This window comes from Pseudonaja textilis, chromosome 2, assembly GCF_049901715.1.
Source record: "Pseudonaja textilis isolate UNSWEBS1 chromosome 2, rPseTex1.2, whole genome shotgun sequence".
Classification (NCBI taxonomy): Eukaryota; Metazoa; Chordata; class Lepidosauria; order Squamata; family Elapidae; genus Pseudonaja; species Pseudonaja textilis.
The window spans coordinates 96310870-96380196 of NC_141991.1; the positions used below are offsets into that span (position 1 = coordinate 96310870).

The 69327-nt window shown below is 39.5% G+C and overlaps 2 protein-coding genes across 5 annotated transcripts; one reads left to right on the plus strand and one right to left on the minus strand.

Annotated features, from left to right (window-relative positions):
- The first annotated feature begins 2079 nt into the window (after positions 1-2079).
- Positions 2080-34975, plus strand: HOOK2 (hook microtubule tethering protein 2). 2 transcript variants are annotated; one of them, XM_087924596.1, is made up of 22 exons: positions 2080-2374; positions 9595-9680; positions 13300-13372; positions 14753-14803; positions 15417-15549; positions 16035-16102; positions 16379-16441; positions 16622-16702; positions 18810-18967; positions 19075-19215; positions 20546-20747; positions 21091-21201; positions 21384-21471; positions 24209-24278; positions 25537-25674; positions 27553-27640; positions 29342-29376; positions 29597-29679; positions 29914-30017; positions 30693-30800; positions 32886-32957; positions 33743-34975. In XM_087924596.1, exons 1-22 carry the CDS (start codon positions 2327-2329, stop codon positions 33878-33880), a joined length of 2139 nt encoding a protein of 712 aa, XP_087780722.1. In that variant the 5' UTR covers positions 2080-2326; the 3' UTR covers positions 33881-34975. The 2 variants fall into 2 exon arrangements, with proteins under 2 accessions (XP_087780722.1, XP_087780721.1); XM_087924595.1 differs by having other exon boundaries at positions 2242-2374; positions 29914-30026.
- Positions 34976-35343: 368 nt separating this feature from the next.
- BEST2 (bestrophin 2) lies at positions 35344-57082 on the minus strand. Of its 3 annotated transcripts, XM_087924599.1 has the most exons (11): positions 57022-57082; positions 48649-48826; positions 46977-47071; positions 45925-46158; positions 45387-45541; positions 43703-43780; positions 40202-40354; positions 39489-39569; positions 39085-39239; positions 38166-38779; positions 35344-35553 (listed from the first exon to the last, which is right to left on the minus strand). In XM_087924599.1, exons 2-10 carry the CDS (start codon positions 48798-48800, stop codon positions 38188-38190), a joined length of 1695 nt encoding a protein of 564 aa, XP_087780725.1. In that variant the 5' UTR covers positions 48801-48826; positions 57022-57082; the 3' UTR covers positions 35344-35553; positions 38166-38187. The 3 variants fall into 3 exon arrangements, with proteins under 3 accessions (XP_087780725.1, XP_087780723.1, XP_087780724.1); XM_087924597.1 differs by lacking the exon at positions 35344-35553 and having other exon boundaries at positions 37729-38779; XM_087924598.1 differs by lacking the exons at positions 35344-35553; positions 57022-57082 and adding an exon at positions 52328-52409 and having other exon boundaries at positions 37729-38779.
- Between the last annotated feature and the right edge of the window lie 12245 nt (positions 57083-69327).

Sequence of the window (69327 nt, forward strand, 5' to 3'; positions counted from 1 at the left end):
TGTATGTGTACACACACACACACACACACACACTCAGGGGACAGGGTGGCTCAGTGGCTAAGACACTGCACTTGATGATCAGAAAGGTCAGCAGTTTAGTGGTTCGAATCCCTAGCGCCACGTCACGGAGCGACCTCCCATTCCTTGTCCCAGCTTCTGCCAACCTGGCAGTTTGAAAGCACATAAAAATGCAAGTAGAAAAATAGGGACCACTTTGGTGGGAAGGAAACAGCATTCCGTGAGCCTTTGGCATTTAGCTATGCCGGCCACATGACCATAGTGACGTCTTGGGACAGCGCTGGCTCTTCTTTGGCTTTGTAACGGAGATGAGCACACCATCCCCTAGAGCCGAGAACGACTAGCACGGATGTGCGAAGGGAACCTTTACCTTTACCTATACATACATACATACGGTACATATCCCCACCAGAGCAACCCTGTGAGGTGGGCTGGGCTGAGAGGGAGAGACTGGCCCAAAGGCACCCAGTTTACACCACTTGTTTTGAGAAAACCTCCTTCCCTCTCCTTCCTTAAGCGACTTCTGCCTCCTTTCCAGCCATGAAGTCCAAGTTCTCCACGGTGGCCAGCGTGCACGTCTACAGCATCCAGAAAGCCCAGCTCAGGGACAGCAGCCCTCTCTTCAACACCAACTACGACATCCTCAAAGTGAATCTCGAGAACTGCAGCAAGTGAGTGGGCTCATGGCAAGGCAACCGGCGTCATCATGGTGGCTGCTCCGCTGAGCTACGCACTGCAAGCTGCTAACCTAACATCAGTAACGGGGGGAGGGAAGCATTGGGGCTGGGAAGGCAGGGAGGGATCTTACAGGAATCAAACCCAAGACGTACCATCCCACGGGAACCACTAGCCGCCAGTGAGCGCACGAAGAGAGGGCTTTTAAACCATTTGTTAACACCTGATTGGACCTTGTCTGATAACCAGGGGGGATTGTCCAGGACCAAAGGAAAATTAACTACATTTTGCATGCAGAAATCTCTGAGCCAGCTTTGCCTCTTCTGTAACCACTTTGGCTTTACTAAAGTACAGTTAGTCCTTGGCTTACAATCACAATTTTCCATTGCTAAGTGAAATGTGTTTTAAGTGGATTTTGCCCCATTTTACGACCTTTCTGCCAGAGTGGTTAAGCGCATCACGGCAGTTGTTAGTAACATGGTTAAGTGAATCTGGCTTCCCCCATTGACTTTGCTTGTCAGAAGGTTGCAAAAGGGGATCATGTGACCCCCGAGACACTGCGACCATCGTAAATACGAGTCAGTTGCCAAGTGTCTGAATTTGGATCACATGATCATGGGGATGCTGCAGCGGTTGTAAGTGTGAAAAAACTGTCTTAAGTCACTTTTTTCAGTACTGTTGTAACTTTGAACGATCACTAAATGAATTGTTGTAAGTCGAGGACCACCTTTTGGCTAATCATGACCCAAGTTGGGACAGTTGACAAACGGATCTCAGTGAGCTGGGGTGGGACTTTGCTGAACACTGAAATTGTTTCCAGATCTTTGACAATTTTACTTAACAATTTCCTCACTCAACAACATACATTTTTGGGCTCAACTGTGGTCGTAAGTTGAAGACTGCCTGTATTTAGTTCCGCTGCCAACTTTCATTTGCCTATATCAGATGAAACGCTAGTTGGGACATTGGAGTCATTCCTGAGAGACTCATCACTCAAGTCAAAATCTAATTCCCTCTCAGAGCAACACAAAAGCGAGGCATGATGCTACCCCCTAGTGGGGACTCTCCTACCTGAACCTATCCAACTCCCGCTTCTCCTTTCCACAGACTTCATTCCTCGGCATTTTAACGTACCCCGTGGCGAATCGGTTTATTGCTAACGCGTTACTGGTGCAGAGCGCCTGGGGGAATCTGTTGAGGGTTTTGATGAGAAGGCTAGGCGGCCAACACACTGACATCCACAACAACCCTTACCAATGGCTTTCCGTACTACGGGAACATACGTGAAATAAAATACGCCTCTGAGCATGTATAGAGTGTATCTCTTACTACGCAACCGCAAAGATCCCTTAGGAGGCCTCGAGCACGCGCGCGCGCCCCCCTTACAGTTAAAAAAAGGACACCGAGCCAAACTCCGCTTCCAAGCGCCTTCCTTCTTCGCCGAATGGAATAACAATTGCCTAGACTCCTAGAGCGTCTCCAGAGGAGGTTTTCTTTTTTTTTTTCCCCTTCAGTTTCCGCCCCCCCCTCCCCGCCGCTGCCTTAATTGCACGCCGGTGACGTCAGGACGGGGCGCGAGGGCCGCTCTAGGAGGTGTGGCTCTTGGAACAGAGCTCCTGCGAGCGGCGGAGCCATGGGCGAGATGGGCTCCGGCGAGCGATGCGGGGCGCTTCTCACTTGGGTAAGCCGCTGGTGGGGCGCGGGAGGAGGCGGGCTCTCAAGGCAGGGCTCTGCTTTCGCCGTATTTCTCGCGCCGTCTCCCGCAGCGCTGCCTCGGTCAACGCGGCGTTTTCCTCCAGCGCCGGAGCCGCCCGTCGCCTTTGCAAGCGGTTTCAACAGGTGTCCTTTTCCTGGGTCTGCCCCGCGCTCGGCTTTTGCCCCTGGAATTGTCCCGGGAGGGAGAAGGTGGCGTTGGCCCTTCCTAAATGCTCCTCCATGCGGAAGGCACCTGCTGCTCGCACCTTTGCATCTGCGGCGGTTTCCTGCGCCCACTTGGCAATTGCTGGCCTGCTTCGGTCATAAAATAGGGAGAGGGAAATAATCCATGTTGGGCGGGGCGGGCTTCCTAAATCCATCTGTTTTGGAGATGGCAAAACGAGTGTGCGTGAGGAGGGAGCAATGCTCGCTTGGACGTGCAGATGCTTATATAGACCTCCTGCCGCAGAAGTTTCAACTCTCCTGTTAACAACACCAAACACTTCTTGAAGGTCTCTCGATGCCACTAGGCTTCGTGTAAGCTTCGATCGCGCCTTTTTTGTAGCCTCTGCTTGGCTCAGAGGGACATTTTATACAGTAGTTACTTTTCCTCTCTCTGTGGTTTGTTGGTTTTTCTCTTTACCCGCCTTTTTAAACTGAATATCTGGCCTTTTCAGGATTCTTGGTGTTTTTTTTTACACACACATACAATGTCCCACTTGCTTTTCTGTGAGGATGGATAGCAACTATCCCTTAAAAGCCAACAGTAATATATGTGCTGCTAAACCATGCATAGCTCTGTATAACACAAAAGACATCATCTTAAACCTGCTTAAATATTCAAGGTCAGATCTAGTGAAATTGAACTCCTGGTGAGACATACCTGTGTATTTTTCTTAACTATGTTGTAACGGAAGTGCTTTGCCATTGCTTCCTTTTCAGGATATATTTTTAAACTGGCCTGTAACATTTCTTGGTTATGAGTCTACAAAAGATTGACCAGATACTGCCACCTACTGAGACTTGCACAATAAAGGCTTAAATAACATGTCATGGGGTCAGATTACCAGGTGAATCCATGTTCTGTTAAAGAGCTGATATCTGAGATTACTAGAGGAAGGCTTGTTGACTGTACTATAACCTGCAGACTGCCACCTGGTACTAACAAGCTTCAGTGACAGGCTTGTAATGATGCTCAGGTGCTTCACTGTCCCCATGTATTCAGACAAGGTTCAACTGACGTGTTTTGTATTCCTATTAAACTCTTAAGTTACAAATTTTTATTAGTTTATCAAAATCTAAAATATAGAAATATAAAGAAAAATGAGAATAATGGGGAAGGGGGGAGAAGAAAGGAATGAGGAAAATGTCTAGGATAAAAGGGAAAAGAAAAACAAAAGCATTGACTTCCAACTCTTTGGCACAGTAGAATAAGGTAATAACATACAACTTCAACTTTTTATATTTACATAATTATACAGTATATCCTAGCCATTTTTATAATAGCAAACTTATGTAATCAGCAAAACCCAAAATCAAAGTTTATTTTTTTTCCACCTGAAGCACAAAGTCCAGAAGCGGTTTCCAAATAGAGTGTTCCTGTTCTGTTCTTTCCCTCAGGCTTCTTTTGGTTTGATATTATATAGGATTACAATTATTTTTGTTCTAAATGATCACTTAAATTTTATAATTTGTTATATTGTTTCTGATTGCTAATGCTCCATTTTGTTTTTAATTGTGCACTGGTTCAAGAATTTTTTTGTTATAACGAGCAAAATATGTTAGTGAAATACACATAGAACTGTCATCTGTCAAGGTAACAGACTGCATCATTGCTCAAAGGCAAATTAAGTTTTAACAACACTTTTTAAAAAACAGATTAATCTTACCATCCACCAAGAGGGAAAGTTTATATGATTAAAAGTATTTTTATAACGTTAATAATTTCTGAGGGAAGATTTTGTTTTTGATTTTTAATGTTGTAGATTAGGCAAGCAAAAGTTATAATGAAATGATAAATGTTTTTAAAGTAGAACTTTTTCTTTTTAATCTTTTCAATATAAAAAAGTTTTCTTTTAACATAAAAAATAATGGTTTCATATACATCTAAAAATTATAACCATTGTCAATTAATGATTTTTATTTATCACATTTATACATTGTTGCAATCCCAAAGACTTCTCAGCAGTTTACAGGAATAAAAGACTCAATTATAACTTAGACATCCACAATTGGAATAAATTTAAAATAGAAAATACGGAAATGTGTAAGGACAAAACCCCAATGAACCTATATTTTTCATGATATCCAGTGGTGAGATAAGTTACAAATCAATATATTTTAAGTTTATACTTTTTAAAATACATTTTCACTTTGTATTTTGTCCCTGTGCTGCTCTCTAGATGTGCATCTAGTAGCAGGATTGTTCTCCACATTCATTTTATTCTCATTAAATACATGTCTCACCTATAGTTAATCAGTTTTTGTCACCCATTGAGGTAATTGCCTCTCCTCATTTGCTACATTTAATGGCATCTGAATAGCCAAAAACCAGGCATGTTGTGACTGCTGGAAATGTAGCTTTTGTCAATATAGGGAACATGCACGCATCTTTCAGTAAGATGCTAACCTCTTGGGGATTGAGTGACAAGACAGCACTCTAATAACCTGTAAAGAACAGAGGAAATGCCTTTGAGGAACAGGAGGAAAAGTCACTACCACAGCAACTGTCAAATAAAAGGGCCTGAAGTCTGGCCAAGAAATTAACATGAATAAACATCTTCTGACAAAGTCCCTCCCTAGTCAACAAGAAAATAAAGGAAGGGAGGAAGCCATTCAGATCTGCAGGGTTCTGTTACTACAACTTTATGATATAAATAGTATTGACCTACATGGTTTTGGTTTTCTATCCTGGTCTTTCTGGAAGTGTTTTTAATTTTACTGGGTATAATACAATATAGCCAAATTTTGTTTGAGCACTCTCACATGCTCATTGGAATCCCTCCAAGCAACTAATCAAGAAGCTTCTGGACTGGTCTGGTTTCAAACTGGGTCACCTCACTGTTCTTTCCATGTCCAAAGATTGCTTAGATTGCTTTGTTCTTTGTTTGGTTGCTTATTCTGTGTACAGTGCTGCTTCCCTTCCCCCCGCCCCAAATCAGGTCCTGTCAGGCATAATTCTGTTGTAATGTTATGAATTCTAACTCCTACAATTGTCCAGTGTGTCTAACATTAGTCCTGGCTATAGCCGTCAGGCCTGGGCCTCACACTTCTGTCCTGTTTTCTGCTGCCTCTGCTTCAACTCCCCCAACTGTATATCCCTGTCTGCTCTTGATGATGTGTACCCAGCCTGGTCTTTCATAAGGTAACTGCTGGCCTTGCAAGACCTTCCCTAGGGCAACAGGGGCAGCTGAGGGCAGAAGAGTCAAAAGGGCAGAGCTGGGAAGGAGATAGGCAGTGGAGGGAGTTGAAGCATAAATTGAGATTAGGGGAAGAGCTGCCAAGTGCCAGAATTTTGCTCATGTAACCATGGGGACTCTTTAATGGCCATAACTTTGAAGACTGGTCATAAATACTGCTTGTTCATTGTCACTGTAACTTCAAACAATTGCTCACTGACTGTTTCTCGGCAAGATCTGTACTAAAATTCATCTAAAGCAGTTTTCTATCTTTGCTTTTGATTTCCCACTGGCTTTCCCATTGAATTTCTTTGAAGGAAGCTGGAAGGGAGCATTGGAAATGGGTCACATGACCATGGCTGACCATGGCAGCACTGAAGCAGCCACAACTTTGTCAAATTTCAATCCCACAGGAGTTATGGGGTCCTGGATTTTGGATGCATTTTTTAAGTTAGTTCACTTAATAGTTTTGTAGCCCTAGGATGCATTGTTTTGGCCAGTTGTAGGTTGTAAACAATCAAACAGACATGAGAGTTTTAGTAGTAGTATTAAAACATTTACATATTATTAGTCGTACACATTGTGAAATAAACTTAAAATATTATTTTATCTTAAAATCTACATTGACACATTTCAAGGTTAAGTATGTTGTGTGCATAAAATTTCAAGATACAGTTTTGCTGGCTGTGCAGCTCCCCAATGGGCGTTTTCAGAATGGCTTGTGCAGATACTGTTTCCTTTACCTTGTGATGCATCATTGTCTAAAATGCCAGCTATTAGGCTTATCCCTGGAAAGAAAATATTACAGTTACTGGTTGCTAGATTTGGATTGACAGTTGTGTGATGAGGAAGGGCAACTTTTTCTCCCACTGCAATAATGAGAAACAAGAGGCTGCATTTGCCAAACGTCTTTTTTTTGCAAATACATTAAAAGAACAGAGTTTATCTTCTATAAAAATCTGGCAAATCAAAAGCTGTTGGAAGCTTCCTACTTATAAGAAATATTTTTATGTGAAACCCAGGTAGGTAATTAGTTGCAAAATTACTAGTACTTCTGCCACATTAAGAGTGGAATGGTCACCCACATCTTCCTACTATTCTGCCTGTCCTGCACAAATACTGTACAAATACTGTACAAAGGCAGATAGATAACTCCACAAAACATCCATACAAAGTCTTTTTTATTGGTTTATCAGGCATCCTGTCAACTCACATTTATGATGAAGTTCTTCTTAATGTCCAATCCTTTGCATATCTGAATTGTGGTGTAGCAAGATAATAAAGTCTCAACCCCATGATGATTGAAGCGACTGCATGGTATGATGGTTTCAAGCAAGAGTGAGGGAGACCTCCCCCGACCCACCAAGGGTCAATATAGCGACCAATCTGGATTACAGATGTGACCACTTGACATGGACTACATTTCCCAGGATACCTTAACTACATTTACCATAATGCATTCCCTTATGGGGACAGCTCACAATTCCTAACTAACTATCCAAATCCCATTAACTCTAAACTGTATGGACAGCACACACATAGTGTTTACATCAAGAATGAGCCATCTTTTGTATGAGAAGACTGAAAGTGATTGTCATATTATTAGTGAAAGAAAAAGCAGCTGTCCACATCCTGTTACATTATTAGCAAGATTCATCAGGAGCTCTCAATAGTAAACTATTAGTTTCAGTTAACAAATCTAGATACCCTACTCCTAAAGGGACCTCATGCAGTTTGATATCAAAGGCTTAAACCAGGGGTATCAAACTGGCAGCCCATGGGCTGGAGGCATCACATGCAGGTCACGCCCACCCCAGCTGCACAAATGGGAAAAATGTCACAAAACGTCATGTGACAGCAACATGATGCAGCGAGTTTGACACCCGTGGCTTAGACTGTAAAATCTACAGGGCATTAGAGAATGCCATTTGATCTAGTAGTTAAGGCACCAGGCTGGAATCCAGGAGATTGTGAATTCTGGTCCGTCCTTAGGCATGACAATCATCTGGGTGCCTTTGAGCTAGTCACTTGTTTTCAGCCCATGATGACAGGCTTAGTGACAAACCAGTTGTCAGTTTCTATGGCAGGCAATGGATCAACACTCAGTAAATCTGAAAAAATCAGAACCTTGCAGGAAAAACTTGCAGAAAAACATTATGAGGGGCTTGAGTTTGACACCCCTGCATTACACCTTATAATGCCATGTCTGTCTTATCAATTTAATTTTTAATATGGGCCATGGTGGCTCACGTGGTAAGATGCCAGGCTTGTGGCCTGCTGAGGCAGTTCGATTCCCATGAGTGAATAAGCCACACAAGGACAAGAAAGGAGACTCCCCCGAATGCCTACCGGCATTCAGCCGTCCCGGGGTAACACCGCCCGAAAAAAATCCTTTCACAGAGGCAGCTAACCACCTCCATGATCCCTGGCTAACACGTATCATACGCTTAAATAAATAAATTTTTAATACAGTATGCGGCAGAGATTGCTAAATTGACCATTTTGATCAAAGAAAATAATTAAGTACTTTTGTTACTTCATGGCGACTGCTTCTGGACTTTGCCCTTGAGATGGAAAAAAATGAAGCTTTGATTTTGGATTAGATTAATTTTACTAATTGGATTGATTTGTCAGTACAGAAATGGCTAGTTTATACTATGGAAAAGTAAAAAAAATGAGTTTTTAATGCCTTATTCTACTGCAGGGATGTCAAACTCATATCACGGTGACATCACGTGACATATCGGGACTTTTTCCCCCTTTGCTAAACCAGGCGTGAGTGTGGTCAGTGTGTGATGCATCAGGCCCATGGGCCGGGAGTTTGACAGCTCTGTTCTACTGCTACAGAGTCGGAAATCAACCCTTCTTTCCCCCTTTTCTCCCTCCCCTCCTCACTTTTCTTTCCCCCTCTCCCCACTGTGTCTTACTATTTCCTTTTGTATTTTTGTATTTTATTCTATAATATGTTTTAAATTCCAATAAAAAATTAATGCAGTATGCGAAATATTGAAAAATGTAACCCATATGAGCAAAGCAGTCTTGGAATGATTCATAATTTTTAAAAGTGGGAAGGAATTCTGAAAGCAAATGTGTAAGAAACACTGATACAGTCTAAATAAGGTGAAATATTGAAAAAGTGGGGATATATAAAACTGATATGCTGAGATGTTAGAATAGTTGCATTTTGCTCATTGCATAATGGGATACTGTTGTCTTGCTACCTGTTGATCTATAGGCATAGCTTTTAAGATCTGTAAAGGGATTTGAGAAAATGTAACGATTTTATATTGGTCTTAAGCAGATCATTGGTCCTAAGTACATCAATTTCTCCATAGCAGTTTTTTTCCAACCAGACTATCTTTGCTCTCCTAGGCTGAGAATTCCTGTCGCTGAAGTGTACACATCTGAAAAGCACCCAGATGTAGAAAGGATGCTGCATACAATTTTACTTGATCAAAAGTAACATTATGTGTAATAACAGAGTTCTTTCCCTTTGTATCTCCTTATAAAATGGAAATTATAAGAAAGTGACAAAATATTTTCTATTGTCACCATATCTAATAGAATCAAGTTGGGCCACTTGAGGATGATTCATAATCCAAGTTTGGTTTATGTTTCATAATAGACCAGGCCTGTCAAACTGGCAGTCCATGGGCCGTTTGTGTCATGCACAGGCCACACACATCCCAGCTCTGCAAAGGCAAAAACTGTCACGATACATCACGTGACATGACTGAGTTTGACACTCAGTCTAAATAGAGGAAATTGCCTTTTGTCTACACTTAATAAGTGATTTTATTTTTTCCAGATGCAAACTTTCCATGTTCCATCACCATGTACCAAGATGGAAGATTTGACCAGTGGAGTCACAATTGCCCAGGTGCTACACAAGATGTGAGTTTCATGAAGAACCTAGTGGAAGAGGGAAGTGTGTTAAAGCGATTCTCACAAAACGAATGATGGGGAAGTCTAACAGAAAATCCTCAACTAGCCCCTCAATGTCTATTCTCTGTTCCTATGTCTTCAAACTGCTAACGTGAAAGCACTCAATGAGAGTTCTGAATCCCAATATCAAAATATTTTGATTATTGACTAGCCTTAAGAAACGTAAATAGATGAAGGTTTCCCTGTCCAGTCATGTCCAACTCTAGAGGGCGGTGCTCATCTCCATTTCTTAGCTGAGGGAGCCAGCTTTGTCTGAAAACACTGCTGTGATCATATGGCCAACATGACTATACGCTGAAGTGCACTGTGTATATAATATAGAAAAAAAATACGATAAAATATAAAAATCAAAATGAAATAAAAAGATAAATTGAACATGGCTAGTAAGGTATAGCTTTCTTAATAAAGATTAATCACTTTAAACTCTGATATTTTTAGCTCATTTCAGTGGGGAAAAAGCCTTTGTAAATATAGCTAGAAATAGATAAACCAGATTAACAGATTATTTACTAAATGTGTAAACAATAACAGATCTGTTACTAAATGTAGAGCAGGGCAAATCTAGTCAAATCTTATTTGTTAAACTTTGATGATTTAAGAATGCATCTCTCTGGTTAAGTAAAAGATAATTGTGATTAAAAAGAAGCAGTATGACCTAGGTATTGAGCTAATGAAGGTGTGATAAATGATCCACCTATTTTAGAATTGATAGTAAAGAAGCTTCTGGACTATTGTATTAGAGTGTCAAAGGTGTTCATTATCTGTAATGTTCTGGAATCTTTGAGAATCACACTTTGCCAGGCATTATAGTATAAGAGTGTCATAGTTCTTTGGAATATTCATATAATTATCAGATACAAATACCGTAGCAAATTATGATTTATAATTTGGTTGCTACATTTCAAATTCAGAATTAGTTGACTTGAGATTTTTCCCAGCCGAGACATACTCCATTATTATTTGTACATGAGAGGTCATAATAATGTATCTTCTGTTCCAACCCATTTTTCCATATTGATATAAAGGAGTCAGCTAAGATACTTGCAACTAAGTCTTCCAAAAGAATTAAACACTCTCAACACATATTTCCTTTTGCACAATTTAAAGCTGGATAGTTTACTGCTAGGTTAGATCAGATCAGTAAAGTCAACAGCTTGGAAAACAAAAGTTCCCATGGTAATTATCTTCTTTGTCATGATGGGATAATGAGAAAAATGTCTTGTTTTAGGGGTGAAAAGCAGGCAGAGCATATGTCTAAGTAACTACTATAAAACCTGTCATCTGGATTTTCTATTGCTTCTAGATTACTGAATATTTGTGATCTGTAAAAAGTTTATTTCCTGATTTTTTTAATGAAGTTTTATTTAGGTTTTCACACACACAAAATACAAGTAAAACATCTTTTTTGAAAATAGCATGGTCCCGGGTTGCACTTCTTTATACAAACACGAACTCAATTTCATGCTCATTTTTGTGTTCTATTCCATATCTTACTACTATTCTGCATTTTCTATATAGTTTTCTATATAGTTCTATATAGTTTTTCCCCTCTTTTAATTTTCTCAATTTTATTTTGATTATCTCATCTCAATTCAAATCATATTTATACTTTTGTCTGTTCTGTTTCAATTTCATATGATCTTTTCTCATTAAACAAATTTTCTCCTGTAGTAACTAATTGGAATATGACACCTTTATATTTTTTAATTTTATCCATTCAACTCTTATTTAAACTTCGATATATACCTTAAGGTTATGACATTCAATATAATGCATAATACATAACTTCCAATCGAATTCTGCTTGGTATATTCGTATAATACACACTATATTCTTTAAAAAAAAAGGATTGTAAATATATGTAATTAAAACCCTCATTCCATTCCAATTCAGTTCTATCATTAATAATCATTAAAGTCTTAACATCTTTAACATTTCCTTTCAATTAAATATCATACTTCCTTAAAGACACATATAATCTCCATACTTAATTTTTCCCTTATTTCTCTTCACATATGTTTTATAAATCATTAAATATTCATTTTGTTACATTTATTTATTGACAAGCATTCCACTAAGTTACAATAACTATTTTATCAAACATTTTAATCATACATTGTTTCATATTTTCTGAAATTATTTCTATTTCTAATATAACAATACTGTCTTATATACCTTTGCAGAATCCCTTTTTCAATTAGATTTTCACCCATTATCTCTAAATAGGCCTCATTTCTCTATATTTTGTTTCTGTCCTTTATAACTTCTTTTCCTTTCTTTCTTCCCTCTCTTCTTCTCTCTCCCCTTTTTACCCCCTTGTCTCTCTACTTCTAATTCTCTTTTCTGCATTTCCCTCTTCTGTTGCTTTCTGATTTTATACTTATTTTTCACTCTATTCTTTTTTTGGGGTTGTTTTTCCCAATCTTAAACTTTCCATTCTCTTTCCCCCCCTTTTCTTTTTTTTCCCCACCTAAGATTACTTGTTCATTAAAGATGGCTTCTTCTTTGTCCCAATCTTCTTGTTCTGCAGGCATTTCTTGTTGTTTTTCATAGTTCCAAATCTCCATTTCCAAGAACTGAAATACGAAGCCAAAAGAACTTCTCCCTTCTTGTGCATCTTCTTTGTACTTTTAAAGTTCCATTTTCAATTCTTCTAAAAGTGGAGCCATTTTAAACAGTTTTAAACAACCATCCGATTGATTTTAGTCATTCAAATGCAGTAACCAAGAATCCAGAGATCACCAAATAATCCAAATAGTCCCAAGCTGTTTCTTCTTATTTCTTTTTTCACTTTCTCTTCCTGGGGTTTTACTATTTTGTTGCGATGTTTCAGTTAAGATATATCTTTTGAAAGTCTTGTTGAGATTTTACTGTAAGTTCTTTTTAATACCAGGCAGTCTCCTCCCTTCCAGATCCTGCCCTTTTATTCTTTTTCTCTCCTTTCCTGTTTTCAAAAGCTTTTAATTATCCAGAAATATTTATTATCCCCTTGACTTTTTATTTTCAGCATTAAATGCCTATTAATGTCAGTGGATTTTTTTTTCCAATTCCTTGCTTAAGTCTCTTAGCTGTCAGTATAGGAAGAGGAGAAAAAACCAAATCCTTTCCCTTTTCTCTCTCCTTCACTGCTTAGAAATCTACTTTGGGAACAGTGTTATTATTTTTTTTAATAGTTTAAATTCCAGGGTACCTTATTTGTTGCTTTGGCTATTTGACCAGGTCAACCAAAACTTTCACTTTTTATCTTCCTCCTGCACATTCTTTTCTGGTCGAGTTCTTCTTTGTGGTGGCCATTCCTGACCACCTCTGCAACAGCCTTCGGGAAAAGGAATATTGGCCAGCTGAGGAGAGATGCGGCTCTCCTCAACCTTGCAGGCAGTCTCCCCCTTCTTCACCTCTACGGGGTGGCTTGGCCCCGAAACCAGCTGGCTCGGGGCACTCCAGCGGCGAGCACGAATTGAAACCACGCAGTTGAGGTTTCGGTCTGTCGCCAGAGAAGCTCAAACCAGAAGTCCGTTTATTTCCTATCTCATATAAACACAAACAACTTTGCATTTTTCTTTCCCAGAGATCCATCTTGGTTCAATGAAACATGGCTCCTTCGGATTAAAGATGACACTGGTGACAATTGGAGACTGAAGGTATATATTGTGATTCAGTGAAATGATGTCCCAAAAGCATTTTGTCTCAGATATTCTTACCTCTCTTCTTTGGTGTTTGTATTTCTAACTGTTTTGATAGAGTACTTCTCAGTGTTCGGTACACTCTGCAATTCTTGAACATGACTAATAAAGAGGTTTACAATAAATATATAACAAGGAAATTAACCATTATTCAATCCTAGCTTTGTCTTGCTGTGGTATAATTCTGCCTGGTAAAGCAAGTTTCAAGTCAGCATTGTTAATCTTCAAATACAGAGAGCCAAATGCACATAATTTGAATTGTTAAATGTATGAAGTCCAATGTCTTAAATGCTCATAGAGAAATGGGAAGGGGGTAAATAGAAAAGAAACTTTTATTTAAAGATCATTAACATGGCAATGAGGTTTCCAGAAATGAGTTGATAGTATGATCATGCAATACAGCTTCAGCCTTATAGAAAGTGGAGCCAAGGAAGAAATTCACTGGGGCCAGAAGAGTGGAAGGTACTGTAGAAAGATCATAATCCATCTTTTTTTAAGGCCCAGTCTGCATTTAGAAGAAAGGAACAGCAATTACCTATGTGTTTGACTACTAGTTGGGAGGCCTCAAACTCAGAAGCAGAAATGAGAACTTAAGAAAATTCAACAGCAGGCAGAGGCAGTTACAAATTTGGAGGTTTCCGTGTTCTAAACCAGTTATATACTGGCTTCATAACACATTTGAGATACAAAAGAGGAGCTAGTTCTAAAAGGCACAGGATTCTTGAGTCTGATTATCCTAAACGTGGAATTCAAGTTAATAGGTTGCTGTATATATTGGATAGTGTTATTTACTTTTCCATACTCTCAATACTGCCAGCTCAAGACACATACCTTGAATCTGATTATAACAAGAAGAAATCTGTGTTTATAATCTTTTAAGAGAACCTGCATCTGCTGAATTAATAAATAAAACTGCTCCCTTATTTGTGCCAATAGTGATTGAGATCTTAGCAAAAAATGTCAGCTTCATTACCTTGACTCATCACTTTAGCTTCACAAAATTCCGAGGTACTTTTTGAAGGAATACATGAAATAGACAGCCAAAATGTGCACTCCAGACAGAATCAGCTGTCTAGATTGAAAATGAAGGTGGCATTTAGCAGTGAGCCATCTTCAGCAAGCAGTGGCAATTGACCTGGCTTGTATCATGCTCTCTTACCCACTAGATCATCACAACTCTTCTTTCTATCAAGATAGCATTGAAACTTGTAAAGTAGCATGATTACCTATCTCATTATTAGGGATATTGGATTCCATTTAATGGCTTCTTGAAGATGAAAACAGGAATACTCGAGGAAATCTACACAAATATTGTCATCTTTGCCCATTTTTCCCCAGGTGAGCAACCTGAAGAAGATCTTGCAAAGTGTGGTTGAATACTCCCAGGATGTGAGTATATTCTGTAGGCTGAGTTGCTGAGACATTAAATAAGCAAGCATATGCTTTCAAATGAAGAATCTCAGGTTTTCCGTTTCATTTAACATTAAAGGCAATGTTAAAAAGTAACTGTAGCTTCAATCTGCATCCCTTGTTTTTTATCTATAGATTTTGTTATTTAGCATTACTTCAGATATGTTGAATATGATATTTCATTTTCTGTGGATATACAGGTTTGTTTGTTTGTTTCCCACTTCCTATTTTCTTGAGACTCAGGATGGGCTTAAGCTAGGGAGATCTGGGTCCAAATCCTTCTTTAGCAGGCTGATCCAGGGTCATTTGATGTAGAGGGTTTATACAGGAATGAAAGTGGGACGGCTTAGGGAACATATATCAATCTGAGTTGTCATTGCTTGCAATACTTGCTGGACAATGGCTTTTTTAAAAATATATGATATTTTTAAAATGTAACTTTCCAACTTCTGCATACATTGCCTCAGTTCTGTTAGATAAGAATTGTGCTTCCAGCAGGTAAACCAAGTTAAATAGATAGTGGTAGCTGGAATGCTTAGAATGCCCATGGGTGGCTAGGAGGTATTTTTACTGCTATCTACATATCCCTAAGGTGCTGGGCCATCAAGTCCCCGAGCAGCTGTTGCCTGATGTAGCCTTAGTTGGAGAGCTGTCTGATCTGGCTGAGCTTGGGAAATTACTACAGTTGGTACTAGGCTGTGCCATCAGCTGTGAGAAGAAGCAAGGTATGTATGTGCAATTTGATAGTACAAGGGAGAGGATAATAAGGCTGCATAGACATTTATGCTAGGAGAACATCTTAGTAGTGAATACTTTAAATGCTGGTATGGAGAGGCTAGCAAGCAGCTGGCCAAAATGTGGTGTTGCTTTCCTATTTACAGTAAATTCTTAACTTGTTTGGAATTTCATCAGCACTAAGTTTAGAAGTTAGAGAATCTGCTGATCCCTCTTTTCTCTTCTTTTAGTTTTCTTTTTCCCTTTCTTCCCCCCTCTGATTCCATAGGGATGTCTCCTGCTTAAAATTGAGACAAACTCTTTAAGCTAACAACTGATCCTCTGCCCTACCCACTACTCTGTCTAGTTCTGTCCTCTAATGTTCAACTATCATAGCATCATGATTTAAATAGAAGGGTGGTCTGGGGAGTTGAGTAAAGAAAGAAACTAACAAATTAGACCTTATTTTAGACCCTCTAACTTAATCTGTTTGTAGATTACATCCAGCAAATCATGACCTTGGAAGAATCTGTTCAGCATGTCGTCATGACAGCTATTCAAGAGGTAAGTATGGTTTTGGACTGCCATCTGGCATGAAAATAATTCAGTCTGGAACTGGAAGCCTTGTTTTGACTGCCCTTCATTCTCAAACCGCAGTCACGCTACTTCCCAACCAGTTGTTTCACTACAGTTTTAATTAAAACGAATAGTGGTCAGATGCCAGAGTAGTTTTGGTCTTCTCCAGGATGACCTTACAAAGTCTCTTAGTTAATTTATGTCTGTTGAAAAATGATGTGTACATGTAAGTAGATTCTAAACTGATGCTCTTTTCTCTTGCAGCTGTTGACTAAAGATTCATCGGACACATTAAGTTCAGAGACATACGGGAATTTCGACAGTCAGGTATCCCAATGAATTATATAACTGGGTGAATTAATGCATATTACTTACTCGGGAATGGAGAGCTCTGCCTTTTTCTGTGTGATGAGACAGAGGAGGAAAAGCATGCAATGGACAGAGTTACCCGAGTGTGTTTATGATCATGCAGTTCTTCCCTGATTCATTCCTCTGCTTGATTTACAGTCCCGAAAGTATTACTTCCTCAGTGATGACCTAGAGGAGACAGATGACATGCGGCAACATTGCCATGACTTGGAGCATCAGGTGGGTTCCTTTTGGAGGTCAGGGATGTTAACTTACATTTCTACTTTTGCTTTCCAGATGTAATTCCAAAATGTGCATCAGGTGCTTAAAATGAGGCGCCATTGATCTTATGTAAGTTGAGTAGTTCTCAGTCTGACGGGAAATCTCAATGGCTTGCAGGGTCTGATAGTTTAGCAGGCCTTGTCCATACTTGGTGCATTGTGGGAATGATTACTGATGGCTTGGGAAAGTTTTGATTAATATATCCCTAAACCATGGGTTTTGGCACCTCCCCTGCTCTGGGGACTTGAGTAATTGGTTCTGCCTTGGAGAAAGTAAAATGTCTCTCCCTCCCAAGCACCAGTTGCTATCCTACATCTTGGGTTGAAGTGCAAATGTTTTGTTAATCGTGTGACTTGCTAAGCTGCATGGAAGCAACTGGGTGTGGCTGCAGTGTGGTGGTGTACCCCTCCTCCTACCCTTCCCTCTTAGTGCTCAGCTGTTCTCTTTCTCCACTCTTTGTATAGAGAGCAAATCCAGCATGGAAGCTTTGAGGCTACCCTGAGTCTGGTAACTTTTGTCAGGTGACCTGTAACCCAGGTTTGTTACCATGTAACGGAATCCATACATCACATTCAACCCTAATTTGTTTTAACAAGCTGCTGTGATCTGGTTCATTCAAAGGGCCAATCCATAGACCATGGTAAGACCCATGGTAGCACAGTGGTTAGAGCACAGCCCCACAGTCAGGAGTTCAATCCTGATCAGCTCAAGGTTGACTCAGCCTTCCATCGTTCCAAGGTTGGTAAAATGAGGACCCAGATTGTTGTGGGGGGCAATATGTTGACTCTCTGTAAACAGCTTAGAGATGGCTGTAAAGCCCTGTAAAGCGGTATATAAGTCTAAGTGCTATTGCTATACAAGCCATAATGATTGGGTTTATAAAAACAAACTATGTTATGTCCCAGCGTAGTCTGTGACCACAGCCTGTACCTCTCACACTCATCCAATAGCAGAAATAAGTTCATCTTCTATAGAGCTACACTGTAACACTTGCTGTAATTGAGAAGTTATTTGAATTATGTAGTCACGGAGCATAGCAATGGGTGGTGAGGGATCTGAAAAAAAGGTAGGTTGATCTCTCTCCCTTAAACCCCCTCCCACTTTACTCCTCCAAGGTGCTAAAGTGCCCCTGGGGATGCAGTCCCTTTCCAGAAGGTAAGTGCCCTCCCTTTCTCCAAGCTCTGGCTTATGATAATTGAAATGCTTATCCAACAGCAAAGCCCCATGCCTGGTGGGCCTGCCTAACCTCCTCGCATGAGCATGTACAATGCTGACCAGTTAACAGCTGCTTGGGATTGGCTTGGGAGGCACACAGAATCGGGGGTGGGTGGGTGGGTGGGGGTGGCAGAGATTTCTGACCTCATAACAATTTAGTTTTGACCACACAATTTCTTTAAGCGTCATACTTGCCTCTAAAGATTCTTGACATACTTCAGTTTGAGGGGAAGTAATGATTGTAGCCTCTTCAGCCGGTGGTATTTAATCTTTGTAAAAGCCAAGGATGGTTGTCACAGGTAAATAAATGGCTAGGTTTCATACTGCTTAGACAGCACACAACTTTTTAGCAAGATTTCACTAGATTTTCTGAAGGAGAAAAACGGCCCTTCTTGCTTGCCTTATGCTACTGCTTTACAAGCTAGAAGTTCTAGCGTGAATAATAGAAGTCTTCCCAGAAGGTGGTGCAAGAGGAATGGTGTTCTTTTTGGGTATGGGATAGGAGATCTTGTGCATAGCACAGTTGTCTTTTGATCCTGTTTTGATTACCAGCTGTGGACTTTCCCAATGCACACAATTCAAGAATGCAGAAGCAAGTAACTATCTATAGCTTCATGGATGGGTGTGACTAAGGAGAAGTTTGGGTTTTCCATTTTTGAGCCTGGGCAGAGGGGTAATAGCAAACCTTGCCTGCCTCTAATGCACTTACAGGAAGAGCTTAAACGGCTCAGACTTTGAGGGCTTTAAATCCCCTTGGACTTTAGCTGTAAACTTTGATGGCCACAGTATTAGACCTTTGGGGCCTCATTTTTCCAAGCTGGTTGATACTTGCTCTCTTCCCCACCTCTAGATCTCCATTTTAATGGAGGAAAAAAACTTACTGGTGCTGGAGAATAAGACCCTGCGGGAGCAAAAGTGTTCTCTGGAGTCAGATACTGCTGGACTCACTGGCAAGAAGTTGCTTCTGCTTCAGTCACAGATAGAACAGCTGCAGGAGGAGAACTTCCGGTAGGGCAGGTACTTGTGGGGAGGGATGGGAGGGGGAGTTGGTACTCTTTGCTAAACCACCAGGGCCCAGGGAACTAGGTTTGTTTAACTGGGCGTCTTTGGGCCAGGCTGGAAAATGGTAGAGATGATGTTCGAGTTCGCTGCGAAGATCTGGAGAAGGAGGTTCAGGAGCTGCAACACCGTAACGAGGAGCTGACTAGCCTGGCAGAGGAAGCCCAATCCCTCAAAGATGAAATGGATGTCCTTCGGTGAGTCTTTGGACACCTGAAAGCCATCACTCTGCTAAACAAATAATTCCCTCAACACTGTTCAACTATTACAAAGTCTGCACTATTACTGTTAATCTTCTCATCACTCCTTATCACCCATCCCCTCCCATTTGTGATTGTAGGACTGTAACTTTGTCGCTTGTATCCTTACGATTTATATTGACTGTTTCCTAGTATGATTTGATTGCTTATTGTACCCTATGACTATCATTAAGTGTCGTACCTTATGATTCTTGACTCTTGATGAATGTATCTTTTCTTTTATGTATACTGACAGTATTTGCACCAAGACAAATTCCTTGTGTGTCCAACCTCACTTGGCCAATAAAGAATTCAATTTTATTCTATTCCACCTTGGCTATAAGACAGAAAAATATTATTTCTGTAGGTGTATTTGTGGTCTGGGAAACAAGCCATGTTCTGGGATAGGTTGTAGGTCAAACCTGCACCTGCGTATTGAGTGCTACATATTTTTAGAATTTTCTGATTTTGGAAAATAAAAAACAGCTTGGTAATTTTAAAGGCATTTTGGAATTGTGTAAGAAATACATTGTAAACAAAAATCCAGATGCTTTGTGACCTATATGTGCCCACAAACTGACAATGGCACACGAAGCTCTGGAATATAGTAGTTTGGATTAGCTGCAACTTGGATTTTAAGGAACTGCATGTGAGAATATGGAATAAGCTTCTTATATAGAATCTACCTTGGGCTGACCTATTAATGTATTTCTGTCAGCATTTATTGTGGCTGTATACATTTCTAGGCTTCCTTCTCCCATGTTTGAATTTCGGCACAAAGTATGCCATAAAATACCTGTTGCAAATCTTGTGTTCCAAACTCTAGAAACCAAGTTTGCTTTTTAAGCTAGGTTGTCAGATGATCTTGTGTAGAACATTTTGGGTTTTCTTTTAATTCTTAAAACGCAGCATAGAAATCAGTTTTTCGGAGACTGTATATAAAATACATTTTTGTTAAATGCTGATTTTTGATCCATTCAGACTTTGATTCCTATGCCTATAAATGCATTGGTTGGGGGCCCTTTCAGACTGAAAACCACATTGGGAGATAGAACATAGAAACATTAGGAACAATATGAATGAGATAATTGTTTCCCATTGTTACTGTTTCAGTCTGTGGTACATACCAACCTTGTGCAGCAATATCATTGGTTTACACTGATGCTTCCAATAGCCAACAGTGTTACTTTTCTGCATAAAAAGCAGGCAGTTAAATGAGAACTGAAACTGGATTGTTGTTAAAATATGTGAAAAGTGTTTCACTGCCTGTTGTTGTTTTTTGCTACAGCCATTCATCAGACAGGGTGGGACGGCTGGAGGCCATGGTAGATTCTTACAAAAAGAAACTGGAAGACCTGGGGGACTTACGTCGGCAGGTTCGCCTGCTAGAAGAACGAAACACAGTTTATATGCAGCGCACCTGTGAGCTGGAGGAAGAGCTGCGGCGGGCCAATGCTGTACGTGCACAACTAGAAGCCCATAAAAGACAGGTATGGCGGTCCTATTTGATCAGCTGGCAGCCTTGCGTTGGTAAGGCCAGCAAGCTGCTACGGCAGGGCTGCTGAGAAGCGAAAATGTTTGTTTGTTTGTTTTGAGGAGAAGTCATTTGACTAGAACTAAACCAATTATTGTATCCGTGCTGGGCCTTTAACTGTATCTTTGCTACTGCTTTGGGGACGGAATAGTTATCACAATTGCAGCAGTATAATTTTTGGCATATGAGAGCATTTAACGTAGACATACTCATGACTGGGAAGAACGGGCAGATCCTGCAAAACAGAAAAGAGGAGAAAACAGAAACCCCAAGCAGATCTCCGTTCTTCTCTTACTCAGGTGCAAGAGCTCCACAGCAAACATGGAGAGGAAGCCTTGAAGGCGGAGAAGTGGCAATTTGAGTATAAAAATCTGAAGGAGAAGTTTGAGGCGCTGGTAAAAGAAAAGGAGGTAATGCAGAATTGGTATTCAGGCTGGGTATTCCTCCCCTTGGCAGGGTGGCAAGGATGGAGAAATCTGGAGGGAAGGAGGTGTCTTGGCAGGCTGGTTTTGTTGCTTCTTCAGGAAGTAATTAAGGGGCTGATGTTTGAAGTAGTTTTGAGGGGAGTGTGACGTTAAGAGTGTTTCCACAGAGACTGATTGAAGAGCGGGAAGCCCTTCGGGAGGCTAATGAGGAACTGCGATGTGCTCAGGTGCAGCAGAAATTCCTAAACCAAGCAGGTGAGTTGGGAGAAAACCTTCCTCTATTCTCCGTATTACTCCGGGAGAAAAGTGGAGCTCTGATCTCTTGAACTAGTTCCTAATCACGGTGAGCAGCCACAGTGAAGGAAGGGAATCTGCCCTCATGTTGGCTTGATGTCCAGAATCAATAGCTCATAAAATGGCTTGTTCAGTTTCAGCTTTGTTTCATAAATCAGCAATTATGGTCTATAAAGTATATAATTAATGGTTTAGCTTGTATAATTCAACCAGTAATGGTTTATTCAGTAAATTTAGTAAATTGTAATCTATTTACTACGTCACTCAAGTATTCAAAGAGATAATCCTGTTGTATCTGCTGTGAAGAAGATGGGATATTTACGATATGAGGTGCCTTAAGAATGAGTTTTCCCCTTCTCATGACATTAGTATTTAGGGGCATTTAGAGAAGTATGAACACATATGCTTGATCTGGTTACTGAATTAAGCCATTTTTTTTCTGGATATGTACAATATTGTAGCATCAATTAAGACCCATGGTGGCACAGTGGTTAGAATGCAGTACTGCAGGCTAACTCCCTGCTCGCTCCAGGAGTTCAATCTTGGCCCGCTCAAGGTTGACTCAGCTTTCCAAAGTCAGTAAAATGAGGAGCCAGATTGTTGGGGGCAATATGCTGACTCTGTAAACCGCTTAGAAGGCTGTAAAGCACTGTGAAGTGGCATGTAAGTCTAAGTGCTATTGCTATCAATTAACCACACCAAAGACTCAATTCACTAAACACCAAAACTAAGCTAGCTAACCAAGTTTTGCTATCATGTAAATGGGACAGTTCTTTGCATGTTGGGGAAGATGACCAATTTAGCCATCTAAACTTAAGTAAACCTTTTCCCAACTTGCATTTCTTCCTTGTTCATTCTGAGAAATACCTCCTACATTAGAGCGTTCTTAATATTGCTATACCATATAACTGCACTGATATAGATGTAGTGCAGGGTTGTTAAACTCACGGCCCATGGGCCGGATGCATCATGCGCTGGCCATGCCACGCCCGGTTTAGTGAAGGGGGAAAAGTCCCTATACATCACTTGACAACACTGTGACAATGCAAGTTTGACACCCCTGATGTAGTGTATTTTAGTCAAGTGTCAGGATTCCAGCAATCACTCTAATTAAATCATGATTCTCAAGCCAAACTTCAAAAAAAACCTCAAAGGGTTCATTAGAGATGACATACAGGGCAGTGCCAGGATGTCGCCTCTAATTAATCCTTTGAAGTTTTTTGAAGTTTGGCTTGAGAATCATGATTTAATTAGAGTGATTGCTGGAATCCTGACAGCAAGCCAATTCTGGCATACATAATTTACAGTTACCTGTGACCCTGTTTCCCCCCCTCCCCCTGGTGTCTCATAAACCAGATTCTCCAGTTGAGCACATTCACAAGCTGGGTGTCATCCTTCACATTCTCCAATTAAATATATTTACGGGCAAAAATTCTGGTATTTTAGTTACAGTCTTTTAAAGATAAGAATTGGAATGTACTTTCGCTTTCAACTGTACTTCCAGATTTAGTTCCTCCCTTCCTTTTTTATGGCAACTACTAAAACAGGCATAGGAGCAAAACAAATTGAGTGCAGATATAGAATTTAGGCAGGGGTGGGATTAAAACTTTTTAACAACCGGTTCTGTGGGTGTGGCTTAGTTGGTAGGCATGGCTTGGTGGTCATGTGACCAGGTGGGCGTGGCTTGGTCATGTTAATGGCTGGGTGTGGCCAACTCAATATCACACACATCGAGGCACGCTTCTCTTCGCCTGGCCTCTCATGACTGTGGGGATGCTGCAACAGTCGTAAGTGTGAAAAATGGTCATAAGTCACTTTGTTCAGTGCCATTGTAGCTTTGAATGATCACTCCACACAAGCAAAGTACCAGCAAAGGAGGGAAAAATAACTCCAGATACATTCCTGAGACAGGAAGTCTAGTCCTGCCAAGAATGTAATAAGGGTTAACGGAGAGGTAGTTTCTGTAAGCAACACCAGAATGTTTTCTTCCTCCCTCCCTTACAGGATTAGGCCAGTAATTTCGTCTAACAACTGGTTCTCCAAACTGCTTAGAATGTTAACTGGTTCTAGCGAATAGATGCAAATTGGTAAAAAACCACCCCTGCATTTAGGGTTGCAAAAAACCCCTAAGCTTGGTTGGATTTTCTGCATGGAATCTTGCTATAAGGCGATCGGCCTGGACGTTCCTACTCTTTACTCAAGATACGTCTGATAATGGGTAGCCCTTCCACTTGATTAAGTATTGGAGTTGTCTCCTGTGCCACCTCGAATCAAGGATTCTCTGCACCTCATAATGGGTTCGGCCTCCTATGACCACAGAAACTTGGGGCTCATGAGGTAGGGGCCTCAGGGTCGATCTGACCACAGGTTTTAAGAGGCTACTATGGAATACGGGTGTATGTTCCCTAGCAATCGAGGCAATTCCAACTGCACCATGACTGGGTTAGTAATCTTTACTACGGGGAATGGTCCCAAAAGCCCCAGTTTCTTGCTAGGGAGTTAAACCCAGTATTCCATAATAGCACTGCCCTGTATGTTGCCTCTAATTAATCCTTTGAAGTTTTTGAAGTTTGGCTCGAGAATCATGGTTTGTATAAGGTTGAACTTTTACCTGGTAATTGATAATGCCCCTCCCCAATACTCCTTTTTTTTTAAAATAAAAAATAAAAACTAATGTTTGTTCCCTTCCTAATTGCAGATGCTATATTGGAAGACATTTCTTCTCCAGTGGATAATTTAGCAGCTGAAATCATGCCAGCAGAATTAAAGTAAAGTACTGGGGTTTTTTATTATGTAAAATATGATTATTTAGACCGTCCTGATATCTTTTGATAATGATGGTTTTAATAATTATTATGAATAAGGATAATTCTAAAACGTTGTCAAATTGGGGGGCTTTTCTTTGAAATAAGGGCAAATGCCTCCAGATTCGAGTAAGGATTAGAGGTTTAACATTATTAATTCATTATAATTGGCTTTTTTCATCAGCCAAAGAGCCAGAGAGAAGATCCACACTGGGAAGTATGCCAGATGAATTGATTTTATTCTTCCTGGTGCAGTGAATAAGAAGCAGATGCTCTCTGGCTTGCTTTCCAAACTAGTACAGGTCGTCCTTGTCTAGCGACCACAGTTGAAACCAGCAACTTTTTTTTTAAGTGAAGCAGTCACTAAGTGAAATCCCAACTATGCTTATGATCCTACTTCAGCTTTCCTTTACTTTGCAGACCTGCGAAGGTTGCAAATAACAAGTATTGGCTGTAAAACTACTTTTTCACCACAGCTGTAAATGGCCCCTAAGCAAGGCAGTCACTAAGTGAAGACTATGGTACCTGTTGATCCTAAGGATGTCACTAATTCCTTGGTCATCATTCATGGCCATCTGTCACAGTGTGGATTTTTGCCAATTCCTCATGCATTTAAATGCATTTTAGAAGCAGTACAGGTAGTCCTCGACTTAGGACTACAAATGAGCCCAACATCTATCTTGTTAAATGAGACATTTGTGAAGCGAGTTTTGCCCCGTTTTACAACTTTACTTGCCTCAATTGTGAAGTGAATCACTGAAGTTGATAAGTTAGTAAACTGGTTGTTAAGTGAATCTGGCTTCCCCATTGACTTTGCTTGTCAGAAGGTCGCAAATGGTGATCACATGATCTTGGGAGACACAGCAACAGTCATAAATATGACCCAGTTGCCCAATATCTGGATTTTGATTATATGATCATGGGGATGCTGCAAAGGTCATAACTGAAAAATGATCATAAGTCCCTTTTTTCAGTGCTCTTGTAACTTTGGTCGCTAAATGAACAGCTGTAAGTTGAGGATTATCTGCAATCTATTTTGTTTTCTGCTGTCATTGGGTCATGAAGAATTGAAAGCAGGTGAAGCCCCGAAAGCAATAATCTGGAATAAGAGGGTTGAATAAGGATTATACTGAAACAAAACATTTTCCCCATGAGCCAGAATTCCAGATAAATCTGGTCTTCCTTCTTCAGTAATCCTGAAACTGGGTTTTTTGTCCCCCAGGGAGACCATTGTACGGCTGCAGCATGAGAATAAGATGTTATGTGCTCAGGAGGTATCATACCGGCAGCAACAGGCTGAATTGCAAGGACTTCTGGAAGAATCAAACCGCAGTAAAAACCAGTTAGAGGCACAGCAAAGGTATGCAGGAGAGCTGGAAAGTTTCTCATTTCCTGCAAGGAAATCTTTTTTGTTTGTTTGTTTATTTAATCCTGGACAGAGATTGAAGAAATTTTCACACTTCATTATTGAAAGAGAAGCCATCAGGCCATGTAGGGCAGGGGTGTGAAACTCGCATCATCATGTGATGTATCGCAACGTTTTCCCCCTTCACTAAACCAGGCATGGGCGTGGCCAGCGCATGCGGTGCATCTGGCCTGCAGCGTGTGAGCTTGACAGCCCTGATGTAGGGGTTTCCCTTGGGGTATGTAAAGCTTCTCAAATTGGCAGTTTTAACATAGTGCTTGATCTTCCTTTGTCCTGGTTAGTGTTTTGAAACTCATTAATGTTGGTTTATTATTTCAATCCCGAGGAGCAACATTTTACCTTTTGTATTTAAATAAGGGGTGAGGGTCTTGAGCTTGAAGCATCCTGTGCCTGATGCAGTATGAAGATAATGTTAGTGAATTGTCCTATACTACTTCCATTTTTAAATAGCAATGGCGATTTTCTCTGTTTGCACTGGAGTCCCTCAGAAATGGAAAATAGTCTTTGCTATTAGTTTCTTTAATTCACCCCACTCTCATCCATATACTACAAACTGAAAAATAATATGCAACTGGCAGGGGTGGGATCCGACAGGGTTAACTACCAGTTCAGTCATTTACGAGGTTTGGTGATTTATGATGTGCTTCCTTGCCCGCTGAGAGCTGCGCACCTGAAAATCGTCATCAGCATGCTGCGTGCAGAGAAGCAGCCTTTCAGAAAGCCCTTTTTTCCTGCTTTTTTAACTGCAGCTGTGCCTCGCACAACAGCTGAAGTTGAAAAAATCAGGAAATAAAGTTCAGGTAAGAGCCTGGGTGGGCAAAAACATCAGCAGACATAGAACTGGTTCTATGTCTGCTGCTCTTCAGAGCTACCGGTTCTACAGAGGTGGACAGAACCGGTAGAAACCCACCCTGGCAACTGGGAATTACAGAGAATTATAAGGCCTTATAACTCAAGATTTCAAAAGATTTCTTCTAAGCAGTGGAGCAGCGCTTTTGTAATTTAAGAAAGTGAATGTTTATGATTGCAGATTAGGCTGTAGAGAAACTATAGTCCCGAGTTGCTGTTTTGGTAGTTTTCTGCAGTTGGAGGAGGACTTAGTAAGATCGTAGTAGTTTCAGAAACAGCCATGAATCATAAAAGTTTGAAAGCTCCACTGTTTTATGATAGTAAATTCTTCCTGGATGAAAAAGGGCTCAGGCAATCTTCTGGTTGCACAAAACTGCCATTTTGAGAATTAGGAATTGGATGGAGTTTTTTTCAAGTTTAACATTTAATCAGTTATAGGATCATATGGGGTTCAATCTTCTTCCCATGATTTGTTTGGTTTTGGCCTATTATGTTGTACAAAGCAATTTGTTCAATATGGCATTTATTTATTTTTTATTTATTTTATTCGGTTTGTCAATTGCTTACAAGATAATAGGTATAAGTAAAAACATAGTTATGAATACATGGATACATATAAGAAAAATAAAAGAAACAATAGGACAGGGATGGTAGGCACGTTGGTGTGCTTATGCATGCCCCTTATTAATTATTAATATTAATATTGATTAATGATTAATTAATGATTAAGTGAGCCATGGCTTTGCATAATGTGTGAAGATTTCGTCTGAATTTGATAAAAGATATATTGCCTTTGGAAATATAGTCATAGTTAGAAATAAAGCCTGAGATATGCAAGGCAGCTTCTTTCTGGGAAAGTAAGCACAGAACCAAAAACTTAAAATCCAAAAGAAGGTAGTTTTGAACAATCTGCTTTTACATTATTGGGCTTTCTCAGTGTGATATCTTGATTTCTCTGTCTAGGCTGAGCCAGCAACAGATCTCTGAGCTTAAAGCGCAAGTTGACGAGCTCCAGCGTACTCTCCAAGAACAAGGAAGCAAAGCAGAAGATGTGAGTTTCTCTGAAAATGGGCTTAGAACATCTCAAGTGAGCCTTGCAGAAGGCTGCTCAAGAAAAGTTTCATAGAAGCTGATATCCCATCCACTCCCTGCTTCAGTGCTGAATTCCTTACCAAAATAGCAGTAATGGGATTGGCATCATCCACCTACCAGCTGTGTGGAGCTGCTTTAAAAAGAAGCTGGTCCCATAATCCACCATCTAATTCTGGATTGAATTTTAAATATAAGTTTGGGGCAACTGTGTATTTCCTGTTTATCTCTGCCAGTTGCCTGAGAACAAATGGAAATCTAAATCTTAAAATAGTGGGTGTTTTCCATGTTGTTGTTTTTTTAATGGATGGCATAGTATTTTTTCTCCTAATTATATACTGCCATATACAAGGCTGACTTATAAAATGTTAATGTTATTTAAACTATGGTTTGAAGTGGCCATATCGAACAAAGAGTGCTATTTAGCTAGAATGATACATGCCTGGATATTATGTTGATATCCTTGATGTCCTTTCTCCATGTCTTGTCTTGAAATCCAGCATGATCCCTTAGCCCAGGGGTGTCAAACTCACGTCGTCAAGGCGGCGTCACATGACGTAACGGGACTTTCCCCTTCGCTAAACCGGGCATGGGTGTGGCCAGTGCATGACACATCCGGCCCACAGGCCAGGAGTTTGACAGCCCTGCCTTAGGCAGATCTATATTTTTCTCCTGGGTCCCCACATACCCAAACCACTTTACTAATAGCCCTCTCTTTCTCCTCTCCGACTTGCTGGCTGTGCTGCCTAGGCCATTGTAAGTACTTACATATTCTCTGCTCCCACAATCTGTGCTTCATTCCTAAAATGCACTGTTATTTTTCTTCTGCCAGAGGGTTGGTTGTTGGTTTTTGGGAGCCTTAACAAGGGGTAGTTATTTGGGTTTCCATACCAAGCACTTATACGGGCTGCTTAGAGTTATTAGTGGCTTAAAGTTTGGAATGGGATTAGAAAGATATTTGGCTTGTTTGCTCCTTACACATCTTTGAACTCAGCCTAGTCTTACCACACAATCATGGCATTATGAAGATGAAAGGAGACTGCAGTAAGTGCTACCTTGGACTTCCAAAAGAAAGACAAAATCTAAATGTGTTGATCAATAAATATAAATTAATTATTCCAGTTTACACACTGATAAACTAAAAGGTACCAACATATTGCTATGTGTATTATAAGATATCTCTGAGGAGTTGCGACTTCCCTTACCGAGTCAGCAACTGTTTCAGATACATACGGGATTCTGTGTTGAATATTAACTCACATTACAAATTCTGTCTGTTGGCTTTTGTACTGCCCCCCAGTGGAACTGGTCTCTATGAAACTGAATGGAACTCTTCAGTAACTCTTCAATTATGTGTCTTCAGTAACATAATTGAATTCAGGAGCATCCCATCCTATCTTTTTTATGTTTGGATCACAAATCTGTACTTACATCTAGTCTCATCAACATCCAGTCAAAGTAAAGCTTTCAAAGGCAATTAATATATACAAGAGGTTTCCAGGACTTTATGTGCTGAATGCTATGAAAGTACATAGATTTTAACATCTGGAGTAGAGCACTACTCCTTCTAATCATGGGCAACGGGAAAATGGTAAATTGTTCCAGTCTGGCTTTCTCAGCATGAATACAAACCTGAACACTCATTTCCTTTTTTTCTCTTTAGTCTTCCCTATTGAAGAAGAAACTGGAAGAGCACCTGTAAGTGATTCTATTCAGTGTTTTAAGGTGGGGTTGGAAAAAGAATTCTATGTAAAGCTTAAGAGACTTGCTGTAGTACCCAGAAGACTGTATTTGTCAGCCCATTAAAGCCTGTAGCAAGTCATATTGGTTGTAATACATATCCAAACCAGAGTCTTTGACCTGCTATTCGCAAAACCAGTTGTGTAACAAATTCCCATTTGTTTCACCTTCTGACCAGAGAGAAATTGCATGAGGCTCATGCAGAGCTTCAGAAGAAGAAGGAATGCCTTGATGAACTGGAACCCAAAGTAGACAGCAACAGTAAGTGATTGAAACTTGGTCTTATTGCTTTAGGTGCATAACAGATAGGCTTAATCTTTCTTGACCATGGAAAGAGAAGAGGTGCTCTCTGTAACCAGGATGAAATTCTCAGATGAAATACCCAGGGACTCTGAAATTCCTGAGACTTGGAACAAAATTTCTTTCTTCCCTACCTCACCACAAACTTCCAAACTGGAAACTATAGATAATCACATCTCTTCCCTTTTCCAACAGCTGCCAGGAAAATTGATGAACTTCAGCAGACATTGAAGAAAAAGGATGAAGATATGAGAGCTATGGAGGAACGGTATAAGCGCTACATGGATAAAGCCTGCACAGTAAGCAAGGTCATTTTATTTGCACTGCTACATATGAACACAACAAACACTGTGTTGGCTTCATCTCTATTGCCAAAGCAAGATATATTTCAGTCAAGATTTGTTGAATTCACAAGAGGCTGTCTTTTATTTAAGCAAAGTGGTTATGAATTGTCTGACTAATTCTTGGTTTGTTTATCTCCTGTTACTTTTGTCATTATCTTACTCCACTGTCTTAAGAGCAATAAAGCAACTCTGTAGGGTTTTTTTGAAGGCACTTGAGAGTTTTTATCTCTTTCACCCATGTGCATTTTTCTGAGGAGGAAATGAGATTTCTCCATTTGTCTTGTACTTGTTAAAGAGTTAGGGAGGATTATATGATTGCTAGGGATAATGAGAAAAAGTGAGAAAATGCAGTAAGGTGCTCTATTTTCAGGCTGCTCTGATCTTGGACATCTGTGAGTTAGAAAAAAAAACTTGGTCAAGTAATAGTATATCAGGATTCTAAGTCAAACAAAAATATCTGCGAATCATGATTTAGCACTTATGTGAACCAGACCAATAACTTTGTGAATATTCTGTTTAGTAATGAGGGTGATTCAGATCAAGTATATTGCTTCTGACCATTTCTAGTATCTAGTAGTCCATGTTCTCAGAGGCTTAGTTATGATGGCAGCAGCTTCACTTCTTCCACAGGTCATCAAGAAGCTAGACCCCAAGCAACAACCTCACGTAGTTCCCTTGGAGATTCAGGCATTGAAGAACCAGCTGCAAGAAAAAGATAAGAAAATAAGCCACCTAGAGGTGAGGTCCTCTTCCTTTGGTGAGCAACTTTTCCTTGGCTGGGGCCCCATTTAAATATTTTTGGGTGGATGGTGTGGTGGATGATATAAAATCAGTGGGACCAAGACTTACTGGGATTGTTTCCCAAATTTGAGAGAAAGTTATGGAGGAATCTTTAATTTTTTCAAGGTCGTCATGCTTACTGATTTGTAGTTCAGTGGTGTGAAGTAGCCTTTACTGATTTTTCTTCAAATTGGAAGCCGGCTATATAACTAGTTTACTGGAAATGTGGTAAATGGTGGCCTCAAACATCACAAAGAAAGGACTTGAGGGCTCGTGCCTTCTGGCCTCAGGTTTCCAGCCCTGGTTAAGGACAATAATTGCAGCCTTCCTTATGCGTTGACTAGATTCATAGTTTGCACTAAATGTTATTTATTTTTTTCAGGCTTGGCTTAGAATGACATGTGAATAAATAAGCCATGATTTACTGAGTACTACCAATCTCATGTTTCATATTGCATGGAAAGAGTGTCTTGCTCAGAGAACTGCATCAGATTGCATATTTAAATTATCTGAATATTTTAGACATTGCATGGCTTTTTTCCCCCTGGCCTCCTGAGGTAATTTATAGTGATAATTACCCATACACTTTGTAGTCACGGACAGTATAATACTTGAACTTTCCATACATGAAGGTATTTTGTCCATCCCATTTGACTCCATCTGGGCATGTGTATAGCACACAGTTCCTCCTGTTAACTTTGGAGTCTTGCTTCCTTGAAGCAGTGAGCCTGACGGGACTAATGAAACTAGCAAAGGTCTGTTGCAGATGCCTCCCCAGGCTGTTTATTCTTTCAAATCTCTGTCTCTCTCTGTCTTCTTCACAGTTCATGAAACTTCTTTTTCTTGCAAACTTCTTTTTTAATTGGCAGACTAGGAATCTGCAACAAAACTGAAGAAATGCGCTTTCCACCTCACCTGTTATTTAAGCTGGTCTTAAAATACCAGCTACAGTTACACAGTTATGTCTTAGTTGGGCCAGGCCAAATAGCACTGTCCGGAATGATCAAACCATTCTGATGAAGACTTTTTAAAATGCAGGCAAGGATCTGTTGAAAGCTCTGCTAACATTCTGTTAATAAATCAGGGTGTTGTTTTTTTTACTGTGACTATTCATTTTCTCAAATTCAGTTGTGCTCAGGAATAAATGTAGGTTGATCAGAGTTTTTGATTGATGGGATTTTTGGAAAGCATTCTGAATAGCCCACATTCTTTGAGGCAATCTCCAATCACAAAGGTTGGGACTGCTTTCCCCCCCAAAACACACTTGTGATCAACAGCGCATGTGGAGCGTATAATCCCTTCTCAGTCTGCTTTGCTGGTTCTTTTGTTTTTTTTTCTGTTTCTCATGGGGTTTTTTTTTTGTCCTCCCCATCCTGCTGTTTTCAGAAGCCCACTTTGCATTATAGCCATCCTTCTGTTGCCTTGGTATAGTCTTTCCCAATCATCTTCAGCATTTTTCTGACATGGAGGAATCGTTTTTCTTTCCTTTTCTCCCCTTCCTGAATTGGGCTTGGTAGAATATTGTGAGAGAAAGTAACTACCGAAACTGAAGGCCACGGTTGTGCTTTAAAGCAGGGTTTTTCAAACTTATCTTCCTTTGGATCCCTAAGCGTCTGCAAGAATTTAAGGGTTCCATGAGAGGCTAAGGGGAAAAAGAAATTCATTTGGATGCAGTGAGTTTTCTATCATTTTCCTTTTGATCAGGGATTTGGGGAAATGTTTTTTAACTGATTAAAGAATAAGCTTGAAAAACCCTGCTTTGAAGGGAATACTCTTAAACTCGAAGACCTAATGGAATTGAATCCATCTGCAGTTGCCGAAGGAGGAGAGGTATGTAGGCGGCCTTCATCCTGTGAGTCTCACTTGGTTTTACCAGAGAGGTAAAAGAGTTTCCATCTGTTTAGGGCACACCATTGGGAAAGTGTTTCATAACATTTGAAGGATTGATTAATTTTTTAAGCTTATCTATAATGTTCCCAGCTGACCTGACATTCTTCGGTATTGAAGGGATTGTATTCTATTCTCTTTCTCTCACTGGATTAGTCTGATTTTGAGAAGACAAAATCACAGCAGGAGCATGAAGAAAAACTCATCATCACTGCCTGGTATAATATGGTGAGTTTGACCTGGATTTGAGAAACAGCAAGATCCTGAATGGTATCTAGTATCAGCAACAGACACAAAACGGTCTCTGCATAGAAGCAGTTTATCTTGGCTATAGATTCAAGCTCATGTTTTCATTGATGCTCAGTTTAGTATCCCAAAATTTTTAGTGATCTGGCCAATACAGAATTTGCTTTTGCTGAAAAATGTAAAGGAAGAGAACTTTTTGACACTGTAGGGGCATGCAGGATATTATTAACTGGAAAGAGACATTTAGTAAGATCAAGAGTTCTCCTAACCTCTCAACATTTCTAATAGTGTAAATTTTATAGTACATGAATAGCCGGGGGAGGGGGAGGGAAAGGGAGCAAAAAAATGACAGTGTTAATTTGCAAGCAACAGGCAATTCTGAGAGATGAATCTTAAAATCAATGGGAACTTGTATGATTTTCCATTTTGGGGATTTGAGCTTATGAGAAAGATAAGTTTGTTTGTCTTGGTGTAAAGTGAAGACTCAGATTGTTGGGGGCAATCTGCTGAGACTGTAAACTGCTTAGAGCGGGCTATAAAGCACTATGAAGCGATATCTACTAGATGCCATTTGAATACTTAATATTTTATCGGCCCTTCTGCAGTGTAAGATGCTTAAGACATGGTTATATGCTGATTCAGGTCTAAATTCAGTTCTAAATACTATTAAATACCTTTACCAAAATTAACATTTTCTTCAAAATAATATTAGAGAATTGTTATCCAGATGCCTGACAGTGCAAGTCAATTCTTTCCCCCTGTTACAGGGCCTAACACTGCACCAACGAGCTACAGAAAAGCGATCGTCCAATTCTTCGACAGTCCAATCGTTCTTGGCCCAGCAAAGATTGGCCACCAATACTCGTCGGGGTCACCTGAGCCGAACTCAGCCCTTGTTGCTTTGATACCGAGGAGTTGTCTTATGGATTGTGATCGGGAAAAACTTTAGTGCATGTGTGCTTTGAGTTTAGCCAAAAGGGAGGGTTCATTTCGAGCTCTTACTCTGTGCAGTGGTGTCTGTTTGGGAATTCCAGCCTCCGTCCTTATCGCTGAAAGTAATTTTCCTGCTGCTCAAGAGTCTTCCTTCACTGAGCTTTTGCCTCTGAAACCAGATGAATGGGGTATGGGGCAGCCAAAGATTAACTTTTCTCCAGCAAACCTAAACTTAACCTGACTTTTCTTTCAACACACACTGCTGGTCACCACTCCTCTTGCATTTTACATGACGTGTCGCATTTGTATAGCCTTTTAAGTGTGCCATGTTAAAAGCTAATTTCATGCTTACAGGAAGGATATTTTAAATTTCTGGTAGATTGTCTCTCTCTTGCTACAATGAGAATACAGGCTCACTCTGCCCATCTTGAGAATTGAATGTACAGTACAAGGGTGAAGTGAGGTAATAGCTCTGAATGTGGACTTTTGATTAAGGCTCGAGTCCTAGGACAAGTAGTAATTGCTTCCCCTTCCATTGTTGCAGCACCTAAAGCTCATCAGACATAGCTTTGCATAATGGTTACCTTCCAAGAAGGGATTAGTGCAGAAAAAACACAAGTTGAATCTCTATAAATACTACCTAGGTACAGACTTAAAGAAAAGGGAAAGCTTGCTAGCCTGCCCACGAACCATTTGAGTGTATTCCTATAACTATACTGTTTTCACATCAATATTTAGAGTCTGATGTTTTTTCTTTAAAAAAAAAAGTTACTCTGTTTTATTCTGTTAGTATGCCTTGTCTAATTTTGGATCATCCTTCTATCCTGGAAGTTGTAAGAAGCTGTTTCCTTTTAAAATCTGTTCTTTAAACTTTGTTTTTATTTTTTAGTAAATACAGGTTTACTGCTGTAAATTATACATTTTGTAAAGCAATTTGTTCATCTAGGCAGGTGTCTGCCTCTTTATTTTTCTATTGGACAGAAACCTGGCATGCAGTGATGGTAGGGGGAAAAGGGGAGAATATGTCTGTAGAATCTTTTCATTATAAATAAAGGCTCTAAAAAGTTCTTTGTCATATTATTCCTCTAGTAGTGCTGATGTTCCAAAGGCTAACTTCTTATATCGGTGGTGCAATGGTTAGAATGCAGTGGGATGGGAATCTGAATTTTAGGATCTAAGATCATGTATTAACATCAAATACATTCCAAGATAGGTCCTTTTTTGTTGTTTTTATTGCCATTTACACAACCATTATTATTGCCACATAGGCACTAATTTTTTTGTTCTGAGTATAGTATTTTCAACTGAGAAGCAACAAGAAATATCTCCTAAAAAACTTCATGAACTATTTTTAGAAGCCGCGTGACTTTCCAAGGCCTCCAGTGTTGAAAAAACCCTTCTGTTGACATTAACTCTTCGTCAAGAGAATGCTAACTCTCTCGATAAGAAGAACGACCATAAAATCATAATAGTAGTACTGCCTACTGCAGAATATTTGACTTAAATATTGGATAGAGCAGAGTTATCCAACTTTTCCAGCTTTGCGGCCCGGGGTGGTGGTGGATGGTTCCGAGTGAGTCGTGGTCAAGCAGGCACACATGGTCAGGGACCCCTGTGATAGAGTACTGAATATTTTGAGGTGTTTCTGAAATTATGTAAAAAAATCTGTTTCAGTATAGTAAATTAGTGACATAATAAAGAAAATGAGACTTCTTCCTGCCTTTCAGACAGGATTTGAATAAAGACGCCTGTCTGTTTTAAGGGAAACAGGGTCCTGAAGAATTCTATCTACTCTAGAACACTGCAGCACTCAGTCAACTCTAGACAGCTCAGAGGATACATGGAAGATTACAACAAGCACAGTATGTTAACCTAGAAGTCTCTAAAGTCTTTATCGTCCTATAATTGGACTCAGTTTTGTTTCTTTCAAAGAAGAAATTTGGTATGTTGCATCCCTTAGCTTAATCTGACAAGTAAGATCACTTTAATAAGCTTAATAATATTTATATAGTCTGTTTTTCAAGCTTTCTAGGTTATGTACCATACTAATCACAATATTTTACAAAATTGTCTAGCTTTGAAATGAAAAGTGCAACTAGTATTAACAATCTTCATCTTTTATATCAAGTTTGGTTATAAAGATTATAGTCTATAGTTTGTGACATAACAAACATTTTGAATTTGAAACACACCCTGCCCCAAACGTAGAACATCTGTTCTGGCCAAACGAAGAGCACCAAATTGGCATTTTCACAACTCAACAGTGCCATTCAAATGTTTCCAGCGATAGATATATATCAAATTTGAAATGTTCTCCTTAGTAGTTAATATTTGTTTAGATGTACAGTACATGGCATAAAATTAATAGTACTTTTATTTCTTTCTATCATGGAACTAACAGTCTAGTATTGGTTTTAGCAAGGTTACTGAATGATGTCCCTTTACTTCTTTGACTACAATAGGCAAATCAAATCAGTGTGTTCTTGCTCTTGTTTGCATCAATAGAAGTCAAGTCCATTTTTAGCTTTGTGCTAAATTAAGCTATTCTTAGTTGCATACTTAATTACCACTGTGCCTCATTATTAAAAGTGTTCAGGTTCAGTGTTCATATGCTATATAGCTCAGGAGCCCCCAACCGCTGGTCCACAGACTGGCACAGGTCTGCGGCCTTTTGGGAATGAGGCTGCACAAGCGATGTATGCACACACGAAACAATCCCCTCTCCCCACAGTCACTGCTGGTCCACAGAGTTGAAAAGGTTGGGGACAGCTGCTATAGCTGACGTGAATACGTCAGAATATTTATGAACTGCCAGAGACACAGTTAACAAGGTCAGCCAATGGGAGCTCAATTGGGGGCTGAAACTTAGAGAGTCTGGGCGTGGTTTAGCTCTGTATTTTCTGCTCTAAAGTGAAGCAGAAACTGATTTATGAGCTCCTGAACTGCTGCTTGTGTTTTTGCTTGTAACATTGGAAGAAACTACAGGTATTGTAAACTTTACTTAATATGTTATTATATATACAAAGAAGTTAATGAATCCTGCAGAATCAGTCATCTGTGTGTGCTTTCTGGATTTGAATTTCTGCTGCAAAATCTAACAGAATATAAATGACGTACTCCAGTATGAGTTTTAAAATTCAAGGGTTCTTAAAATAAATTTTTATTGTACTTGCTATTCCAGAGTTTAATTAAATATAGAGTTTGATCATGCCTAAACATTTATCTCTTAAAAAACCAATGCTAAATTTGTGAAAATAGGAAAAGCATCAGTGCCTGATGAGTATACTTATACTTTTGAATAAGTATTGACAATTGTATTGTCCCAGGACTACTAGAGCAGGGATCCTCAACAACCAACCATGGACTGGCACTGCTCCATGGCATGCCAGCAACTGGGCTGCACAAACAAATGATGCCCCAGCCATGGGATGCAGGCAGCATACAAAACCACAGCCCCCCCAGTACACGGAAAAACCTTTCTCCATGGAACCGGGCCCTGGTCCTTGGGCCACTGTATTAGAGATTTATGATGAGACCCTTTAAAGTCTATTTTTCCCTGCCTCCTTCAGTAAATTTTACGTAAATCTTCTAAAGGCTGGTAGAGACCCTGCTAATTATGCAGGTTATTACCTGATGCTAAAGTAATGAAAGTGCCTCTGGCATGAACAATATAAACACTACATCCCTGCCATTCTTCCTGTGCTTTCCAGAGGCCAGTATAACATTTAAAAACAGCAAACTTTTGGCAGAATAAAAGTTACTACTTTGTTAAAGGTACAAAGAATGAAGGTAGGATTTAAAGTATTCAAAAGTCTCAATGTTTTACAAACAAACATTTAATAAAACATAAAAGCATAATCTTTAAATCAGTTGACTCTATACAGGGTTGTGAAAGAAAAAGGTGCCATAGAATTCATTTACACCTCATGGCTTTTTCCTTCTCAGTTCATCTGGATGAGAAAAAAGGATAAGAAACATTTCACCAACACTGCAAAGCAGCATGATACTCATCTCTACTCTATGTTCGTATGTAGTCTATTAAGTTAAAAGCAAGGTTGAAAACTAGCATGTTCTTTGGTAGGAACAGAGTATTTGCTAATGAAACTGTCTGAATAACAATCTCTTAAAATTTCCCCAAGTCCCTGCTACAAAGGTGTGGTTTTTACAAAAGTGTGTTCAGTTCTACTGGTCCCTCCTTTCAGGGTCTTCCGATAGCATCACCATAACAAGATGTCCCTGGCAATAACTCCATCTCACCTGTGGATACGCAATAACTGGCTCATGCTGTACTTTCTTCCTCAATGGGGCTCTGCAGCCATGGAGGATAGCTGCTCCCCTTGCTGGGCACTTCCTTTGGGTTGTGAAGGAAGGAAGTATCTGAAGAGTCATGTTCTAGGAGTGGCCAGGACAAAACATTTGTATTAACTGATGTATCCACAAGGGGCTCTGGATCATAGGGGGCAGCTGTATCATTCTCCTGGCCCAAAACGTTCTGAGGAAGTTCACCCAGCTCAACAATGTGAGAGTCAGGAAGAACGCTGTATGCTTCCTTTCCTGGGCTGCTGGTATCGTGGCCAGAGTCTCCTTCAGGGATGAAAGGAATGCTGTTACTGCGCATCTGCTGGCTGGCAGGTGGGGTACACGTGCAGCCAACGGCCTGCGTATCCTGACAAAGGCAGCTGTAGGTGGTTGATGGTTCTGAAACACAGCTGTTCTTGCGCTTCAGCAGAGAGAGACGGCGTCCAAAACCTCCTGCGGTAGGAGCGGTAGACAGCAGCCGGTTCAAGAGGTGGGCAGGCACATGGCGGCTCTGTTCAAGGCCCTCAGCAATCTCCTCCAGAGGCTGGAACTGCATATCCTCTTTGGCCAGTCTGGAAAGTGAGGACAAGCGGTTGAAGGAATTTGCGCCACCATTCTGCGCTATCCATAGATACTTCCTTTACTAGAAAGTCACAGGGCTTTCCCTCAAAGTGGGAAATGCAGAATCACAATGCTTGTACAATTACAGTCTCACCAATGGGGAGCTTCATGCACACTGGGAAAAGATTATGGATTTATCCCAAATAAGGAAAACCCCAAAGGTTAATTCTCTTGTGATCCCCCTTGTTCCTTTACCAGTTAAACATTTATTATTATTACTAATTTTTGCGCTGCACAAAGAAAAAAAAATCCTTACGTCACATCAAAAGTGGAGCCTTGGAATGATGGCTGTTGCAACAGAAAAACTGTAGCTGCCGTATAGGGGGCTCGTGGGTTTGAGGCATCCCAATATCTGTCCTTCTCCAGGAGAGGCAGATCCCCATACATTTCATCCACAGCCATCATGGAAACCTTCAGAAGAAAACCGAATGTGAAGAATCCCTTTTGCAGTCAGACAGTACTGGTGTTTGCCTGTCTGTTGGTCAATGTGTATGTTGGATATGTATGTAGTGGGGTAGGGAGGGATGAGAATCTCAGTTGTAGGGCAGGGGAGAGGTTTACAATTCTTGGATCATGGAAAAATTCATCTTCCCTGAATTTGCTTTGCTTCACTCAATTGCTTTGCCAGTCCTTAGTAGAAGAGGAGCAGTTGGGGGTTACCTGGAAGTTCCTGTCGATCAATAAATTGGTTTCAAAGTCATCATCATCCTCTCCAAAAGGGTTGATGAGCTGCTCAGCCACCTGCAAAGATCCACAACGAGGAAGGATTAATCGTCTGACTGTCTCTGTTTCTAACCTTGTACAGAGCCTCCCAATCTTCTGCCAATTATACAAATAGATGGAGGAAGAAAGCTAAATCTCTTAGCTGTTTTTACTCTGCCCCAAATCAGATTCCCCGGCCTAGCCCTGAGCAATTCTTTCCAGCAGCTTTCCAAGGTAAGGGATTCCAGTCATTCCCTCCTAAGATTACCATTAACCATATGGACTCTGAATACAGTGGTCAATAGTGAAACGACTGGCTGGGAGCCACAGTAGTTGGAAATAATGAGAACTGTTGTTCCAGAGGAGCTTTTTACAAAAGGCAACTGAACTTTGTTTTTGTTTTTTTTCCTTTCGATTCTCATCCAAGAAACATCCAAGAATTGAAGAAGCTTCTTGGATGAGAAGCAAAATGTTTTCCAAGAAAAATAACCAAGAAAGTCCAAGTGCCTTTGGAGAAAAGCATCTTTGGGACAACCATGATCTGGATGATTGAGAATTTCCATAGACAAGAATTTCTCCTTCGACCCATCAGAGCAAGATCTGCTTGAGGAAAGCAATGTAGGAAATGTTCCAGCAACCACTACAATTTAACCAGCTCCATTCTGTCCTACCTTGAGCCATCCAAAGTAGAAGAAAAACTGAAGCAGGGTGAAAACAGGAATCCACAGGTCTAGGTCATGTCCTTCATATTTTTGGGCTGGATCGAGGAACTGCCTTCCAATTAGACAAGAAAAGAAGAAGCTATATACAGCAATGGTAACCACCTATCAGAGCAAAGAGAAAATGAAAATGAAAATGTGGAGAGCTTCTTTGTTCAGATGAAAGGGTTTTTTTAATTACAATAATTACTTAGGATGCAACTTGGAGTACAGTTTAATCCTTGCTTAATCATCTTTCATTCAGAGAATTAGGACTGCTAAGAAATAGAACATATTTCAGTCTCTTTTTAAGTCAATGCTAATATGAGAAATTATGATGATTCTAATTTTCAGATTATGCACTTAATTCCATGATAATTTTAAAACTCTAAGATAATTTACTATTCCCTATTTAGTAACCAGTGGAAATTAGGAATATATCTCACGTAACACTGAAAAATAGAACAGTAAAGTTTTTCCCACTTGTTATTCACCAATAATGTATGCAGAAAGGCACTGATAACTAATTTAAATACCATTAATTACTTTTATATCATCCTGAGTATGTTTCTTAAGGTAAGGATTGCAAATAAACAGTTAGTACAGCTATTCTAGAGTAAGCTAAATATCCTGGATTGCTAGGTTGTAAAGGACGGCATTGTAACTCTGTAGATAAGATGTTGCTGGATGTAATTAATCAGTAAGGAGATCAAAATTAAGTGTCCCAATAAACATACCAGAGAGATAATTGTCAGTCCTAAGGGAACTTCTGCTCTGGTAGAGTTATTGTGCACCCAAGTACTCAGATAGAGAGTATATATGTTATCCATAGAATTCATGGCATGCTGCTTGTTTCAGATCTTAAAGTATGAGAGTTTTAAAACGTTCTAAAATAAATGTCCCAACTCTGCTTTAGCTGTGGCTTTAGTGGCTTGCTGGTTTTAGACTATCTTTCAAGGCAAAAGCTTACTAAGGCTGTTAAATAAAATAAATAAACATCAAATAAAATAAAATAAAAATATACTACGTTACATATGTAATCAATGTGTCAATAATCCACAATTCAAAATTGACTGAATTTAAAGCGTTCGATATTTAAAATAACAGCAGCATACTAATTATGCTTGAAATAATGGTAATGGTTTTGGCTACCCAAGAACTAATAAAATCAAGGCCAGAACTGAAAAATTGTCAAAATGATTTGAAGTGCAGATTGTACAAAGAAGAAGAAACAGTGGATCATATATTCAGCTCATACAAGATCACACAAACTGATTATAAATACAATATAACATATTCATGAAAATGATTCCTGGAGCTTCTATAAAAATTACCATGTACCAATAATGAAAAATGGGTGGGAACATAGAGTTGAAATAGTAGTAAAAACGGGCAGGTTAAAATACTGTGGGATTTCCAAATTCAGGGTCTCAGTTCATAATACACCAGATATAACTATGGTTGAAAAGAAGAAAAGAATGTGTGGATAACTGATATGGCAATATCAGGGGGTAGTAGAATGGAAGAAAAAGAATTGGAAAAGATCCCAAAGAATCAAGATCTGAACATTAAAATTGAAACCGACTTTGATGATCCCAATGGTCATCAGCATACCAAAAATTCTTGGAGAATGTGTGTGTTGACAACATTTCCATTAGTCAATTGCGCATTGCTTGGATTTACACATATATTACATAATATGTTACAAGATCCTAGATTTTGGGGGAAAACATACAGTAATATATTAAACAATAATAATACTATCATCTTAGGATGTATGAGTTAGAAGGGTCCTTGCAGGTTGTCAACCTGATGCCATCTTGTCCAAAGCCATCTTGGAGCTTCAGTGCTGCCACACTAGAGCTGGGGGATGGTGGGGGGATTAGAGATAGCTGGCGCTGCATAGGCAAAATAAAAGACTTCCTCTTGGGAACCAAGGACATTCTCACACCTGGTGGGAGGAAGGAGCAGTATGTTCCCAGAGCAGCAGATGCTGCCTTGATTGGGCCATGTGACTGTTTGGGATGGGGGGGGGACTTTCACTTTTAATTAGGTGAAAACCGAGGGACCCTTCAGAGTCAGTTTTTACCAGATATGTGCCAATATACTATTTCTAATAAAGCTATACCTGCCTCAGAATTTTTGCTTGCAATAGATCTATTACTTGGAACCTGACATAGGTTCATCCCTGTTCATCCCTCTGTTACAAACAAGACTCCAGGAAATTCGCCCCCAGGCATTCTCCCCATTCATTCATTCCTCTGTTCCAACCAGAATTCCCCCAATTATCCCAATTAGCTCCCCTTGAGCTTCTCTTTTACAAGCTGACTATTCCTGGCTCCAATAACTATTGTTCATGGGACTTGCTTCCTAGACATTTTATCATCCAGGTAACTTCCTTCTGAATATGCTTCAGTTTATCCATATCCCTTTTAACGTACACAGTATCAGCTCTTAATACAGAACTCCAAATGCAATCTAAGCATCACAGGTACAAGGGAACTATGATTTGGGCATAGCACAGTGGTTTTTTAGCTGCTATATAAAAATTACCTGCTCATGTTGACACATTGGGGTATCTTATAGCTAAATTCTTCTGTCAATTTGACTTTCTCCAGTCCTATATCCAAAATATAGTTTTCCCTACCCTAGTTATTACAGTTGTGCATCACTCTGTCTGTTGATGTCATTTTTGTCATTTTGTACTGTAAGATATTAGCCAATCATTTTAGCTTGTTGTCATTTGCAAAATTTACAAGCATCCTTTCTATCCTATTCTTCAAATCACGTTTTTGCTGATGACAGAGTTTTGGGGATGCCACTTAATACTTCCCTTCAGAATGATACAGAATCATTTACAAACACTTTTGGGTATAGCCGTTGGGTATAATTAAACCTCAATGCTATGTACAAAATCTATTTGTGTGGAACAATTCTCCCGAACAATTCTATTGTTCATTAATCTGATGGTACGCTTTGATAGTATACTTTGCTGAAGATAGCCTGATGCTGTTTTCCCAGATATAGACTACAATTCCCAGAATTTCCAACCGATGACCATATATAATGGGAATTCTCAACATTCTGGTCCAAATATATCATGAGAGCATTAGGAAAGAGGGAGTAGAAGATAAGCTTAATTATTTTTCTGCCATCCACTGATTTTTCATAAAAATACAATCCCTTCCATTTACTCTATAAGAAAGTTCTTTCTAACTGCTCTCTGAAACCTGGATAAATAACTGGTTGCATAAGGTACAGATGTGTGATAGTTTAGACAGCCACAAAACAGAATTGCTAGATGTAAGATGATAAACCTTCCCATCACCAATTTTCTGTTAAGTCTGATCATAATCCTTTAATCTGCCTTAAACAAGAGAAAAAGAACACACAAACCAGAAAAGTCAACAATAGGATATGCTTAAACATTCACCAGTGAAATAACATTTGTGTATTCAGAGTCTGGCAGCTTACCTGAGTGTATACTAATGGTACACTGATCCAGTCATAGTGGTAAAGCATGCTGCAGTTGCCACGAAAGTGATTCAGTTCCTGGAGGGAGAATGTTAGGAATATGAGTCACGTAATAGCTATTTGGGTTAGAAATATATAAACCAGGATAAACATTTTAAAACTGTATCTTTAAGAAAATGCAAAACCGTAGTTGGGTGTGCTTTCTCAAAAGGCCATAAGATGGAGCCAGAAACCTGTGTTGTTTTAGTCTTAATCTCAGAAGAGAGTGTGTCTCCCTCTCTGTTTCCTTCTGTTGGAAAGTATTGCCGTTCCTCCATTTTTTTCTAATTGACTGATATTACTGGATTTAATGTAAGTCTGTTACTGAACTGTTTTTTGACACTGGACTTTGATATTTGGGTTATCCCTGGATTGAAAACTGACTGATTTACTTGTGAATGACTTTGGATTGCTTATTTTGGACTTTGCTTAAACCTTTCTGGAAGTAAAAACCTACATTTACTGTACAGTGTATCTGTGTGCTCTGTGTGTATTATTCCAACACTACTCTCTATACGTCTCCCTGTATGCACTCATTCTCCTAATGGGGAATTACCTCAACAGAGAATGCAATCGTCATTGCTTGTGTGAGGCATGAGATCTTTCTACAATTACATATGGCTTTCCACAATGCCTTCAAGTATATGAATAGTTTTACTCAAATCAGTCAGTGAAAGTGACTTGTTCTGGATTGAGGCAGAGAAATGTGTTTCTGCTGATTTTCCTGGACTTCTCATAAAATTGGCCATATATAGTATCTTCCAACTTGGATATTTGGTGCTTCAATAGTTGCATCACCCAGCTCTGGAAAGTAGTGTTAAGGTACTGTTCAGTAGTCTCATGGTAGTTACATCGTAGATGTTGGGAAATTGCCAGCAAGGCTGGAAGGAGGGGTCAAGAGAGAACCTAGCTTTGAGTCCTTATTCAAATACTTATTTGGATATTTATATGGATATAAGCAAATTATACCCATAGCACTATCACAATCCAATAAGGAAGATGTAATAAAGATTAAATATTACAGGAGTAATTTTAACAAATTCATAATTTCTGCTAATTAGTGCATTGTTTTCAAGATTGTTACATAGTTACCTTTTTATAATCTATAGTTTTCCCAAGTACTAAGATCATATAGCCTTGGAATTTACAATAAATAGTCTTCCTAGCTTTTGGTTCATTTAAAAACTAATTGGAACCTGGATACAAAATCCAATATTTGTTCCACACAAACCTTTATATTTTACTTTGGATATCACTCTCCCCCTTTGAGACAAAACAGATGATGGCTAGGATGAGAGGTGGTGATCATGGCTCAATGATAGGTATTCATGCATCTCAAAGAAAAGCTCTCCTGACCCAGTTTTGCAACACTAAATCTATAGAACAGAATCAGACAGCCTGGTGCTCTCTAGATGTTTTGGGACTACAATTCCAACAATTCTTTGCTGCTGGCCATCTTGAAAGGAACTGATGCAATTCTTCTAAAATGCCAGGTCTCTACTGTTATAGATTTTTAAGCATTATGGATGGCTGAGAAAGTGCTCAGAAATGTTGAAACATCAGAAACTAGAAGTTTCTGGGAAGTGGAAATAACTATTAAACTAGTTTAAGTTTATAATTCAAATGCTAGGATTTCCAACCTCACCTCCATGAGCAACTTGAGAGCACAGTTGTCACGTATGCGGCCTTCTTTACGTGCCTGTGCAGCTAAGTTGGTAAACCAAATGCAAGGGACCCAGTATCGATTGTAGGAAGAGTTGAGATTTTCAAATTTCTTGCGTTCTTCACGAGTCATGAATCCTTGAAGCAGATGCAAAGAAGCAGGTGTTTAGAATACAATGCCACTCATGCAATTGGTGGAATTCATTAGGAGACACAATAGCACATTTTTATACAGACTTTCATAGCCTAAGGTATTCAGGATGTATTGGTCTATAATATTATTGTCTCCATTGGCTCTACCGATTATGGTTACTGGCCATGTAGCCCAATATATCTGGACTGTACCAGACTGGGTAAAGCTGAAAACAGTGCATCACAATGGCATTTTCAGGCAGGACCTTCCAAATTAAAGGATGTCCTAAATAGTGCTTACTTTGACTTTCTACATTCTTTTTTTAGAATGTTCCCATGTAATCACTTCAAAAGTCAACAAAATGATGGCCCTCTAGTGCTACATTTACCTGCTTCCACCACATGGTCCATGGTGGGAAAGCGCTTGAATACAGCAATGCTGACTGAGCGCAAGATCAAGACTGCTGACAGACTGCAATAGCGCATGAGTGTCCGTCGATAAAGCCGTCCCTTCTCATCTACACCATGGACATTTCCAGAGATGGCACACATCAAGCGATCTGGCATTGGCATGCTGGTGTACTGGCTCCACCAGCGGTTTACTACCAGCGTTACATAGAAGCCTGAGTGAATCCAAGAGAGAGAAAGTTATTTATTCATTTATTAAAACTATATTCTGCCTTTCTTCCCAAACTACATTAGAATGTGACTTCCACAATCCAAACGTCATTGGAGGTAGGATTATTTTGTTATAAAAGCCAAAACAGGTCCTGAAAGCCAAAACTCAGCCATGAGTAAACATGTAAACGGTGGATTATAACAAATGTCTATAAACAAAATGTATGAAGTGTTTTTATTCAGTTTTTTAATCACTGCATTTTATTTGTATTCCATATTGCTTATTTCTCTTTTCAATAGTCGGTTCAGCATTTCATGCCCACTTACCATTCTCAGCTTTTACTTCTAGACCCCATCCCTTTCAAAGTTTTTATTTCTAATTTTTTTTACCCCTGTTGCTCATTAGGAAGCCAGTTATATTATAATTCCACAAGAACCCATATTCTTCAATAAAAGTCATTGCTAATGTCTGACGTCCTGTGTTTTTCTCTGAATATTGAGCAAAGGCCAAGATTTTGGAATTAAGGAAATTTCAAGATCTTGGCTTCGAGGTTTCACTTTTTGCTTTTTTGGAAACAATTGACAATTTGTAATTTGTTTTGTAACCAGCATCCTTTATTTGTGCCATTCCCTTCACAGAATGGGGAAATGAAGGAGGGAGGTTCATATCTGAGCTGAAAACAAGAGAGTTGTAGAGATTCATATGTTGTTGTTTTTTAAATCACTGCATTTTGCCCATTATCCTTGAGGGCAGATGAGAAGTAGGGAAAGGTTTGGAATGGAAATAGCAAGAAGAGGGAGGTTGGGGAATCAAGCATCTCACCCAAAACAAAGGAGATAGGGATGAGATTGGCATACTTGTTGCAATAAATGACCACCTTTTCGAAGACCCGTTTCTGATCTTCTTTTAAGAAATACCTAGAAACAGAAAGAAGAAAAGCAAGATTAAACAAAATTATTATTTGGCAGTGGCTGGCTTCCATGGGTGGATTGAGAATTATTTGGCAGTGGCTGGATTGAAAATTGGGATAATTGAAGGAACCATGCATCCACTGTAAGACGTCAAGAGAGACTGCTTTCACACATTAATTATCTGCATTTGGCTTATTCACATTTCAACCTCAATACAGCTCAATCAGGAAGAGAAATACAGACATATTCACCCAGTGCCCCAAATAGGAGAAATTGAAATCTCTTCTGCTTAAATAGGCTATAACCAACACACGTAATTACATGAACCAGGTTAATTACACTGTTGTTGAAAAGGGGCAACACCTTATTTACATGTAGCCTCATCACTTCTTTTATTTTACAACTGGGCCCGTAACTGAGCCAAGGTTACATAGCAAAATTATACAAGAATTATTTTAACAATATATGTCCTCATGCCAAAATACGCTTTCCAGAAGCAACAATGTCCTTGTAAATTTAGTATATATATGATATGATATACAGGTAGTCCTCAACTTACAACGCTTCATTTAGTGACTGTTTGAAGTTACAATGGCACTGAAAAAGGTGACTTAGGACCATTTTTCACACAACCATTGCAGCCTCCCCTTGGTCATGTGATCAAAATTTGGATGATTTGATAACCTGGTTCAACTGATGGTTGCAGTGTCCCAGGGCCCTGTGATCCCCTTTTGTGACCTTCTGACAAGGAAAGTCAATAGAGGGAAGCCAGGCTCACTTAACAACCAGGTTATTAACTTAACAGCTGCAATGATTCCAGTGGTGGTATTCTACCAGTTTGGCCCGATTCTGCCGAGCCGGTAGCGGCGATGAGCAACGGAGACCAAACTGGTTCTCTCCACTACACTGCTGTTGGTCCCACCCGCCTGCCCAGGCTCCCATACTTACCTTTATCCTGTTTTTGAAGCGCATCTGCTTTGCGCAGCACAGAAAAGTGCCGCGTGGCAGCTGCTGAAGCAACCGGGAGAATGCAGGCTTGCAGGTGGTGAGTTGGAACACCTCTGCACCTGCGCAAATGCCTCTATAACTGCACAAAGTGCGCATCTGGCACACGCATGCATGCAAAGTGTGTGCGTGTGCACCAAGCACACCCACCAAGCTAGGCCCACCACCATCGTGCCTACCGTCCCTGTCCTATTGTCCCCATTTATTCATACCTACTTCCTGTATTCTTACTCAGGTTTATACACATATCTATTACCTTGTAAGCGATCGACAAATCAAATAAAGAAAGAAAGAAAGAAAACATTTTGAATCCCACCACTGAATGAATCCCTTAATAACTATGGCAAGAAAAGTCGTAAAATGGGGCAAAACTCACTTAACAAATGTCTCGCTTAACCGCATAAATTTCGGGCTCAATTGTAGTCATAAGCTGAGGACCACCTGTAGTAATTCTTCCAAATGAAAAAGGAATTTCATAAAACCTGAGCATGTGGGTGGAATATTAATGACAGCCCAAAGTTCTTGGGCTGTTCTGAGACAAGAGGAGGGAAAGGATGCCTACTGATATCCTGATTTACCGATAAGTAAGGCTTAGTCCCAAATAGGAAACTGAGAAGACCAGGAACTCCTTGTACAGCAGCTTATAGATGCTCCCACGCCACAGGCTCAGCAGCTTGTAGAAGCCTCCAAAGCGGGCATTGGCCACCCGAGCTGTATATGTAACAGTCATGCTAGGCAGACAGAGGCTCAGTGCACCTGCAATTGAAGGAGACGCAGAATTAGACCTTAGTACATGCAAACTTCTCATGTAGATTACCTTCTCTGTTTCTCACAACCGGGCTTTCAGTGAAGAAGAAAATGTTAGGTTCTTTCAGAGACCAGTTTCATTCCTTTTGGACAGAGCCTCTCAGCCTTACCTTGGGGAATTTAAGTTGCCTTCCCCACCCTGATGCCCTCCAGATTTTGCCTCGCACTTTCCCATAGCAAGGAGAAAACCCTGCGGGAATTCCTTTCAAGTCCTACTGAAAAACTCTGAGGATACTCTGGTGAGATCACTCCCTTGATTTTCAAGTGGGTGTGTTTGTAAAAGAGCTTTTCTTGCCTCAGCTTCTGTCAAAAGTGTTTTTCCTTTGGAAAAAAAAGTGATAGTTGTGGAACAGGGAGTAGCATCACTGAGGAGGAGTTGTTACAACATCCAAACTGCTAACTGTCATGGAAAGAAAAATACTTTTTACAATAGGGAGATTTAAAAAAAAAACCATCCCTTTTATAAAACTGCTGATTTTAACTGGGTAGGAGAGTCAGACCCTCAAGCTTTTTTTCCATGGTAATTCAGCTATCAGCTAAAAAGAATAGCCCTGATTTACATCTTTCTTCGTTTATGTTCTCTATAATGGCACAGAGAAATCAGTTCCGCCCTTGCCCTATTCCTAGGGAAATACCTAGCAAATAAAAAGACAGGAGACAGTTCTAATTTTCTCCCCTTTTAAAATAAGACTCAACATTAAAAGTGGCAGGAAAAGACAAGATTGCAAGTGGAAGATAACATTATCTGGACACTGAAATGATCATGTAAAGTTGTACCAGCATTTGCAGAAGATTGTATAATACAGGGTACACAGAACACCTTAGGCTAAAATGTGCTTGGGTATTTTATGGTTCAGGGTTAATTCAGTAAACTGCTGTTTGGATTAATCCCTTGTGTGAGGCACATCCTAGAAAATGAGGATTGTCATTCCAGCATTAAACTGGTATATTTGCTATAACAGACAGACAAAAGCAGAAAAGGCTTTATGTTCATCTTAAAGACTTTTAAAAAACATATTTAAAAATGTTTTTTTATATAAATTTATATGTTGATCAAATTTTGCTGTGTGTAAAGTTGGTGTTAATAAGGTTACCTGTTCAAGTGGGCATCATTTAACAATTACACTTGGGGCAGATACCACCACCACTAATACATATATTCACACGCACATCATCAGGGAAGGAAAAAGTTTTAAATAAAATTGAAGGTAGAATTGTGAGAGAAAGAAAGCAGCGCTTCCTTTGCCAAGTTAAATTACTCACTTCTAACATCGCTTCACATTTAGTATGAGTTACAATAATGTAAATAAACACCCCACGTTAGCAGGTGGTACCTTTTGACCTACTAAAGATTCTACAAAGAACAGCAGGCATATCAATCCTGCTCAACCAGTTTAATGCTGAATGACAATCCTCACTGAAATAGCTTAGAAGATTTCAACATCAGTCATTACTGTTAAACAGAATAAGAATATCTAACAAAGTATTGCTCATTTTCTATGCATCAAATGTGGGTCTGTTTTATTTTTAAAGTTTGCATGATTATTCTAAGCTTGATAGTTTTTGATGCCTTAGTTAAATAGCACATATCTAAGCCTTATTAGGTGCAATTGTCAACAATCTTATATTGCTGCTTAACATGCCGCCTTCTCTTACGTATTCTTTGTGGTTTTCTCTGTATCAAATACTGCATGCTATGCTTCCCAAGGCAGAAGCACCTCTTCTTGTACCACCATGCGTATTGCTGGTGCTATACACATCATAAATCATACTATAAAGAAGATGTTGAGACTCTGGAAAAAGTGCAGAGAGGAGCAATGAAGATGATTATGGGGCTGGAGGCAAAAACACGTGAAAAACAGTTGCAGGAATTGTCTAGTCTAGTGAAAAGAAGGACTAGGGCAGGGGTGTCCAACCTTGACAACTTTAAGACTTGTGGACTTCAACTCCCAGAATTCCACAAGTCTTAAAGTTCCCAAGGTTGGACACCCCTGGTCTAGGGAGTGACATGATAGCAGTTCCAATAGGTGAGGGGCTGACACAGAGAAGAGGGGGTCAACCTGTTTTCCAAAGCACCAGATGGCAATTCAAGCAAAATGGATAGAAACTAATTGAGAAACAACCTAGAACTAAGGAGAAATTTAACAGTGAGAACAATTAACCAGTGAAGCAGCATACCTTCAGAAGTTGCGGGTGCTCCATCCCTGGAGGTTTTTAAGAAGAGACTGGACAGCCACTTGTCTGGACTGATATAGGGTCTCCTGTTTGAGCAGGGGCATGGACTAGCTTTTTAGAAGGTCAGACTAAAAGAAGTCCAAATTCCCTCCCAACTCTGTTATTCTGTTATAAACAAAATATCTGTGTGCCCATTTGAATAGGATATTGCTTTATTTATGGTAATTTGGAATCAAATGATGCTATGAGGGGTTGCTTTCTGCACTGTCCTTGTGTTGGAATAGGTTGTCATATTTATTTCATTTTGAAATAAACCTTCCTTTACCTACAGGTGATTGCCTCTTTACCCCCTTTTCTTCCTAACCATCCTATTAAGTAGGCACGTTAGGCTGAGAAACAGTGACTGACCCAATGACCATCACTTCTTGAATCTGGTTCCACTTCTCTACAGTGCTAAGCTTGGCCCTCCCACAACTGAACAACAGGTGTTGTCAGCCTAGCGTTTCCTATTGGCATCCTTCTTGTGTGCAAGAGAAAGAAGAGTGGCCATTTCCAGCAGAAAAAAAATTGGATAATGGATAAATGTGACAGCAAGTACGGTGATTCAAATACAGTAATTTTAACAAGTATTACAATCAAACCACAACCAAATAAAGATCCTGTGATGGAAAAATATTCAGTTTTCCCACAATTAGTACATAAATATTCAAAAGAATCAAAAGCAGTCCTTTGCAAGTTATAAGCTATATGTACAATAGCAAGAAGAGAAGTAAAACAAAACCTGCAAGGATTCCCACAACACTCCTTTGTTGGACTGGGATAACCTTGCCATTACCTCAGCTTTTTGTTTAAAGCAGATAGTAGATCAAGGTGCTAGATACCTAAATTGTACCAATCATTCCTTCCAAGCCCAACCAAACTCCAAGGCTGTTGTAGGAGGAAAAACAAGATATAGGATTCCAGGATATGCTACTTTATGATCCTCAAGGAAAAATGCAGACTATAAATCTAATAAAAGATCTTCCATTACACTACAGCAATTCAGCTGGATTATTGAAATTTTTATTGATAGTTCTGCATTTGGCAAAATATGTAGCGTTCAGCAGAAGATCTTGTCTTACAACCTTGGGGCACAGCTGTAGCCCTTTCCCTTTTTATTTTGATCTAATTAGTTGCTCCTTCAAGTCAATAGAGCAAACCCTTGAACTCTAAAAGAGACCTCTTACTATACTTTGAAGGGGGGTCCGATTTAATCTTTCACACACACACCCTTACCTTGTCCAGATCCAGCAATGCTTCTCTCATCTGGTACATTCTTTTCAGAGATTTTCCCTCCCCACTTGTTATTCCAAGAAGAATTGAAAAAAATCAGATGCCTTCCCCTGGGGGGACAACAATCAAACTTCCTTGGATTAACAGTGGAAGGTAAAGCCTTTGAAGGAGGGCAACTTCCCAGACTATCTAAATGAGTTCTTCATTAATGAGTAAATGCTGAGCCAATTTTTTTTTTTCCTTAACTAAAGTCTGGCTGTCGTACAACTGACCACTGACTGAGATTCAACCCATAAACAAATATCAAAAGACCCTGAGTGTTTTCTTTCTTTCTTTCCTTCCTTCCTTCCTTCCCCCCAGGAGCAGCTGGGAGATGGAAGAAAGGAAAATATGAATGAGAGAAGACTGATCTTGAAACCAAAACATTGCTCTTAGGTGAGATGAGTCTTAATATCTTGCAAATGGAAATAATGTGATAAGCATCTTGGTTAGCAAGTTTGGTCTGCGTGCAACTATGTTAGAGCCTATACAAAACTTGCAGAAAGTTCTTGCTCAGAGTCAGAAAGTCTAGAATGATCCTAATGTGTGGAATCCAACTGATCACCTTAGGCACAGGTAAGTTTTCCACATGCTGATCAATTAATGGGAGAACTCAGTAAATAGAAACATTTAATTCTTTAAGATATATATTGTCTAAGTCCTACATGAAATCACCAAGATTCTCATGGCAGTTGATAGACCAAGGGATACAGCATAATCTTTACTGAATCTGCTATAATGTACAGTAGTTTTCCCTTGGAAAATGGCCTCAAGAGAAAGATTCAACACAGTTTCTACCAATTCCAGGAAACAATTCAGGGAATAAGTACTGTCATTAACATATAATTGCAAATGCAGCACCGGATTCTGAAGGTAACATTAAAGGATTGCAAATGTAATTTTAGAATGAATTTAAGTATGTTCTCATGCTAGATATGTATAGATTAGACTACAAATAGCCTTATTTCATTCATACTTATTGTTCAGCAATTAAATAATACACAGCATATAATACAATACATTGCTTAAATACAATAGTATCAATATTCAATGCATTGCCTATAATATTCAAACTTTCAGGGTCTCAGACTGGGCTAAAGCAGTTTTTTTCTTCCTTGGCAAGCATGATGCCTGGGGAATACTGGGAACTGAATTCTAAACCTCTTCAAGTTGCCAAGGTTGAAAAACACTGAGCTAGAGAAATGTAACAACTCCAAACTAATTAACCATAAAGAAGAGACAGGATTTTCCTCCAGATTTCAGCCCAAAATTCAATACAGGAATAAATATAAACGCCTCCAAGGAGAAGTCTTTCTAAGTTTATCACTCTGATTCTGTACTGATGAAGGAGGAGAAGGCAAGCATTTAAACCTTACCACCTCCAATCCCAAACCACATGCAGGCCAACTAGAAACATCTGTAAGTAAATTTTATTAATGATCTCAGCATGCAATAGCTTTTAAAGAAGCCATAAGCTTGTAACAACATTCACAGGATTCAAAATTTTACAAAGCAAGGAAAAAGAACCAGCTCCTTGAAGGAACAGACTATTTCAACAAACTATTTTAACACTAACCTGTGCCAAATATGTTTTGCTATCTTGCAGTTGCCTTCAACCAGGATACCTGCAGGAGCAGACTGGTTTGCAAAATTCTCTGACAATGGTTTTCAAATCCAAACTTCACTAGGGATGCAAGTGTTAGAGATAAGGTGCCAAAAAAAAGGGAACAGCTGAAGCAGCCCCTACAGGTTTTTAAATACTTACATATGCAAGCCTTTGAAATCTGAACTGACTTTTTACAACCCACCCACAGGTAAACTCTTTGATTGCTGAGCATCTGAATCTGGATTGAGAGGGGAGAGGTAAGCGATGGAACTAAAAGGCTGTAAGAATTGTTGCAAGCACAAAAAGGCAGGTTATTTTTGAGTCAGTTTTAAGACGAACGGGGAAGAACTGAAGAATGGTGGAAGCTTTTGAACAAGAGGAAAGAGACCGTTCTTAGGAAACAATATGGGTATTATAATATGTAACTTGAAATATGCATTTAAACCAATGCATTTAAACTGATGTAAAAACATAGGCCTGAACAGCAAAAAAAAAAAAGCATGATAGTACAGTATACTAAGCAGTATACAGTAAAACCAAGCAATCTATAAAGAAATCTATTTCAGTCAAAATCTCAGTATGACACACACACAAATACCGTCCGTAACACAAACACTTCAAAGATGAAAGCCAAGTCCCAAGAAAGGGAATTCCAGAACCCGCACTGCTACTTAAGAAGTATCAGTTGCAACTCTAAAGACAGCTACAGGATGAGTATAAGATGAAAGACCAACTCTTAAATATCCCGAACCCATCCCCACTACATGCAATTTCTCACATTCTGCTCAGAAATAAATGTTATAGTAGTCTGAAAATTATCTGGAAAAGGTTTAACTGGAAGAAGGAAAATGACTTTGAATCCTTACCATTGAGTGTTTTAACCTCGGAGGTTACAGCATTTTAAAATGATTTTCTGCATTGATGATTCAGTATGGGAATTATCTGTTTATGGAAGTTGGATCTTTATATACAATCTCAGGCTGTTCTAAAACCAGCCAATAATAGGCTTGTGAAGGAATTTATAATCCTTTTTTTTCCTGCTTGAAACCTGATGGAATCATTCTCCCCTTTAGGCCTTTTTCTCCTTCAATGTTTAACAAGTCAACACCTTCAGGGTTTGGTTTGTAAAACAAAGATGAACCAAGCAAACAGCTATATTGCCATGGAAACTATGACAGAAAAATGAAGAGGAGAGGCAAAATAATTAGTTTCTCACAAGCACATTTAAGTGCTTGCATTTACATGTACAAAAGTATAACACTCCCATCTCTTTTGCAAGTTTTCCCCATCTTTAGGGATAAGACTTAGATATTGAGTAGGAAGATGGAAATTATCATTCGTGTGTTTTCTCAAAACATTTCTAGTTATAGAGCTGTAAATGATTCTGCTGATGTGTTATCTCCTTGATGATTGAAACTTCTATGCAAATCATATTTCTTATATCTGTGTGGCTGGCTTTGCCCTTTCCACCTGATGATACTATTAAACAGCTCATTAGAGTTACATTTTGCTGCTCATGAGGTTGTTGAGTTTATTCACTAGATTCCCACCAGGCTTTTCTTCCAGGAAAAACACCGATAGAAGAATCTTCCTTAATTTTGTCATCACAACATATTTATGAAATAAGCAAGGCTGAGAGTCAGTGACGGGTCAAAGTCAGCAAGTCAGTTTTCACGGCAGAGAGTAGGTTCTCGCAAGTCCTAGTCTTACCTTAATCACCATAGCATACTGGCTTCCTTAGGTAGTCCTTTGGAGAAGCAGATTGCCATAGACATATGGTTTGTGACTCTGATAGAAGAATGCAAACACAACAAAACCAGTGTGTCCTAACTTTGTTTCTTGGAGGGCATGCGAACCCTTTAAAAAGATCATTAGAATCTAAACCAGAAGTCTCCAAACTTGGCAACTTTAAGACTTGTGGACTTTTAACTCCCAGAATTCTACAGCCAGCATGGCTGGTCTAGACTCTAGAGCAGGGCTGTCAAACTCCTGACCCGTGGGCCGGATGTGTCACGCTGGCCATGCCCACACCCAGTTTAGCGAATGGGGGAAAAGTCCCCATACGTCAAGTGACACTGCTATAATGACTTGAATTTGACAACCCTGCTCCAGAGCCTATCAGAATGAGACTTTTCTCAGTCTTTTATAGCAAAATAGACAGCATTTGAGTCAATCAAGAAGCATTACTCATAGAATTTGCATAATATATTAGGCTAAGCTATGATGTAGTACGTCATTCAATATATTGTGCAAGCCCAACTAGTATGGCTTGTTTAATAGTTCAGTATATTGTGAGAACTAGGCAATTGTGTTAATTCAAAAATACATGTTTTTGTTAAATATAAGTTTAAAGCTAAAAGCTACTCAGCTAATTAGCTGAACAGATAATCCAACTACATTTTCTTGGTTTGTTACAGGTTTTTTTTCATCATCCCCAAATTCAGGGATCAATTTGAATGTAAATTAGTAACAAACACTACAGTAGAAGTACTTTAAGCTCTATGTAAAAAATAAAATCATATACTCAACTACATATTTTTAAAAAGTAAAAGTTTCCCCTGTCCAGTCATGTCTGATTCTAGGGTCAAGCTAACAATTAAAATATTAATCTCTCAACCCTGAGCTTTAAATCACAATTGATTGTATGTTATAAATGTGGAACTGAGTTTTCAAATAAATCATTTCTAAACTCTGTCACTGAGGTGGAATTTGTGCTATATATATATATCCCAAATAAAGCCTTTTTGGTCAAGTATCAATTACATGATTTTTTTTTCTAGAAATGACACAAACTCTCATCTTACAGCTACTGTTTTCCTCTAGGGCATTTTCTCCAGAGATGCCCACTAGATACATCAGACTTCAGGGTTCTACTGCCTGAGAGTTAGAGAAGTCAAAGGCCAACTCATCTGAACTGATCTAAATAAACCAATAGACAGAGGAAAAAAATAGCATTCTCTACCCAGCAAGGAGACAATAAGGAGAAGCAAGCCCTGCTTTGCCAGCCATTCACAGTCTATGGCCTAATCCGTGCCCAACGCCCATTACAAACCTTACAGAAATTTCCAGAGATGCATCATCCACATTCAACAGCTCCTTGTATTCAGTGTGGTATGGGAAGCTTAGCTGGTTGTAAAATAAACTGGGCAGGTACCTGCTAAAGCCCAACCCTAGCAATTGAATGGATGCATATCTCCAGATAAATGCTCTTAAGTGATCAAACTAGGATGGCAACCTTTAATTTCAAAGCCACACACTAGGATATGACTCTTTTTAGGCACTTAAGGTAGGAATATGCAATACGTTCTGCAATTATGATAGTCTATCACATTGTTTATTGCAAAGAAATTCTTTCTCATAGCAAGATAGAATCTATATTGAAGGCACCTCATAAAAAAATAGTGGTTGAATAAAATTTACAAGTTGGAAAAGAAGGAGATGAGTAACATCCAATTGTGTAATCCAGACAATTTATTTTTCTTATCTAGTGTATCACTGATAATATCTAGACTATACATGATTTAACTGGTTTAAGAGAAATTAGACTGCACTGCTTAGCATTTTTCCTAGCGTATACGGGCTTTCCCAGTAAACAAGAGCACATCAGGATTGTGCCAAATTCTAAGATTGGCTGTGGACCAGAGCAATCTCTAAATATCTGTTAGGAGAGCTGAATCAAATGATTTATTTATTGGACCTTCAACAAAGCTACTTTTTTATTTTGATTTACTGTGATTCTGCAGACCTGGTCATAGTCCATTTTTCCATTGGCCAGGAACATTTGCTTCATCCATCCTTCCACATACTGGAGTCTTTCTCCAAACACAAGTTTGCCTGTGTGCATTGTTGTTAATTTCTCTCTTTCTTCCCAATTGCTGCAGCGATAGGCAAACAGGGCCACAGTGATTAAGAAAAGCACCCAATTGCAAATCGCCAAATGTTTGAATTATTGCATCTTTCCAATTCAGGCACTTACAAACGCAACGAAGACAATCTTTGGGAGATTTTGCATATGTTTTTTATACTCCACTGTCTCCTCTACAGTTATAGATTGCTACCATAGCAACTAAATGAATGCTTTTTGTAAACTATTAAACATTAATGTACAGGTAGTCTTTGACTTACAACCACAACTGAGCTCAAAATTTTTGTTGCTAAATGAGACATTTGTTAAGTGAATTTTGCTCCATTTTACAATCTTCCTGGCCACAGTCGTTAAGTGAATCACTGCTGTTGCTAAATTAGTAACATGGTTGTTAAGTGAATCTGGTTTCCCCATTGACTTTTCTTGTCAGAAGTTCACAAAAGGTGATCACATGACCCCCCCGGGACATTGCAACGGTCATAAATGTGAGTCAGTTGCCAAGCGTCTGAATTTTGATCACATGGCCTCGGAGAGGTTGCCTTGGTCGTAAGTGTGAAAAATAGTCATAAATCACTTTTTCAGTGTCATCACTAAATGAACTGTTGTAAGTCAAGGACTACCTGTAGTAAAAAATGTGGAAGAAACAGCATGGTATTTCAGGTGGCAGGAAACAGATTGTGCAGTATTTGTTCCACCCTCCTATTGGTCATATACATATATATAGTAAAGATATTAAGGAACTGATTTTAAACTGCTTTGTGTGTGTGTGTGTGTGTGTGTGTGTGTGTGAAAACAGTGATGAGGAAAATCCCTATATCCGTGATGGTGAACCAGGTGGCATGCAGAGCCATTTGTATGGGCGCACAAGCCCCAGCCAAACTTACCTGCACTGCACTTGTGTGCACCTCCCAGCTGATTTTTGGCCTGTTTGAGGATGTTTTCACCCTCCTGGAGGCTTGAGGGAAGCCTCTGCAGCCTCTGGAGGTCAAAAAACAGGCCTTCCGGAAATACCAGAAGTACCAAAACAGGCCCATTTTTTCAGCCTCCCGAGGCTGCAGAGGCTTTTCTCGAGCTTCCAGGGGGGCGAAAATGGCCTAAAACGAGCCAAAAATCAGCTGGGAGGCGTGTGCATGCGCAATGCAGGTAAGGGGTGGGGCGGGTGTGTTGCGCATGTATGCGCAGGGGAGGCAGGACACATTGCATTGTGAGTGCCGGCACACATGCGCTTTCGGCAAACCACAACAAAAAGGTTCACCACCACTGCCCTATGTTATACAATTACTGGTATGACTACACATTCAACGACTCTTCAGAGTTACTATGATGCTAAACAACTAGTCCTTGAACTTCCAGCCATCCCAGTACTCCCTCCCAGTCATGTGATCATGATCAGATTGCTTGGCAACTGGATTGCACTTATATTGCTTCCTCTCATGGTCATTGGATTGCCATTTGCGACCGTCCCTGCCAGTTTCCCACAAACAAAGTCAATGGGAAAGCCACAGGAGGTTGCAAGTCACTTCCAATGCTTTTTTTGCACCTGCCATTCTGCAGACCTTAGCACCTGATGGTGGTGGCTTCTGTGGTGCCTTCCTGCCTACCTGCTTGTCTGAGACTCTCACCTCTTCCTATATCACTCTCAGGTGAGGTCCTTGCTAAACCAGTCATGTGGTCCTGGGATTACAATGGAAACTGGGAGTGCTGGAACTGCTGTCGGTAAACAATGTGGTCATGTGACATCACATTTTAAGACTGTGTTACCCAGTGACGGAAATTCCAGTCCCAGTTACCATTGTAATTGAGCATTACTTGTATCAATGCATGATAGAACCCACTCTTAAATCTTATTTAACTTGTATTAAATCTGGGGGAAGCTTCACATACTGCAGCAAGCCATAATATGGCTTATTTATTATTGGCTTAACGTGGCATGAAAATAGCCACTTTGGTTATAAATCATAGTTTATACTCATCACATCAAATTATGTTTACTATTAACAAATTATGTTAAAATGTTATATGTTAATGCTCTTCAAATTTTATAAAACTCTGGCTTATAATTTCTGGCTGTGCTAGAATAGCTGCTAAACCTCTCTTCCTCCATTGGATGCTTTCTAGATATTTTGGACAGGTAGGAATTCTGGAGCTCGTTGTCTGTTTGCATTGGGAAAATTTGGTTACCAGCTCCCATCCATCCTTAACGTTGGTTTTCATACAATGTTTGCCTTTGAGCCCAACAACCTTGGCCTCTGCTTATGTAAGCTTTTCTGCCCACTGTTCTGCAACAAACATTCTTCTTTCAGTGCCAGAGCTTTCTGTTTCACAATATGATGCTCCTAATCTGCCATTACTAACTACACTTGAATCTTTTTCTGATTTGTACTTGTCTCAAAACTAAGCAACGTCACACAATATCAACAATGAATATTTGTTTCTAGGTATATGACTAAACGTATGTGGAAATGTCCATGGGTGTGTATGTTTCTAAGCAGTGTTATTGTTGAATACAAAATATAATTTGATGTTATCATTTGACTTATTTTCTGAATGAATGTTGCCAGTTTTTATTCTTCTGTTGAAACAGTGTTTATATGCACAAATACAATTCATATACCCAGACCCTTACTGTAATTGCTTCTTGCTTTGTATGTTACACTGAAACGTGCATTCCATCCTGTACCTGGGTTCTTATCTATTATATTTTAGGTACCTGGACAGAATAATGGGAGACAATAATGGCAGAATCATTATGTTCCTGCAAACCATGCATAAAGATACCCACCTTTATCCTTTTTCCTTTAAAGGTATAAACTTAATAAAAGTCTGCTGACAGTTAAGGGTGGCTGAAGCTTGGGAAGGAAGTGATGAGGCAAGAGATCTTCCACCAGGATTACTGGATTGAAACTACCCACCTGCTTTGCAGAATCACACTGTTGCAGAGAGATCGAATGAATGCAAGAATGAATGGAGTTTGGGTTTGTTTGCATTTGAGATTACCTGACTTCAGTGGATTCAGCCACGAATTTAGCTGACCCTGTGAAATCCCAGAGGCTCAGAACTGCTTTCAGATCTCATGTTGAAATGCCCAGACATACCACTCTCTACTAGCATATATCAAATTAGTATGGAAAATGTACACTGTATACTGCTGTCATTCCAAATCTACTTTTTTTTTAAAAAAAAAAACTATGCCTTTAATATGTTCTAGGAATGTTATCAAGCATATTTTAAGTTCTAAAGTTTTTTCAAGCTCATAATCTAGTGTGTGTGTTTTGTACAACACAGGCTCATTTTTGGTAGCAAACATATATTTATAAGCAATTGACTGTAAACATTCAGAAAGAATGTTTCAAACAGGATTATAATGGTCATTCCTCAAGCAGTGTCTCAGATTGGTGGCAGAGGGGCATTCCAGAATTAATGCCAAATGACTCTCTGGAAACGCATGGAAATCACAACTTTGTATCTTTTATCCTTTTCACTTTCCTTCAAATCTTGCAAATCCTGCAAATCTTCTGAACCTGTATTTTAAAAACAGTATCTCTAGGTAATGTTAAACATTCAATAGTGATTCCATTCTATTAAAGAGGACTTATAATTGAATGACCACAGAAGCCCAGCACCACACAAGAGAGATTAGGTGCAATAACTGTTACATACAGGTATTTACATATGTCCCAAAGGTGCTATTTCAAGAGGCAACTGGACTGTCTGGTTTTTCTTTGAAGACTTTTTGCTTCTCATCCAAGAAGCTTCTTCTCCTCTGAATATATCATTTACATATGGCATATTCTAATAAATTCTAAACTTTTTGCATTCAGTTTAGGATGACTTCCATTTTATCTTAGAACAAACATCTGCAGAAGTTTGAGGTGAATTAGTTATCGCACAGCAGTGAAATTGACTTCACAGCTAAGGAAGTATCTATGCTAACATTCCACTATCTGAATCTAATATAATTGAGCTCAGCACAAGAAGGGACTCTGAAGGTGTCATTACTTTAAGGGACAAAAAAACACTCCACCTTTTGGCAATCTTGAAGGCCCAGAAACCTATCCATATTATTCTACAAGGTTTTTCACCTGTACTATGTAAAAGTAGTCCTCGACCTACAGCAGTTCGCTTAGTGACCATTCGAAATTACAACGGTACTAAAAAAGTAACTTATGACCATTTTTCACACTTATGACCATTGCAGCATCCTCATAGTCATGCAATGTACATTCGGATGCTTGACAACTGACTCTTTTGTTCTGACCCAAGCCCTTTTCCAACAAATCAAACACAATCCAAAGGAAAAGAAACCTTGTAATGCTTTTGCAAAATAATTAGCTGTGATAAGCACAAGCCTTGCCAAACTTGCCAAAAGATAACAGATAAGAAATAATTTGCAATACAAGAATCTTCAAATACAAACTCAGGATACTTGGAATGTCCACAAGGATGGAGTTTCAAAATGTCTTTGCCTTCTGCAAAGTACGTTCCTTTCACAGCTGGCTTTTATCTTCTTGAAGGAGGGGCAGCCTTACTCCTGAATCACCCGTGCTGTTGTGGCTGTTCTTTCCTACGAGCAATCCTGCTCGCACGCACACTTGGTACAGACTCCTCGGGAACCTCCTCATCGCTGCTGCCAGCCCCCACAATCTCTGAAGGCAGCAGTCCACTCCCTAATGGTCCTGGCCCCTCATCTGAGTCCTCGCTCTCCTCAACCATCCGCACCTGCTGCTGGCTAACCACAACACATTTATGATGGTTGCAGTGTCCTGGGAGTCACACTGTTGCAATGTGCAGTGGGGGTCAACTTTCTGACAAGCAAAGTCAGTAGGAAAACCAGATTCACTTAACATGCTACTCACTTAACAACTGCTGTGATTCACTTAACAAAGGTGGCAAAAAACAGTTGTAAAACAGGGCAAAACTCACTTAAATTTCTCAGCAACATAAACATTGGGTTAAATTGTGGTTGTAAGTCAAGGACTACCTGTGTTTTTTTAAAAAATCCTCTCAGTATACATATCTAAAGCATTATTTACAGTTACGGTATTTGCAGCTCAGTGAAAGCTTCCATATAATCATCACATTGCATGAGAACATTTTGGAAGTGGCAGCTGCAGGATTAGTAGGACATGTTTGGACCATAGAAGCCAAAAACTTTCTCACACAAAAAAACACACACACACCCCAACTTTGTTCTTATTAAACCTCTGGAGCTGCTGTAGCGTGCAGCTGCAGTCATGCCGGACTGGTTTCAGATGCTTGGCTGAGCGGCTGCTAATGAGTTCAGCAGCCTCTGGTTGAGGCAGAATGTTCCAGACATCGCCTGAGCGCCACTTACATAACAGCGCAGCTGCTGCTGCTGCTGCCACCACCCTAGGCACCTGTCTGAGCCAAACAACAGACAAAGCAGCCACAACACCCACAGGATGCCGTTTCATAACTGTGTGGCTTGATGCTAGTGGCAGTTCTGGGAGAAAAAGGCCTAAGCTGGCATTCTGCATGGAAGGGGAACAAGAAATGAAGTGGTAACCAGACACCTAAACCACCTGTGAAGGGAGGGAAGTTTTCCCCTCGACAGGAAGCCTGAAAAACAACCCTTGAAACCCGTTCACCAAGCAAGAATAAAAAAAATAAGCAGAGTTGGTTTAACAAATGTGAGGGAATAGTAAATAAAAGCATTTGCCAAGGAAACAAATTGTCATTAAACACTTTTCTCTTCCCGATTATCTGCTTTTAAGATTCCCCTATGTAAGTAGTGACATTTTTCAACATTAAGTGGGTGTGGGTGTGGAAATCTTCCTCAGTATACCGTAGTTTCAAAATTTGCTAGATGCCATTTAGCAGATTTGAAGAGAATCCATCAGAATGGTACACACAGTCCAGCTTAAGCTCTCATGGAGAAAAGATATATTTAATGATCTTACATTATGTCATTGTGTACTGGAGATAGAACAATGGTGTTGTTGTGTTTTTTATCAGCCCAACAATGTCCCTACAAAAAAAAATTATAAAGTGAAAATTTAGCATTGTTTGGAATGGGAATGCAAATACTGTACGTAGCACTTCTCTTACTATGGAAAACCAATGTTGTCTTCTAGCATTTTGGCCTCTTTGACTTTTGGGATGTGTTTTGAAGTTTATAAAATAAGTTGGAAGAGCTGGGGCTTTTCAGCCATTTCTCTAATAAGATCCTAAAAGCACAGTATTCAAGGAAGGGAAGAGCAGCACTGCACCTTCAAGCAAACTCAATCTGTAAACTTCAAAAAAACTAACCCTATTTTTAAAGGCAACCCACAGTCTGGGATTCTCAGCCAATATTGTTCACTCCCATTAATCCAATCTCTCATTAAAAAGCTAGAAAATGGTTGATCAAACTTTTTGGATCATTTGGAAAAGGAGTGATTAATCGTGATTGTTGATTCTCATTCACAATACTGTGATGAAAATAGGATGTGTCTGTTCACAAAAAGGCTGCAGTGCTGGTCCTTCCAGAAATCAAATGTCAAAGCTATCTGAAATCTCACTATTATGCAAAGAATACGGATCGAAGCCCCCAATATTATACTAAATCACATTTGCCCCTTCAACCATAACATTATGGTCATGGAAATTAAGTGGGTAATGATGCACAGAGAAATAAAGAATAAAGAAATGACAGTAACAAAGCACATCCCACAAGTGAGTTAGGAATCGACCAAGCAAGAAGTATTCCACAAAGGAGGTTAATTTAAAAATCAAGATGGTCTTGGCAGCCATGAGGCACACACACAAAACAGAAATGAGCTTCAGCTGCATGGCTGTGACCACCATGACTTTTGCCTTCTCTGGAGACAACCCTGCTGGCAAACCTCAGAGAGTTGTCTATAGACATAGAAGTATTGAAAGATCCACTATCAGAGATCCTGGTATTAGCTTCTAACTCTTTCTCCTGCTGCTATTTCAACAGGAAAATAGATTCAACTAATAATATTGTGTGGAGAAATTATCTTGACAGGTGCTCTAAAATTCCCATAGATTCAAAACAGAAACAGCAACAAAATACATAGGTGTGTTGCTTTAGATCATTTAGCTTTTTCTGAGCCATTAATCACATTTGAGCTTTAAGTGGGATGTTGGACTCTACTTTCCAAGACATATTAAAGAAAGTAGCTAAAATGAGATTTTGGCGATAGATTTCATGATTTCTGTTAGCCGTCACATTATAAATTAAAAAATTCACCCTGACACAACATAGTTTTTGTTTAAAGCACCAAACAGAAATCCAGCTAGGAATAACTAGTCACAAAAAAAAAAAATTGATAAGCAAGTTACGGGCAGGGTATTCCAATTTTTTTCTTAATTGAAACTCAAACTAAGGATTTGAAGGGCTGTGGGTTCTAAAGAATCTTAGCTGGAACTAAACAAGCTAGCTGGCCTTTCATGTATGTTACAGCCAGGTGTCTTCACTATAAATCAGATCCTATTTTATTCTTTCTTGGTTAGAATGCACAAAATAGATACTGATCAATAGCTATTTGATAATTCTTAATAATTACTTAGTGGTAAGAAATCAAAGTAATTCAGTCAGAATACTCCATAATGAAAAACAACTGAACTAGTTTCACATCCTGATTTTGTTGTTGTTGCTAAAACATTAAAAAAAATTATTTTCTGATATAAGTAAATTTTTACTCTGTTTAAATACTCTACTATAAGAAGTCCCAGCTGCAATGACATATTTTGCTATTAAGATATATTACTTTGTTAAATAAGAAAAAATACCATGGAAGTTTATCTAGGTATTGGTGGTGAGAGAAAACCTGTGAATCATTTAGAACTATTCATGATCCTACATACCATTATATTATGATCAGAATTCCATCCAAAGAGATTTTTCTTAAACAATCATTATCCAAAACATTTTATTGTTTCGTATCTTTATTAAATGAACTTAGATTCTGCAGTAACCTGCTGAGACAGCTAGTGGTTAACAAAATAACACACTCATATCAAAGTATTCACAGTAACCATAGTTTAAATTAGGAAAAAATAACATTAAATAACAACCAACCACTGGCAAATACAACCTTAAAATCCATTAACATTCAAAATTAGATGCAGTCCTCATGAACTTTGGAGGAGCTTATTTTTTTAGCACCAACTGAAATGAAACCAAAGAAACAAGCAGGATCTCAACAGCACTTTGAATTGTGCCTGAAAACTTAAGAGTTAGCTAATGCAAAGCCTGTATCAAATATTTAACGTGCTTTTGACATTTAGACCTCCAAATGGTGCTCTTTCTTGGATAATGCTTCCCCATCAAGAGACACAGGGGCCAACAGAGAATCTCAATGCATAAACAGCAACTTCATCTTCCTTGGGTTCACCTTAAGTCTGTTTTGTCTCATCCAGACTCTTACAGCTTCCAGTAAACACAGCAAAGCTTCAACTGCATATCTAGCACAACTTTGGGGGAGGTTGCTATAAAGCTAAATATCATCAGCATATTGAAGATGTCTTGCCCCAAACCGATGAGCTTTCCCAGCAGCTACATGTAAAATATTTGAGGCAAGAAGACTGAATCCAGAAGAGCCCCAAAATGAATACCAGCTTGACCTCTTTTTCCCTCTATAGAACTGACTGGGTTGGTATCTAAAGTAATGAAACCATTGAACACTGCTTCCAACCTCCAACCCTTGCAGATAGTCTAGAATACTATGTTTGATGATATCCACTGGAAGGTCTAAAAGGACCAGGAGGGGCATGCCTCTCCAATGGAAGATCTTACAAACTGGGTAGTAGAGTAACCAAGTTGTCACCTCTATCCCAAGCTCAGGTTTGAACTGTGATGAAAGTACGTCCAGATAATCTGCTTCATCATAGGAACAATGTAGTTGTCTTCTGATAACTAGGTCACAATAACCTTGTTCCAGAAGGGAAACAGTATTATTGTCCAAAACAACTAGATTCACATTGGGCTTCTTCATCCAGAGTAAGGCCACCAGAACTTCTTTCAAGGCTGTAGCATCATATTCTCTCAAAGTGTGATTCTGATGATTCTCCAGATTGCGGTGAGCCCACCTCCACTAAAAGTACTAGGAAAGGCATGTATGAAGTCTGTGAAGAACAGAACTCATTCTAGAGAGTACTCTATGTCTATTTCACTAAGGTTCACCAATCAAAAGACATCTTTGGATGATACATGCAGGTATTGCCACAATCACATCCCTCTGCCCATAAAGTCATCTCTGGGAAATCTGAGTAATATGATCAGCAAAATCCTGGGCAGAGTGGTCATCATGGAAAGCAGATTTACATGTCATTCCTTTGCTAAAATGGAATTTCCTCTTCTTATTAAGCAAGCTGGGAAATATCCTGCTCACTCAATGAAAAGAATTGAAGAAACTTTGACTTCCTTGTTCCCAGAGTGTAGGCCTGAATTTGGTTTGTACTTGTGTCTAGTCAGATTCATTTCAGACCAATGCTCCAGGGATTTTTACTGCCACCTTCTCCTGGAGTTCCTAAGTAAAGGTGTCTTCCAAGATCAGCCAATAGAAAAAGTCTGGTTGAGAGCAATTAAAGTGCCAAGGAAGCCTCTTACTGCCAGTGGCCAAACAGACAAAATTGCCCAGCAGATGACTGGGAGAGGCTGTGCAAGCATCTGCTAAAAACATTTGGATTCATTAGACATCAGAGTATCTGAATGAGCTCTTTCATTTTAAAGACTTGGTAGACAGAGGTGGTATCCAGCAGGTTCTGACCAATTCTGGAGAACTGGTAGCGGAAATTTTGAGTAGTTCGGAAAACCGGCAAATACTTCTGACTGGAGATTTTGCAGTATCCTTCCCCCTGCCACGCCCACCAAGCCACGCCCAACAGAACCGGTAGTAAAACATTTTGAATTCCACCACTGGTCCCAATCAACTGGACCAGGAAGTAATAAGACTATTGAAAGGGCTGATACCCTTCATATGCCTTTCATGAAACTGCTCCAAGGGAAATACAAGTCTAACATGTATATTCTTATGTGTGACAAACTTAAGACTGATCTATGGTTTTTACGTAAGTCATGAATTCCTGAGCTCTCCTAGCCAACAGTGCATGTAGACTGAAACCTCCCAGCACCACTGTTGAGCAAAACCTAATACCAACCCAGACCCCAAGTCCAGAAAGACAGGTAGAAACTCTGTTGGGCAGGATGGTTACACCAGTAAGTTTCCTGCCTTATTCTTACGGCACAAACATTTGTACTCCACCATTTCAGAAGCAAAATCCCTAGTCAAGTTGAAGTATCTTTAAAGATCAATAGCCTTCTCACCCAGCCCCACTAGATCTTTACTTTGAGGCTTTGAAATTAAGGGCAAATCTCTGAGAATATTACCATCTCTGCCCACCCAAGATTTGCCAATGGGTATCGTGTCTGCCTATTTGTCCATGAAATGCTCAGAAAATGACCAAAATCTATAGCAAATGAATATTTGTGATCAGCAATTTGAAGGTCACTAGAGTGAAAATGAGATTATCAATGAAATGGTTTCCTTTATTCTGAAATGGACTGTAGGGTGCTCCTCTCAACTCTATCTCAATCTAACACAAACAAGAACCGGTTTCCCTGTAGCTCCAGGCCTTTTCCATCATTAACCCATCATGACTTCTGCCCAACTTTGCCACCAACCAACTCAAACTAACAGCATTTTCTATTACAATCAATATCCCTCCTATACAACTCAAAACTTTCATAGCAATGGCACCCTCCGTTGCCCTAAAGCGAGCCCTCGCCCCCAACTTTCTCACTGAAAATGGTCCTCCCACTTTGCCTGACTTCCAAAGTGGTTGACCACAAATAGCCCTGCAGCTGGAATCTCCTCTGGACTTCCTGAACCCGTTGAATTAGCAGCATTGGTTACCCCTAACATCACTGAAGCTTCTCAGTTTAACCTATGACAGGATAGGTTGTAACGTATCAGATCACTAGAGTTGGCTTTATATCTCAGAGCATAAAAAGAAATAGGTTGTAAAAAGGAATGGGTTGAGCTTTGCAGGACTGGTCAAGAGAAACCAGAACATTTATTTGAAGTTACTAACAGTAAATGAGATGCTATAAATTATTATATCTAAAGCTTCACATACCATCCCCCCAAAAAGTGAATGGTCCAAAAAACATGACACATGAGAGATTTGTGTATTATTTTACCAGAACCTCTTTATCTACTAATATAGATGAAGCTCAAATCACTTATAGGCCACAATATTGCAGGGTTATGGATATTTTCAAAGGTTTCACAAACTTTTGACAGGTTCACAAACTTTCACCACTGTATTCTGCTATTAACTGGGGGAATATAGAACCCTGAAATATCAAAAACAAGCACAAATATGACAGATTAAATCTCTTCAGTGAAACTCCTGACAAGCTGCCATCTATGGCTTCCATTAATAAGATTCATGTAGCTACTTCAGACTATAGAACTGAGCAATGAATGGAGTTACTCTACATCCAGAAATGTGTGTAACATT

Coding starts and splice junctions, on each gene's coding strand:
- HOOK2 (XM_087924595.1), top strand. CDS start 2,327: ATGGGCGAGATGGGCTCCGGCGAGCGATGCGGGGCGCTTCTCACTTGG. Junction 24,279..25,536: donor ATCATGCCAGCAGAATTAAA/GTAAAGTACTGG, acceptor TTTGTCCCCCAG/GGAGACCATTGTACGGCTGC. Junction 30,027..30,692: donor AAGCCTGCACAGTAAGCAAG/GTCATTTTATTT, acceptor CTTCTTCCACAG/GTCATCAAGAAGCTAGACCC.
- BEST2 (XM_087924599.1), bottom strand. CDS start 48,800: ATGACTGTTACATATACAGCTCGGGTGGCCAATGCCCGCTTTGGAGGC. Junction 47,072..48,648: donor GGACTAAGCCTTACTTATCG/GTAAATCAGGAT, acceptor TTCTGTTTCTAG/GTATTTCTTAAAAGAAGATC. Junction 39,570..40,201: donor TCTACTTTGGATGGCTCAAG/GTAGGACAGAAT, acceptor GGATCTTTGCAG/GTGGCTGAGCAGCTCATCAA.